Genomic DNA, 72,089 nt, shown 5'->3' with positions numbered 1-72,089 from the left:
TGGTGCAGCTATTCCCCTGCGTGCTTCTAATGTTATCCATGTTACATAATGAGAGGGCTTCCAAGGCACCTGAGCCATTCTTTTGGGAGGAATGACACAGAGATCAATAAAGCTGTTTGTAAGGAAGGAATGCAGATCCAGGCATGATGATAGAGGCTGAATTACCTTTCCTTTATTCCTAGGAAGACTGCAAAAAAGAAAGTATGGTGTTCACCTTTTAGCCTGTCTTGGTACTTTTTAAAGACTTACTACTCTAAAAAATGATGAATTTTGGAAACAATACTTTCTGACAATGGAAGAAAGCCAAAACCCTGTTAAAACCTAAAAGGATCAATAGAACTGAAAGTACCCTTTGAGTAAAATTTTACCACTTTGAATGAACTACGTGTGCAATCAAAGTATTGAAATGCTACTTAAAATGAAGCCTTATGAAAGACAGTACTTTTCTTCTTTCACTTGTAAATCTTCATAAAAGCAGGACAAAAAGTTCTTTGTGATATGCTGCTTGACTTCTCAGCTGCTGAACTGAAACCTTATGCTAATTCAATGTATGCAACTGAATAATGAACTGAGACTGAGGTTACCTACTCTAGGTTGTATATTTATACTGCTAGAGAAGCAGCAACCTTACTGTGTATTTAAACAATGTATGAAAGAGGGTGCATGCAAATAAAGAATGTCAGGTAGATATAAACCAGAACTGGCTGGAGTAAGGGGGCTGTGAAGCTGCATCTTCTCTTACGGAACATTTTGCAGCCTGCTAAAAACTGTGTGTATTTTATTATCGTCAAGGATGATGACTACTGTTGAAACCTGAAGTATTGACATAGAAGGCTTGGATGTAACTTCTGCAAAGCAAGTATTACCAGAATGCATCACTGCAAAGAATGTTTTTTGCAAGATTTCTCCCCTTAAGGGCAGTTAGACAGAATGCAATAAAATGGATTTATTTTGAACAGAAATGCAACAACTGGCAAGATCTGTCTTGCAGCCAATGCAAAAGATTAAACCTGGCTTTAGGTTGAATGTGTTACGACACCAAGAGGTTGAAACGAAAATCTTTAGCTCACAGGTATTAAATAAGGATTGCTGGCAACAAACTCATTCATGTTTTGGTCGTTGTCTGTTTCAAATGTGGTTAACCTCATTCTGTTAAACTGGAGGACTGTCTATACTCTTACTAGAAAGAGCACAGCAGAAAAACCCCCAAACTAACAGCTTAACATTTATTGCAGAAAACAGAGATGGTGTGGGAAGATGATGGTAAGGCACAGCAAAAGGGAAATAGACAGACAAAGTAAATACATAAATATATCCAGTATATAAGAATGCAAATAACCGTGGGTTCTGAAAAGATGAGAGTTTTTCTTGTATTGCCCATAGTATCCGGGGACTGAGCAGTTCCAAAGAGTGACTAAATTTTATATTTTCTAAAGTGAGGCAAAAGTTGGTATTAGATTTCTGTACATAATTGCTGTCGTCCTCAGCAAAACTATTGCCATGAATGAATGACTGTATTATCTTAAAATAATTTCTAACCATAGGAAACAATTTTTTACATTAAATGGAACATATTCTTTGGTGTGTAGCAACTTCTAAATGAGAAGAGGCCGTTTCCTAGGGACAGTCTTCAAGAATCGTTTTCTCTGAAGCCATGGCTGGTTGTGGTTGACACAGCTGGCAGGTGCAGTCTGGCTAATCTCTCCCCCACAGCCAACTGCCTGGTGCAGAGCCCACAGGAATGTTCTACATCCCTCCTAAACCTGAATGCTCATCAGCCTAGGACAGCTAGGGTGATCTATAGGTAAAAGGACAAAGGGCAGCATTGCATTTACTTACCTTTGCTGGTTGTGGCTGGTTTGGCCAGCTTGTAAAATGATGCCTTTCACTTCTGCTCCTTGTAGAAAAACTGTCTTTGCCTCTCCAACTTCCAGCTCTACATGGAGAATAAATTAAAAGGTGTTCAAAAGAGATTCAGTTAAATTTAGAATGGATGTATAACTGAAATGCATGCTCATGCTGTCAATGAAAAACCTGCTAGAAAGCAGAAAACTTGTTGTAACTGCTGGACTCTGTCTAGCAGGCTGCTGTGGCCTGAAAGCTCAGCGAGGGTTCCCTAGGGCCATGCGATTAATCGCATCCCGGAGTCCATTTCGGACAGCCCCGCGATCGGGCTCCAGCAGCCAGCAGTGTTACAACGCAGTGGATGGTGAAGAAGGTAGAGAAGGGTCTCTCATGAGGGACTGAGATGACTTTAATCACATCCTGTCCCCACGACGTTCAGAGGTAGAGCGACAGCGTGGTCTGGATGTGGGATGGTTTTGTCAGGGGCCCAGGGGCGGTCCCTGGGCGGGGTTGGGGTACAAGAACAAATAGGGAGAAACTGAGGGAGTGGCCAAGACTAGGCGGGGAACAGGGGGAACATGTGAAACAAGAAAAGCGATGGATTAAGAGATCCTCACCAAAAATCAAGTTAGAAATATTCATACAACTGCATCTCTGTTGTAACCCCTAAATGAAGTTCATTCCCTGGAGATAAATCAATTTCTTTTTGTGTGCATATTCTTCCAGTAAAGTGCTAATATTTTCTGCCTCTGCTTGCATGATCTGGTCCCCTATAAGAACTTATGTGGCATAAGAATATTCAACATTTTGAATGAAATCTCCTTGGGGAATTTTTTGTTTTATTTTGCATAATGTAAATTGAGCTGTTGACACGTGATGAATAATAACAAATACTAATTTAAATAATGTGATTACTTCATTTAAAAAATATAAATGGAGGTCTGTTCTGACAAGTTCTGAATTCAGGGCTTTAATTAAATTATATTAGTTAATATATAATTTTTCTGTACAAGGTTTCAAATTAATAATGTGTGGTTTGCAATTTCCAGACAATTGTTGATTTGTTATAGGACCTCTGCAATGTAAGAGGTTGTTTAAAGTTGTCAATCTGCAGTCTATATAAATCACCTCTTATTTCTGTGAATTTTACTGAACATACACTTACAAATAAAAATTAGGCCATGGCTATCAAATGTTGATAATTCATATCTGCTGAAATAACTGATTTTATAAAAATATCCAGTAGAATGTATACTTGGTACTTGGGCACAATCTGCACTCGGTATAGAAGCAGATTTATAAGTATTAATGTGATAAAATTTATGATGCCCATAACCTTTCATTCTGTGAATGTAAAACCTTCAGTTTTAAAATTGTTTGCTGTTAGAAACAAAATGAACTGGATGGAATTCTGTCTGCTTCAGACTCAGAAAAGCATCTTACGGGACAGTTAGGGGGATTTTTAAATTTTCCTCTGAGGACAGCATTATGACCCTAAGCATCAAGATCTTAAGTAGATCTGGTTTACCTTCATTTGGTCCAAGTTTGCTCTAAGTGACTACAGATATATTAATGAGATTGTATAGCTGTACCAGCCAGCTCTCATAGTTCCTGGCTGTGGCCCAAACCAGCTGGTACACTCACAGAGGAGTCCCAGCTGTGAGACCTTCCAGGAACCATTCCCAGGAGCTGGTTTGGATGTTTCTACCCTCTTTTCCTAGGGGGATTGGGAAGGGGATACATGTGGTGTGCTCTGTGCATGGCTGTTGGCCTCAGGACCAGCAAACAGTACCGGTCCTGCTGTGAATATAGCCAAAACATCCAGCAAGGCTGAACAGAGCACTCTCCCTCTTGCTTATAGAAACCTTTTGTGGGTAGGAGCAATTTATCAGTACCTTCTGGAAAAACACCAAAGAGGAAGTTTTTGTTATGCCACCCCCCAAAATCTGTGCATAGTGCTTTAGCAGGGAAGTGTATTTTTGCAGGGGTCTGCTCCTTAGAAGCTTATTTTCTTCCTGCTCTGCCCAAAGCCTTCTCTCTGAGAAACCATGATGTATCTTTCCTTTGCCATTCTGGGCCTTATTTCAGTCCTGACGTGAGCTGGGACTGTTTCTTTGCAGACCATGCAGAGCTAACACACCCCAGGATATTAACCTGCAGAGTCTCCCATAAATGCAAGTGGACAGACAGACCCATTTATCTCTCCAGCAGAGGTACTGTCTCTTCCTAGTAGCTCATCATACTGAAAAACAGTTTCTTACCCACTTTTCATTTCTTTCAGAAGAAAGAGTGAAAAAAAAATTCCTCAAATCTTACGGCAGTAGTACTATAGAGAGAAAAATAATGTATAACCATGAATTTTGTACATAAAATATTTACGGTGAAATCTAAGATTCTTTCCCCTGGGCTTGATTTCACATTAATGTGTGCCAAAATCAGGACCTGCAACACAGTCTACTGATGATTTTAGTCTTCCAGAGAGAGGTGGGTCCCCAGGGCACCAATTATTTGAGTTATAATATATTTGGCATTCCAATACTTCCATCTGAAATTCATAATCTCCAGGACTAAGAGGTCAAAAAAACATTTGGAAACAACTGACAAAGGCATTTTCTTGTTGTTTCTCTTTCTGGGATTAATGTGGAGACATTTGTCTTCTGCAAACTTTAGTTCAAAGTGTTCTGCCACTGCATCTCTAGTCCAAATCATCTTGTGAAGAAACTAGTATCTATTGACTAGACCTTAAAATTGAGACTATTCATGGCTACATCACCTTCTTTTGGGATCTTCCCAAATCTGACAAGCTAAGTAGGGTAGTGCACGTTGGGAAGCTTCTGGGGAGAGGCTGCAGTTGAAACTAAGGGCAATCAGCAAGTCACTTTTGTCATAGCTTTCCTGGGCTTGCACTTAGTTTTTCATGCAACTTCTTGTTTCTCAGTGTGACAGAGGCAGTGTCTGGTCACATGCCTAAGTTCAGCTGCCTGGTTTTTGGGTCACTCAGTGGTGTGTCAAAATGCTTTGCATCCACACTATCCTTGTCCTTACCACATCATCATCATATGGTAGACACTGTGCAAGCTGATTGAGAGGCTTTTATTGAGTGGATCCCCAAAGTGTGGGGGCTGGGATTATCCTAAGATGTTGCATAATGGTGTGGTTGTACATCTCTGAGATACGTATGCTCTGCTTTTAGGGGCCTGCATGGGCAACTCAGACAGGCAAGTGTGTTCATCACCCTTCTGCTTGCACCCCATGGGCTGTGAAAACAGCCTTGAGGGACGGCAGGGAGCCCATTTGGTGCAGAAAGTAAGAGTGATCGCATGTTTCTACTGGTTCTACAAAGTTGGGCATCTTTCCAAATCTGTTGTTTTGTGCCTTGGTTTCCCACTGATTTAAAATATCATGCCCTTGTCTTAGAGAGGAGCTCTGAGAACAAAGGTACCAATGAGTCCAGTGGTATTCTACGATACCATTGCAATAGAGGCCGTTAGTGTATTTCCTTTCTTTTAAGTGTTTTGCTTTGGAAATGATGTGATAAGTAAGTACACTGTACTTACAACAGTAACATTCATGTTAGAAAAACACCAGCTTGGACCTGGTAAGAAGCTATGGAAGCTTAGCTATTTCTTATAAGTGTTGTAAGTTACGCACCAAATGACATTTGTCCGTAAGACAAATAGTTTTTCACTTTTTGAAATTTTTTTTTCAACACCATCAATACGGTAAAAATTCTGTTAAATAAAAGTTTTGAGTCTGTCTGTGTTTGTATTTTCCCAGGCTCTTTCAATGCCTGAGGGAATAATTTATAGGGCTATAATTTTGTGGGTTACTGTGTTATGACCATTTATAAATGTCTCCTTAGGGCACTAAAAGGGCCAAGAATATGTAAATACAAACACAAAACAGAAACAAATACCTGCAACATGAAGAAACCTACAAGGAGAGAGAACATATGGCCTAAAAATTTAACTCCACTTAATGGCTCCATTCACCTCCAATTGATATAAAAGCATATTTTACTACTGACCATGGTTAAAGAAGAATTGAATGCTAAAACCTCATCTGTAATGTGACAAACACCTAACTTTGTGTTTAGAAGTATTCATACTAATGTATGTATTTATTTTTTTATTATTGGGCATCAGTGCTTTACTACCAAATATAACTGCTTGTTCCCCTTTCACTCCAAGTTTAATAATGAATATTTTGCAAGCTTTGGGCTTGGCTACTTAATAAGCTCTGTATGATTTTTTTATATTGGAGTAGTTGAAGGGAACTGTTGGCTGGGACACCTGATGGGAGTCAGGCACTGTGGTTCCTATTCAGTGTTTATGGAGACAGATATGTGCTCCCATGTGGAGAAATGGGAGCTTTGCTGGGTTGTGAAAGCACACACCTTATTGTCCAGAGCATCCAAGAATCGGTCATGGGCAAAACATTTCTTCTCAGGTCATTTTTACTTAATCTATGTCCAGTTCTCATCAATTTCTGAACAATGATATGGCTAGAGAGAAAAAAAAAGAGAAAATAAGCATTAAAAAAATCATGAGGCAGAAACTTTTCCCTCCCTCTTTCCCAGGCTTGACTTCCTGTATATTTGTTGGGGTTAAACTCAGTCTGTCCCATTTACTCTGGTCAGATGATAGGTGACACAGGAGGTCTGGAGTTGTGTGCATAACCGTTTTTTCTGCTGCTCTCTTCACTTATTTATTTTGTTCTTTGCACTTTGCTTCTTACAGCATTTCCTCTGCTGCTGTTTGTTTCTTAGTATTTTTCTTGGCTGCTATTTGCTTCTTCATTGTTGGGGTTTTTTGGGTTGTGGTTTTTTTTTTTTTTTTTTGCTTCACTGCTTCTTAGTGTCTTTCATGTTGGTTCCTGTTGGCCATAATCTCTCAGGGGTGTCCCTGTCTTGCTGTGGAATACCTGGGGCCTGTGGTCCCACAGAGATGTCCCTGCTGCTGTGTGGGTCCCCTGTGGGCTGCAGTCCCATAGGGGTGTCCCTGCTGCAGCCAGGGTCAGCTGTGTGCCACTGTCCCTCAGGGGACTGAAAGGTGTCTACCATATCCTTGAGCTGGCAGAGCCTTCCTTGAGGAATGATTTTTGAGCCATCTTGGGAATCTGGAGAGGTTCCAGTTGACTGGAAGATGGTGACTGTTGTCCTCATCTTCATGAAGGGCAAGAAGGGGGACCCTGGAAACTACACACCTGTCAGTCTCATTTCAGTGCCTGGAAAAATCACAGAAACTATTATTCTGGGAGGTATTGAAAAACACCTAGAGGACAATGCAGTCATTGGTCACAGCCAGCACAGCTTCAGGAGAGGAAGGTCCTGCTTATCAAACCTGATTTGCTTTTACGACAAGGTAACCCACTCAGCTGATCTAGTAAAGCCAGTTGATACAATCTTTTTGGACTTCATAAAAGCTTTTGATATTGTCTCTCACTGTATCCTTCTGGGCAAAGTGTCCAGCTCACAACTGGACAAACACCTCCTGTGGTCGGTGAGCAACTGGCTCATGGGTCAGGCACAAAGGGTTACAGTGAATGGGCTGACATCAGACTGGGGACATCACACTGGTGGGATTCCATAGGGCTCCATCCTCAGCCTGTGCTCTTCAACATCTTCGTAAATAACTTGGATGCAGGACTCAAAGGAATACAAAGTAAGTTTGCTGACAACACTAAACTGTGAGGAACTGTTGACTTTTTTTAGGGCAGGGAGGCCCTGCAGAGAGATCTCAACAAATTAGAAGATTTAGCAATCACCAACCATAAGAAGTTCAGCAAGGGAAAGTGCCAGATTCTGCACCTGGGATGGGGCAACCCTGATTTTGTGTGTAGACTGATAATAGGATGTCAGAGAGCAGTGTTGTGTTGTAGAAAGGAAGCTGGGGGTCCTGTTAGTGGCAAGTTGAACATGAGCCAGCAGTGCCCTGGCAGCCAGGAGGGCCAAGCGTGTCCTGGGGGGCATCAGGCACAGCATCGCCAGCCGGGCAAGGGAAAGGATTGTCCCCTCTGCTCTGCACTGGGGAGGCCTCACCTCGAGTGCTGGGGGCAGTTTGGGGTGCCACAGTGTTAAAAAAGACATTAAGCTGTTAGAGAGTGTCCAAAGGAGGGTCACGAGGAAGGTGAAGGGTCTGGAGGTGACAAAGTGGTGTGAAGACTGGCTGAAGTCACTTGGTCTGTTCAGTCTGGAGGAGACTGAGGGGAGACCTCATTGTGGTCTTCAGCATCCTCATGAGGGACAGTGGAGGGGCAGATACTGATCTCTTTACTCTTGTGAGCAGTGACAGGACCTGAGAGAATGGCCTGGAGCTGAGTCAGAGGAGGTTTAGTTTGGATGTCAGGAAAGGTTTTTCACCCAGAACATTGGAACAGGCTCTCCAGGGAAGTGATCACAGCACCAAGCCTGTCTGAGTTCAAGAAGCGGTTGGACAACACTCTCAGGCACATATTGTGACACTTGGGGTGTCCTGTGCAGGCCAGGAATTGGACTGGATGATCTTGATGGGTCCCTTCCATCTCAGTGTATTGTATGATTAATAGATCTATGTGAGCATCATCATCATAACTTGTGAAGTTTCTCTCCACTGTGAAGCGAAAATTTCAGGTGTGCTTCTAATTCCTTTGGAATTAGATTCCTGAAAATATATGGAAAGGTATTCCTTTGATCTTTAATTCTCTACTGTTAAAAATGAGTAGACCACAAAAATGTATAGAATGCATACACAACCTATAAACCGTGAGGTACTCCTGAGGTTGAGGCCATTTGGACAAATGTATCTTTTTGAAGAGAAAATGTCTTTTCCTTTATTCTGTGAAAAGATTTTGTTAGTAACTACCTGCAAAGGCCCTGTGAGCCAAATCATGGGCAGTAATCCTGCACGGGTCTAACTTCCTGGCTTTATAGAGAAAAATATGGATGAGTTAAGCTCTGTGATGTAATGATCTAGGACAGTGTTTTTCTATGAGGAGTCTGTGAAAGACAGTTAATGAAATCAAGGTTTTGCTTAGCTTATGTTTGCCATACATGTCTCCCATCTTCTCTGCAGAAACTTTGAAGATCCAGAAATGGGAAGGACCAAAAATCATTGGTTTGGGCCATTCTTCCTCTTATTACGTCTGAGTTTTTCCAATAAATCCATTCGAAATGGGACAGAAAGGTGTGTGAGAAAGTTTAAACGGGCTGAGGCAAAGAATCCTACCTTTTTCCCATCAGAGGAATCTTTTACAAAATGGCAAGAAAATGAAAAAAGTGAGTCAGGAAGCTTTTTTAGCCACACTGATGGTTTGCAGAAGGGTAGGTGCCATATGAACAATGCTGCATGAGCCTTGAAACCTCCTGGCAAGGAAATCAGTTCTAAATGAAAAATCCTTGCCAAATGCACCCTGTCATGTTTTCCATCAGTAGAACTGGATATTTGTGTATAATTCCTGTGGGATTGGAGGATGGTAATGTATACACACAGAAAAAGTTCAATTTCAAGTAGCTGCTAACATCCCGTAAACAGTATGTTCCAAATTCCTTTCAAGGAATATACCAGATGGCCTTGTGACAGTCCATTTTTAACATCATAAAATGGGGAGAATCTAGGCCCTTGTTCTATGGGGCCTTGTGACCAAGGCGGGCAAAACACACAAAGCTGCTGTTGGTACTGGAGTGGAACATAGTAGCAGGGGCACTCTCAGAAGTGCTTCAGAAGCACCTGTAAAATCACTGACTTTTTAAAAAGAAAATAAAATCCCTGCTCAGGGTTTTTGCAAAGCTTTACATCCTTGCGTTTGTGTTTACGCATGCTCATAGCGAGCAGAACTTTTGGTCAGCCACATGACAGCATTGAAACCCCTGTCATCAACACTGAAATTACAGAAGAAAATTCCTCTTTGTTTAACTCACATTTTGTTTCTTGAGACAGCACAAGCCATAAACATCAGCCACCAAACCCACTGCAGCTCATCCAAACACACTGAATTCCCTTTCAGCTTTGAGAGTGCATGGAAGCATGTGGTCAGCCCTTGTTACTCTCAGACAGCCTTTTGCTCTCTTGCCATTAATGTCATCAAGCAAAGGAACTGCTCAGTCTTCATTTAAAGAGAAAGACATGTGATGGGCCATACTTGAGAGACAAAATATTTATCCAAGAGCTTATGCAGTACTTCTGGATGTTAAATAAACAGACTTCAAAAATAATGAGAGTAACTTAAAAATCGTGACTTGACACATCATAAAATGCTCCATGGTTTCCCTTTGGACTTTGAACTTTTAGACACAAGGGACATTTAGGCATTTTTTAAACCACAGCATGAGAAATTTCATTTTGTGTCCAGGTGACCTAACCTGTGGCTTCATTTAGACCACATCAGGACATCTTCCAGGATATCTTTCCCATCAAGAAGTCCCTTTGGAGGCCTGTATAGGGAGGGTCTGTCTGCTTAAATTCTGTAGGAAGGATTAATTTCTTGGGCATATCAGTATTTCCATACAAGCTCAGGGTAAGGACTGAATGCCCTCTTGTAAGCCATAAACTAAGATTCTTCATGAACTGTGATTTTGAGAAAATGACAATATACTTGAATATTCTTGATAAAAACCTGTGAGATGCTAACACTATGAAAGAGGAGAACAATCATACAATTTTGTTTGGAATACTTAGGGCCCTTAAATTCCTACAGCTGTAAGTAGCGTTTCCTTACCTTCTCCTTACATTCTCCTTACCCTCTTAGTTTTTCCTTTTCTCCTCCTTACCTTCTTCCCCAATAAAAAAATTACAATTAGAAGTTTTTTTATATTTTGATTAAATACTACTAATTGTCAAGCCACAAACAGTACTCAGAAGTAGTTGCATATATGGCTACCCAGTGTTTGTAAGTTGATTTTCCAGTACTTTCTCAAAGTGCAAATAGTGAACTTGTTTGCATTATTGTACTGTGTCTATAGAGCAGCAAGGTGGTTACTGGCTGCACCTATCACACTGGATGGACACACTGGATTATGTGTATTCATGTTTATTTGGATAATCTTACTATTGTGAATCTTATGGAGCGCCTGCTAGGAATTGGCAATGCAGTTTTTTCCAGTTCTCACAAGCTTATTTGGCCCTTATATAGATAAAACAGGCATTCAGTCTTCTGACTCCCATCAGTTAACTTCAATATGTGATTCTCCCCCCTGCATGGAGACTAAAATGATCTTTATAATGATCTTCTTTGTGATTATGAGGTGAATGTATGTGATAGATGTTGAGTTTAGCTAACAGCAAAGAGTAAAGGCAAGAAAGTATCCAGTCTGTCCAGATCCCTCTGCAGAGCCTTTCTGCCCTCCAGCAGATCAGCGCTCCCACACAACTTGGTGTCATAGGCAAAGTGGCTGAGGGTGCACTTGACCCCCTCCTCCAGATCATTGAAAAAGAAATTAAGCAGGACTTGCCCCAACACTGAGCCCTGGGGAACACCACTTGTGACCAAGTGGATTTATATCCATCTATCATCTCTCTCTGGGCCTTGCCATCCCACAAGATTTTAACCCAGTGAACAGTGCACCTGTCCAAGCCATGGGCTGCTGGCTTTTCTGGGAGAGTGCCATGGGAAACAGTGTCAAAGCTTTACTGAAGTTCAGGTAGACAACATCCATGGCCTTTCCCTCAAGCACCAAGAGGGTCACCTGGTCATAAAAGGAGATCAGGTTGGTCAAGCAGGACCTGCCCTTCCTAAACCCATACTGAGGCCTGATCCCCTGGTTCTGTATGTGCTGCATGATGTCACTCTGAATGATCTGTCCCATAACCTTCCCTGGCAATAAGGCCAGGATGAAAAGCTGTAGCTCCCTGGATTCTTCTTCTGTCCCTTCTTTTGGGTGGGCATCACTATAGCCAACCTCCAGTCAACTGGGATCTGCTTGGGTAGCCAGGACTCATGATAAAGGATGGAGAGTGGCTTGGAAAACTCTTCTGCCAGCTCCCTCAGTACCCTTGGGTGAATTCTGTCCAGCCCATTAGAGCTGTGGGTCTTTAAGTGATGCAGCAGGTCACTGACTACTCCCTCATGGTTTATGGGTAATTCATTCTGCTCCCCATCCCTGTCAACCAGCTCAGGAGGCTGATTGCCCTGAGGATCAACCAGTCTTTCTCTTACAGATGGAGGCAAAGAAGGCATTAAGTATCTCAGCCTTTTCCTCATCCTTGACAATGTTGCTCTGCATGTCCAATAAAGGATGGAGATTTTTCCTTGGCCATCTTTTTGTGAATGTATTTATAAAAAAAACCTTTCTATTTCCTTTCACAGTAGTGGCCAGATGGAGTTTTAGCTCAGCTTTTTCCTTTCTAATTTTCTCTCTGCATGGCCTAATGACATTCTTGAACACTTAGGGAGTCGCTTGCCCCATCTTCCAAAGATTATAAACCCCCTTTTTCTCTCTGAGTTCTAGCAAAAGCTCCCTGTTCAGCCAGGCCAGTCTTTTACCTCACCAGTTTGTCTTTCAGCACATAGGTATGGCCTGCTTCTGTGTTCTTTTAAGATTTTATTCTTAAAGTATTTCCAGTCTTTCTTGGTTGCTATGGACTGTTTCCCAAGGGACTCTCCAAGGCCATGTCCTGAACAGGCCAAGGCCACCTTCTGGAAGGTAAAGACTTTGTTGATCATCTTTCTTACTTTGGTGAGAAGCAAAAACTCTATCATTTCGTGGTCACTATGCCTAAGACAGCATCTGACCACCATGAACTGCTAAAGCCCATAACATTTTTTCCTACATGTCATACCTCATCCTTTGACTTTGTGCAGGACTTCAAACACAGAAGTAAGAAAGCAGGATCTGACAAGGGTGACATTACACTAAGCTGGAGAAGAATATCTTCTGAACTTTACGAATAAAAGTTGAGTTTCTATTCGAACCGGTGAAAAGCATTGCCTTGCCCTAAATAATCTGTGAACTGAAAAAAAAGAAAAATTTCCACATCTTAAAATATGGCATCAATCTTTACGACATATGAGCAGAAAGGTTAATCACACTGGTAGTTTTATTAGTTGTGCAAGCAGTCTAGCTTTCCTTGACAAGATAACAAAGGTGCCCTAACATGATTCCAACACTACTTGTTAGATACAGCTATAAATTTGTGAAGCACTTTTAATACGTGTGATAATACTTTGCATTTCAACAGGGACTGTTATCTAAGCCAGAAGGCTTACAAATATTAATTAAGTTTTACAAAATTCTTGTGAAGTAAGTGTAATAAATATAGTGATGTTAAGTTTAGATGAAAGATTATCCGGAATGTTAAGCAATGTGCCAGTACAATAACCCAGTGCTTGATTTAGGAATACCGCTCTCCAGTAAATGCTCTCAGCCATTAGGCTGCACTGGATTACAGTTCACTGGAACTGTAAATGAATTTAGAGCAGTCCTAATACCTATGGAAAAGATGTCTTAATGTTCTCTGTCGGCAAATTGCAAGGCAGCAAGTCAGTTACACTGGAACTTACCAGAGAATTTGATGCTGGAGCAGTTGGATTCAATAATGCAAACTAATGATACTTGATGTGGCATTATATGAGAGGGTTCTCCAGCACAGACAGAAATGACATGGTTGTTTTGAGAGTAGGAGAATCCCATCTTGGGAAAGTCAGATGAGTATTCAGGCTTGACTTTGAAGCCTTTGATGAGAGAATAATGTCTAGTCTAATCTTTGAGTGACGGATGCATAAACACACACACTACTGTTGAAACGCTAATGGTCACATTATGCTCTGCTGATTTGCTTTGCCCTGCTCATTTAATTTCTTTATAAATTTCAATCCACAGATGAAAGAGAAAAATGCACAGTATGTTTTAAGGACCAAAAAGAGATTTTGTTTTCAATCTCTCTTGTTATCAAGCAAGGCACCAGAAAACTACAGCAGCCGGTATAACTTAAAGAGGCCACATAGCATGACAGAATACCACTCTTATAGATGAAAATCTGTTAATGTCCATGGGAGGTAAATTAAGATTAGCAAAGATACAATGTCACTGAGAACTGCAGGCCCCTGTCTTCACTCCCTTTGCTGGTCATATCTCTGAAAATCTTTTGCCACCAAATATGACTCCCTCTCCTGCTTTATGTGATGGTGTGACTAGTAAGCAGAAGAGCAACTGGCTTCACTTCTTACCAGGGAATTTTTCGAGAAAGACGAAGCAAGTCTTCAGGATTTGCAAACTGATGGTGAAAACAAGGGTTGCTATGATGCTGTATCTCTGATAGCTGCCACAGCAGCACTGGAACTCCGGGCAGCTGGGACAAAAATCAGAGTAGCCTATGAGTCTCTGTTAGTGCAAAGCAATGCTTTTGACTGACCTCTTTGACTGAAGGCTACTGATGTTCTGTGCATCCAGCAGGCTAAAAAACTCTCTCTGTAGCCATTAACAACAGATGGTAATGAACATTACTAAGACCATCATAATAAATGTTTGGAATCTTTGTTTATGACACTTCCAAATCTAATAAATTTGTAGTGATAGTTTCATTTCAGGTCTCAATGGAAAATCATCTCTTTAAAATCTCTGAGCTTAATTCTTGGTACATGTTTTTCTTTTACAAAAGAGAATGTAAAAATTTTAATCCTGCATTCATAGGCAGGATGGTCTTGCCAATTTCACAGAAATAAAAACTACCTTCCCATTGATGAGCAAACCAAAATTGTATAGCTCTTCCAGCTATACAATTGAATTTTCTCATTTTCAAATGTCCTCTCTTAAAAACTTAACTACATTAATTCAGGGCTATGTCATGGCATGGAAAAGGGCTCTGAGGTGTGATGCTGATTTATCCCCAGAAATGCCACTCTCTTGTTTGGTGGCCTATGGTGTGCAACCTTCCAGCTTAGTATGTCTGAATGTCTCCTGCTCTTTGTTCACTCAGACCCCACACAGTCTTTCCCCCAAATTAACCAAAAAGGGTATTCTGTTGATTAGGCATAAAGGGGCACTCCAAGAATGAAAGTTTATTTGTTGCATGTTGAGAGTGAAAAGTAAGACAATAGGTAGGAATCCACTTTATGTTCTATGCTCTTTTGTCTCTCTCCTGCACTGCTATAGTGTGAAAAGGACTAAAAGTCTCCAAATAGAGGCTCTGCTGTCCCCTATGACTTTGGTGGGAACTGAAAATACAGCTCACAGCTGATAATGGGTTAGGAAGCTGTTTTCTGTTACAGGAAAATGCACTGTTCCACTGTAGCCCTTCCTCCAGTTTAGGTGTATCTGTTAACTGAGCAATGGAGTTGCATTCTTTAACTTGGATGTCTGGAAAACCGTCACCTTGGTCTACTACTGCAAGACTCTGAGGTTGCAGCCTGTGCGATTTTACATGCTGTTGTGGCCATAAAATCTTACCAAATATTTGATCTTGGCTGTCTATTGTAACTGTCCCCAAAAGCAGTCTAGAAAGTATACTCAGTTATAAATCTAAATTATGATTACGACATGATAAAATTGCCTTCAGCTGACTAGATCAGATCAATAGATAAGTTGTGACAGTTTTTATATGTATTTTATGTTGGACAACTGTATGCTTTGGATTCTTGTTGCAATGAGTCCAGACACAGCCAGAGAAGAAATGCATATGGATTAGTCAGTATTTGTGTGAACCCTTTGTGCTGTTTCATCCACCTCTTTAGGTGATTACATGCATGGTGTGGTCCTAATGATGTGTAAGGTACTCTGTTCTTCAAGTCAGACTGTCCTTATATGAACTCTGTACATCTTGATGATTTGCCTTCGGATCCTTCTTGCTAACAAAATATTTGGTCCCATTCTTTGTGCTCTTGGGAAGCCAGATGGATAACAAACAGTTTGCTTTGCTTGATGCTCTTGCACGCTCATTGAACTTGATGCTTCAGCCAAGTGACATTTAATTTCCAATTAGTGTGGAACTATGAGAGCTGAACACAAGACACCAGACACTTTTGTTCCATCCTTAGGCTATCTTTGGTCTCTAGGTCTGTAGATGCTGGGAGTGTAGTGAGACTCAGACATATTCTGTGCAGGGCTTCTGAAACCTTCCTGGGAACCTAAGGAATGGGTCACCCTAATGGACTTTGAAGATCCCTTTAACCATTGATAGACACCATATGACTGTGTTAAAAACTGTTTTGTGCATAGTGTATAAGAAAAAAAAATAACTTTCTCAGAGCTCTTATTATGCCAAGTAATTAATCATAGCACTGTTATAACTGAAAGTGTATTGTAATTTGGAATAATTTGCTTAATAGTAATAAATTGATATAGTAAGTTATGAAAAAAGCAAGACACTTTCTGCCCCAAACTCCTTTGTTCAGGAAGGTACTTTATTGGAGTTGGTAAACCAAAATAATACAAGTTCCTCCCATGTGGTAATTACCAAAATTACATCAATAGCAAAGAAAGAAACAAAAATGGCAAATAGGCACAGATGGATGCAGGTCTTGGCAGATGAAAAGTAAAAGAGATAGAAAGAACCTTGAAATAAAGACAGCAAGAAATAGTTTTCACAAGGAAAATACATTTTAGTAGTGTGTGCTAGCTTTATAGGAGACTGGGATAGGAAACAGAAAGACAGAAATATGAAATCCTGCTGTGTATCTGTCGAAGTTTGCAGACTTCAAAAAACCTAATTACAAAGCCTATAGTGGTTTTAAGCATTATGATATCAGAGAATGTGTAGAAACAAGAAAACCTAGAAAACAAGGGAATAGAGAGGTTTCAGATGGTTATTTCTCTCATACAAGGCAAAGTAATGGATTTGAGCATAAAACAAATTATGTGAAATTTGTTTCAACTGATCATTGTTTCACTTTTGTGCTTTGGTTTTCTAACTGGAGTAAGAACCATGTCTAACATGCCTAGCATGTCTAACACTGCCACATCTTGATTCTGGCCAGGGCAGAGTTAATGTTGCAGTAACCAAGAAGGGGCATGGCCAGGATCCAGAGGTTATTCTGTAGCACCTCACCTCATTTTCTGGGAATGCTGGAGGGGGTCCCTTCCAAGTCAGGGTATCCAGAGCCAGCTATTGTTGTGTTCCTCATGGTATAGTGGTGAGCATTTTCATGAGAATCAATTGCTTCTCTTGTACTCTTTTATTATTGTTACTGCATCTCACTGCTGTTTTCAGTATATTGTTCCTATCTCAACCTGTGATCTTTACCTTTGGTGCCTCCAATTCTTCTGTCAAGCCTGCCTCAAGGGAGGGAGAGGGGGAGGGAGGAGTGAGCAGTGCTGCATGGTTTGGAGTGGTTTCAGTGGGAACACTAAATTGGAGAGTACCGTTCCTAAACTACTACAAAATATTATTAAAAATGGGTACAAGAGTGCTGGTTTTTACAACTTAACCTATTATTAAGCCAACAGTGAGACTATAAAAATTAGAGAAATAAAACTACTATGTTGTTGTTCCAGAGGAAAGTTTAGTAGCATGACAGAGCAGTTGACAAGATGGAATAAAATATTTAAAGGACTAAACAAAAGATATGGAATAAAAGAATAATTAGTATCAATATTCATACTCTGAACAGAATGCCAAATCTTATCATTGACACTAATGGAAACAGAGGCTGAGTCCTTCAAGGAAGCTGACTTTGCAAAAACTAACAGACTAAGCCTTAAGCCTTATGAAACAGAGAACTAGGAAAAGTAATGCAATAGCAAGGAGGAGATACAGCCATGGAATCAAACATTAAATGTGGAGGAGAAATGTTAACGATTACATAGTGAAGTCAGGAGTGTAAAAGATAAGAAAAGCAATACTGGCAAATGAAGTGAATACCCTGAGATTAAGATAATACAATTTCCAGGGAGCGGATAGTACATGAGAGATGAAAAGTCAGTAAAGGAAGGAAAAGGGCCTCTAAGAGCAGCTTGGATTAATTTACTGCCAGGAGAGTTAAAAATTACTAAAATCTCTTCTAAAGCTCTCCCTCTTCAAAAGCAATTTAGCACAAATAAAGAATCTAGCAAATTACAGAGCACTTGAAGTATTATATAAAAATGCTTCTGACTCCTAGAGTGATGTAATTGTTAGCCTGTCAGTTCCTTGGGAAGGAGGAGTTGACTTTCTTTAAATGAAGACCTAGCTTGGGAGCAGGATGTTACAGTGAAATCCTTTCCTTTCTGTGAGAGTGGATGTCTTATGACCAAATCAGTTTGAACTTCTGGGTTTTGGGTATTGGTCAGTCTAGTTCTATCCCTCAGGGCTCTGAGGCAATGCTACGACTCTAGGGCAGTCAGTTCTGGCACTGTGCTGCTTGGATGCATTTCCAGAGGGCCTACCTGGTGGTGGAGCTCTTGTTTCTAGTCTTTAGGGATAAAGCAGTTGGGTAGGCAAGAAACTCGGGTTTAGCCAAGCCACAATCACTTTTACTCTGGAAAACACTAGACAGTTACAAAACAACATCCTGTTCATACCCTCCTCCCCCGCTTAGTGTGATCTCATCTCTCCTGGGAGTCCTGTTTTAGACAACATCTTTCCTGACTTTTCATCATGCATGTGGTAGTGGTTTGCCCTTTTTACTCACACCATCAACTTTTATCATGGTCTCTGTTGTTCTTTTGCTCACATTCTTCAACTGGGAGTGGTATAGTTTGCATACTCTCCACCCTCCACTGGTTCCTCTACACAGTTTGTCAAAACAATGACAAATCTTACTGGTAGAAACCCCACTTTACCAGTAAAAAAAGATTATCAGAGACCAATGGATCTTGACTGCTTTCTCAAGCAAGCAAGGATATGAGTAAACTATACGTCAGAATGACATTTCCCAAAGGAGGAGTCATTCCTGGGATAATGTGGATGGACTCCAGTGCAGGAGTACACTTCCAGCCTGTATATTAAAAAAGGAGGAACATGGTCATTTCAGTGCAAGTATGAAACACTGCTGCAGCATAAAGTTTTTCCTCCACAAGCCACATATTTTAGTGGTACTTACACATTGGTGACTTCCTGATATATTTACAAATGGTGCTTGTCAATTGCTCACCCACTTCATGCTGTTCAGGTTCTTTCTAAGTCATTGGAGAAGCTGATGAGCTCTCATGTACTCCAGAGACCAGGCTTTTTCTTGAATGATCTATATTGTAATTCTTTCTTTTACTGACCTTTTTCATCTCAGATTGACTTCTTTACTTTTAAAATGTTCGATTTGTAGCTGACTGAAAGGCTCTTAGATTGTCTTGGTCCAGATCATCATGAAGATGGATTTGCATCACAGAGAAAAACTACTGTGTTTGGCTTTAGCTCAGATCCTTGCTGACTCTTTGAGAAGAGAGGCCAAGAATTTAATTTTATCACGGGACTGAATTCTTTTGTTACCTCTCCCATGATCTGGTCTCTGCTCAATGGAAGACTCCACCCAATGCTAAGTCTGGCAGTGTTTCCAAGCAGCATAACACTTGCATCAAAGAAAAAAGGGGGGTTATTTCAGTTTTCACTTGTAAACGCCACCATGGGAATAATTTACTGTGATGATACAAACATGCTGTTTTGCAGTGGTATTTTAGAACTCTACTGTAGAATTGGTAAATAGATGATTAAACTGTCCTACATTGAGATTAATGGACTAAGGCTGGAAATCTAGAATAGATTGGTGCAGATGAAGGCAATGGAGAAGATGACAGGTGTACATCTTTCCCCCAAGGCATTGTTTAACTTGTTAAATACTGCTATGGTTTCACAGAAGAATGTTTGGTAAAATATGGGATTTCAGTGGGAGAAAAAACCCCAAATATTGTTTTGCTATCTTGTATCTTTTGGTTTTACAGGGTTTGCTGTCTGCTAGAAGGGACATGAATTGTTTGAGCACACAGGAAAGACTGCCTTTTTTTCTGCTCAGTTGGGAAAAGGCTCCAGTAATGTTGATCATGTGTGGTAGAAAAAGAAAATACATAAGTACTTATTTCATATTTGGACACTTATTAAATTTTTTTTTTCTAATACCTGAGCACTTCTTTTTTCTCCTGTCTTTTCAAGCACGCCATGGAGGCCTCTTTCAGCTGCATGCCAGCTTACAGATATTTGAGCTTAAAGTAACTGTAGTGGAAAGAAGAGCTGAAAATGGGGAAAGAGCATTATAAATAATTTCTATCTCTAAATCAGTTTTGTCTCAGACATATTTTTGCCTCTATTATATTGACTCTAGTGCCATTCATGACTAGCCCTGAGTTTGGTGATTTTCCATGGTGAAAACTAAGATGGATAACTTTTTAACAGCTGTAAGAAAACAAAAGTGATTCTGTTGCATGTGTCTGGACAAACTGAAATCCAGCTTTCCAGTCAATCCATTCTCCTGCTATTTTGCGAAATAATCATGCTGTCTTATTTAGGATTATTTTAAATACTCTAGGCTTATTTGCAAGAAATATTATTTCCTGATTTATAACTCTTGCAGGCCTATTGACTTATATGGAGAGTTAGACTCATTGCCATTCTCAAAGGTATGTAAGTAGCAGCTGTCAGTACAAACAAGACTGCAAAGAACCTTCCTTTGGAGGCCATGCATGAAGGCTGGCTGTTTACTTACTGCTAGAAGGAAAGTGGCTAATGTGTTCCCTGCAGGCACTGATAAAAGCCAGTCTGTCATGACAAGGCAGCTCTCTGTCAGAGAACTGGAAGGGATGTTTCATCCAGGAGTGCATTTTACCATTTTCATAGGTTATGAACTCATGGTGGGTGTTACCCTGCTGAAGGCAGCAGAGAAGCTGAATGCTTTTTGCCATATGTACAATCTTTGCTGGGTGGGGTATGGAGATAGTAGAGGATCACAGGCTGCTTGTGAGGTACACAATAAAAGATGTAGTTCTGTGATATACAGTGTTGGACCAAATTTCTGACTAGACAGCATAACTGAATTGCTTCTTTGGAAAATACAACCAGCTGGCTCAGCATTTGGCCTTATAGAATCTCTTGTAAGATTATTGGTTCAGTCTGAGATGAACTGTGTACTTGTAATCAACCAGATAGGAGATCAGAGCATTGCATAAGTGATATGCCAGCACCGTGTCAAGGACAGGAGATGAAAGGTATGATGTCTTACCTGGGAAGGTATGTGTGAAACTTACTTGGTGGAGTCAGAAAGCATGGAAGATGCTTGAGAAGGCAGTGAAAACTGGATTTTATTCACAGCTCCTTTGAGCAGTGTTATGAGGGAAAGTGGAGAATTAAATGTATTCTTTTTTTTTCTTTAAACAAGCTCCTCACTTCCAAAAGAAATCCCGCATGTTAGAAATTGGCTGGATATTCAGAGAAGAAACAAGTAAAAGAAAATAAGCTGATTTATTTAAGTAGCAAATTATTTTAACTGCCCATTTGATATACACAGTTGTCGCCATAAATATAGTGATAGTTCCTAGTGTTGACAATAGTTTGCTCATTTGTGATGTAAAGCACTGTGCGTGGGACCGTGAAGGGTAGCTGCATTTCCCTGAAACGTCCCTAGCAATGGGATTGTTCCGGTGGGTGCAGTACAGCACTTCAGCAATCTTACTCCTTTCACCCATGCGGCTGGAGGTGCGGACTCACACACACACACTCAAGCCGGATAGCTCACGCGTTACCAGAGGCAAAGAGTCAGGAGGGCTCTCCCACATGGCATGTTTCCATGGATGAGGTTTATTGCATCCTGCCGCAAAGGGAGACGAGAGACAAAACAGAGTGGGACCAAGGAGTCCCAGGGTTTTTGTACCGGAGCGCGGCAAGCATCACAGACAATGATCTGGGGGCACGGGGGTGGTACACAGGAGGGACGAGGGAAAGGGATCCAATGGGGAAGGTCTGAGGGCGTGTAGGGTAACAAGCCAATCAGACAGACTAAGTCTGCACAGCACCACAAAGGCTGAGGGGTGAGGCTTTTCCTTTCTCAGCACGAGGTCAGTGGAAGTTCTTAAACCTCAGAATTGGTCCACCAGCAGGCCTCTGCGATTTCAGGGCTCCTTGGCCCCTCAGCCATCACAATTGCTGGCTCAGTCACCTCAACAGTGATGTACTGTACAGTCCATAGTATTGGTAGAAGTCATGTTTGTCTTGGTCCAAGCTATACTGTAGAGATGGATGCAGTCACATGCTGCTGCTAGAGGGAAAGAGGTGGCGTGTGAAATGGCGTTGCAGAAGCTGATAGTACAACTCCTGCATAGGCAAGAATAGCTGTTAAGAGGAAAAGCAGTTGTTCTTGCAAAGTAGTCAACAGGCCTTTGTGTAAGCAAGACTTCAAAATTGCAGTGCTTTGCCTCATGCTGTTTTTCCTATGTTGACAGGGTTTGCTTACCTGTTCCAATGCAATCTGCTTGGCAAGCCTTCCGTTTCGATTTCAGCAGGGCATTTCCTCCTCAGGGCTTCTACCACTGTTAGTGCATACCGTGTTGGCTGCTACTCCTACCCCATCCAGAGAAGCTTCAGCTCTGTTAAAGTTGAAGTGTAAAGGTCGAGGAAACTCCCATGTACATTTTATACCAGAAAGGCAGTCGTACCACAACCTGGTATAAGCCAGGTACTTGGGAGCAGACATCTGTGACAATATGTGTCTGATAGGGCAAAGGTTTGTGACAATAATCCCTTCTCTACATCTCTATTATTGACAGCCCTGAAAACGCTCTGCAACATTACAGAATAAACAAGGTGTGAAGAAAATGTGACAGGGAAACTACAGATTTTGTTGAATTCTTCAAGTTTTGAATCTCTCTCTCAACAGAAATGGCCTCCCAATTTTGTATGCTTATTTTCTGCCATTTTCAAGTCCCTGTCACTGTTGTCAATTTATCTGTATATGGATGTGAGCCCAATGAGTTTCCCCATTCTTTATAGGTCTGCGATTGAAGGTACTTCTCCTAGGTGTTGGGAGTTCTTCCTTACCATGTGCATGTTTCATTCTTCAACATTCTTTCATCACACTGCACTACTGTCCTGGGTTGCAGTGTATTCTATTACCATCCTCATGAGCTGTTGAAACCAGGAGGGGCAGTGTTTCCTTGCCTCCTCCCTCCAGACTATCTCTCTGCTAATGGCCCATCAATGCCTGGCTGCATGGCTCAGAGATAAGTCCCTCCGGACCATCTTCTGTTAATGAGCCTAATAAACGCCTGGCCTCATGACTCATTACGCCATTGTGAGATGCTCCACCCAGAGGGAGGAACCAAGCATTCCATCCTGCATATAATCTGAGATTCCGAACACCACAGAAACCCTTTTCACTGGATTCCCAGAGGACAGGAGCGACACAGCCACCACCGGACCTTCCGAGGAAGAGCAGGCCCTTTCCATGGGATCACTGCTTCGACAGAACCACATCCATCACTTCGGGACTGCAGCCACCATTTTATCGGACTTCTACTGCCACCCTGACAGTGTTGGCGTTGTTGTGGGTGTCAGGTTGTATCCTGACTGTCAGTTTAACCCAGTGTTCTCTGCCTTTATTTTTTAAATTTCCCTGTTAAATTGTTATTCTGACTTGGTGCCTTCTACTGGTTTGTTTTCAAACTAGTACAACTACTCTGTGCAGTAGGCAAAGGTACTTATTTTAGAGTTTTTCTTTTAGAATTTGGGAATCTAAATAGTCTTAATACCTGTTCTTTCCACACCTATAAATTTCCATAACTTTTCTGCTTCTTTTGATTTAATTGATTTCCTTTATCTGTCATAAAATTATTATGCTGTACATTCTACATAAAAACGATTAACAAAACTCTTCATGGACCTTTCACTTCCACATGCCTAAAAAATTACTTCTCAAACAGTTTTAGAATGCTTTATGGGTCTGCAATCTTAAGTAAAAAACAAAATGTAATGATTAAAAGTTCAAAAGATGTGCGCATCAGTGTGGAACAGGAGGGGTAAAAAATTGGTAACTAAATAAATTAGTTTGGAAATTAGAGAAGAAAAATTTAAATTATTTAAATTAAAGTAGAAATTAATTTGGAAGGAAAAGAAGGAAATCAAAATATTTTTTAAAAGTATACTGGAACCTGAATACAGAGCTTTGTAAGGAGATAAGATTTGTTAAGAAAAAGACTGGCAAAACCTTACAAAATTCAGCCTGAGTTGTTGAAATATGAAATTGTTGCTATGAATGTGAATGAGAATTAAGAGGGGTCACACAGTATTCCCACCTGGCATGCTCCGTCTGGGGGCCAAGTTAGGGAATAGGCCTTGTGTTTTCAGTTTAGTGTATTTGTGATGGTGTTCTGTATTTGCTCCATGCATAGAGAAGATATTCCACCCTTGGTGCTGTCAAGCCAGGCCTTTTAATAATTACTTGATATCTATGTTGCAAAGCAGCTTTAGATCATTAAGATAAGACAGACACTTTACCAAGAAAGACACGTATCTTTTAATTTTTCTCCGAAATTGTGTCATCTCAGACAGACCACAGCTGCATTATAAATATCTCAATGGTGCTTGGAAATACAACACAAAGAGGTCAATTAACTACTGTAGGGTAACTGGAAGGAATGAGTTCACCCGTTCTGAAATGTAATTAGAACACAGCAATAACACTGTGTTATTACTGAGTCACAATGGTGACTCTGACATTTTAAAATTTAGTGTATTGATGTAGATTATGACCTTGGTTTTAGTATCTCTAGTGATAATGCCAGAAGAGCACAGTCGCAGCAAATTAAAGCTTGCCCTTAAATGAGTACTCCAGAACAAAGCACCTTTAGTATTCATCAATAAAGATGGGGCCATTTTGACACCTCTCTCAGGTCTTTATAGTCTGGGATCAGATCAGAACATGCAATCAGATTTTTTTGCATCACCCGTTGTTTAATTAAACTTAATATAGACTATATGTGAGTGCTTTCACCGTGACCTGACAGATCAGGTTTACATTATGAAAACTGAACAAATCAAATGCAAGGTAGCCAAGCCGTAAGTGTAATCCTTAAGTGGTAATCACCTTTCATTTTCCATTCTATTTATTAACAGTTCCCGCCTAAAAGCAAGAAAACAAGCCGCGATTAAGAATCATTACTTCAATGCTTATAAAAGTCTTGATGTACTGCATGTGCAACCAGTAAATATTGGTCAGCTAAATGTTCACCATCTGTTCTATTATCCTCACAGTAAATAATCACTGTTGCAGCATTTAAATCAAAAACATGCTTAGAAAACTGTGCTTATTTTCAGACAGTTCAGCTCATCACAGTTCAGTTCAGCTCCTCACACTGTTTCACAATTTACCAGCATGTTTTTCCATCTGGGAATATTATGAACAAGTGCACACCCTTGGGGTACCAAAAAACATTTTTAAACCTCAGGAGTATGTCTGCTCATGTTAGTTAGACTTTCCATAGTATTTTATACAACCAGTAATGATGAACTGTTTGGTGATTGTGCCAGTGCCAGAAAGAAAAGCAGCAGGTTTTCTAGGGACTGCCCAGGCACTCAGTTCGGGCTTAATCAGCTAACCCTGAGACCCATGCAGTTTACACTGGGTGCATTTCATAGTTTAAGATAAGTATTTGTGTAGTCACTGCCATCCTAATATGATTTCATTATTTTACTTGTACAGTCCTGCCAGCAACTGGATATCTAACTTTACACTGGAGAAGACAGAATTTATTTTTAAACCCACTTCCAATTTTCCAGTAATTTTGATTTTTGGCCATTTTGAAATGTTAGGAATATGTTATTGAGAATGAATGGTTAAGATTATAAAATGATTGTGCTTTCAGTCTATAGTGTTTTTAGTGAATTAGCCTCAGTGATTGTTTACAAGAGACTTGCAAAATTAAACCTACGAAGCTTTAAAGTGAATTGCACCGTTTGTGTAATTCTCTGAGGAGGAAAATGTTTTTGCAAGGCTCTTGGCACAACTTTCTTTGAAATTGTTCGAGCCTTTTATTTACCAAACAGTGTATATTGTTGAAAGTAAAACTTCCCCTGTGCTCTAAATTTTGGCCCAGTTATCTTTCAGCAGTGCTGAAAACAGACCTTTAATTAACTTCAGTTAACCCAGTCACTCATCCCAGTGTTTATCTGATACTGTGTCCATACAGGCGTTTGGGGACATCAGAAAAAGGCCGACTTGTCAGTGGGACAGCTGAGAAGACCTTGGTGGCAGGGGGAAAAAGAGACCACAGAAATGGAAGACATTAAATGGAATTTGATACAAATCCAAAAGGAATTTTCTGACCACAGTAGTTTAGGACAGGCATGGATTTCTCTTGTATTTCTCCCTGATCTTCTCTGGTATGTCACCCACAGGAACAGAGGGGAAGACAGTGGTCCCTTGCTGTTTGAATGTAGCATCTGGTGTGATTGAAGTCCTTTGCTGGGGAGGTGCTGACTGAGCTGAGAATAAAGCCGTGCTGATGCTGTCGTCGCAGGAGCAGCCAGCTCAAGCCAGCATGGGGCTCTCGGCCAAGGCACTCATTAAGCTCTTTTGCTGTCTTCAGCAACAAAGATTTAGGGAGAAATCTGCTCTCCCCAGTTGCCTCTAATTTTTCTGCTTTCTGTTGCAGGGGAAGAGGGTGTATGTGTATATGAGTGCAGCTGAAGGGGTGACGTTAATGTTTGACTGGACTGAAAATCGTACGTGCTTGCCTCTAAAGGGAACTGGGAAGAGTAATGGGTGAGGACTTTCTGGTGGATGGCCAGAACAGAGGAAACCCATGCTGATTTGTCTTAGGGATGAAAAGGGATGACATCCTTGTTTCCTTGTAAGCCTGTCATCACAGACCTCTTGTAAGCAGAAGGAGTCTTGTGCTCCACTTCATAATGCACTCAATCACTAGCAGTATTTGTCATGTGAGTACTTCAGTCTGTGCCTGGTGGACTCTGTGACCAGCCCCAGGGAGGGCTTGACCTGTGGTTTTAGAGGCCATGCCTGGTCCTTTGAAACAAATAAATAACAATACCCAAGCACGTAGGTAGAAATTAAAAAACTAAGATGAATTAAAGGAATTGGTCTGTTTCAGATACTCCTGCTCAGTAGTAAACATAGAAAATAAGGAGTAAAATAAGAAAATAAGCATGGAAATGTAAACCAAATTGCAAAAAAATAAAGGCTATTTAGAGAAAAAACCACAAAGCACATTTGGGGGTGAGCTGCACTTTCATTTTGTTCTTCACTTTACTTCATTTGCATTTGTGAAGTGGTCTGTAATGATTGCACTTGGTTTAGACTCACATGGCATCATTTGTGGTTCAGAATTCTTACTCACCTCATTTTTTTCCCCTAAACAAAGATGTACCATTCATATAGTTGTAAAATTGTCTTGTCAGCAAAAAATCTGTAGTTCTTGCCAATGCAAGGAAGTCTGATATTAAAAACATGCATGGCTTCACTATCTTAAGATGAACCCATTAGCATGTGGCTGAAGTGTAAGTTCGAAAGAGAGAAATCGTGTTAAGAGGACAGAGTGACTACCTGGTGCCAAGAAGATATTTTATGCTTGCTCAAGTGGTTTTGATGAGTTGATAGCTGAAATGTTTATGCTTTTATTCACATAGATAGCATACTAAAGAGTTCTATTTTAAACAGCAGATAATCCAAGTGGTGCATTTAGTTTGTGATGTAACTGTGGCTGGTGTTCTAAGGCTTGGAGATTTGCTCCTGCTCTTGTTGACTTCTAGCTGGGCCCTGCAAAGCGAGACCCTTGACTTCTTCCCAACACAAAAACAAAAAACAGGAAGACATGCACAGGCTGTAAATTTTCTGTTCCTGTTGATGCAGAATACAAATGCAAAGCATCATAATGATTTCCACTCCATTGCTCAAATGTGTAAAGTCACAAAGAGTTCTGTTTATAAACGGAAAATCTGTGTCTCAGGAATGTCCAAGTGTGTAACTTGGTGATTTACAGGACTCATCGAAGCCCGGTTTCAAACTGTTAAAGTCGATGCAAGAATTTAAGTGCCATCAACAACTTTAATCTTGGTAATCTAAACTTTTCTTATGTATTGTCACTTCCTTCAGACTGCTGCATTCACTACCTTTGATTTCTTGTTTTCCCCAAGAGCCCTTCTCTTGATTTTCTGTTTTCTTTCTCTTTAAAAAAAGGAATAGCTTTGCCACTACATTACGCTTTAAGAAAAGAAAACTTCCTTTATTTCCCTGCCTGCATCAGTTATATCTCTGGCATCAGATCTTGGCTGCCTTTTGAGGACCATCGTTTATGTGTTCACTCACATATTGTTAGTCTTTTTCTTCACAATCCCAGAATGTGTAGGGGAGCTTTTATCATAGACCCCACATAAAAAGAGCCTCACCTTTCTGTGGAGGCATGTTTATTTTGATACAGCTTCTGACACATTCAAAAGGGGCAGTAAACCAGAGTAGTCAAAATAAAACAAGCAGAAAAGGAACAATAAAATATTTATTTGACATCCATTTATCCTATCCTTAGCCACTTTCTTCCTCTCTTGCAAATCTTCTCCCCCTGGTATTCATAGGCTAGTAGACCATTTCAATAATTTCTATATGTATGTAACTGTCCAGGCTATTTCAAAAACACCAGAGGCTGGTACAGCTACTTGTATTTGCTGCAATGGGGGAACCTTTTACTGATGAACTTCCCATGCAATGAATTCCAAGTGTCTTTGTAGAAAAGCTAGTTGAAAAATTTAAAATATGTAAACTTTTCAATCTTCGTCTCTGAAGGAGTGACATTTTACCAAGCCACTTGGTAGTTTCTGTGATAGGTTATCTAGCTAATGTTATGACAGCTCGTCAGTCTGTGTCATTTATGTCTATTAGTATTTGTCAAGGGCTGCCCAAGAGCAGTGACTACCATGTGCCATCTGTTTGGGATTGTTCATGGCATCCTGGGATTTTGGCTTCTTGATGCCCTGGATCTGGGTCTTTCTCTGGGTGTTTTTCAGTCTGATCTCTCCTGTGACACAGAGATACAGCCATTTTTCATTCTGTCCCATTCGGAGACCTACTGCCAAAATCCTAGGGAGTGGATATGTATTAACAGTGATTGCACACTCAGAGTAGGCAAAGGGAAGAAGCCATTCAGTCCATTGCTCATTTATGTGATTCATGAAAGATATTTGTCTAAACTGTTCTTAAATGCTCCCATGATGCTAATACCCAGCTTCCCCAGGCAACTGATTGACAGTGGTTAGTACTAGAAGGTTTATCCTAATGCCTTCTCAAATACTCCTTGCAGCATTCTTTCTCCTACTGATCTTCCTAGCAGCAGTGTAGATGCCAGATCATTGTTATTCTGTTTTCTACAAATCTTCTCTTATCTAAGTTAAACAGTCCCAGGACCTTTCAATCACTTCTTCCAAGTCACATTTTTTCAGATGTCACTTTACCACTGCAGAACTCCTCTGGATTTTTCCTTCATCTGTTCCCTGTATCTCTACAAGTGATTGAGATCACTGAGGCCTTATCGCAGTGGAAAGACTACTTTGAGTCTTCTGCAAGTTGAATTGCTCTTAAATGCCTTAAACTGGCATTGATCATTCCTTTGCATGAAATTTTTGATTGCTATGGCGCTTGTGGTCTGATTTTTGTTGTGCAATGTCCTGTGTTCCTAAAGTGGATAATCGTTCCCTAAAACCATTGTTACTCCCTTGTCTGTTGCATTGGTTTTCTATATAATTTCTCTGAATTGGCAAGATCATATTGAACTTTCTCACAACTCTCAAGCTTGATCTTAATCATAAATCTGAAATTCAGTTTCTTTCATCCTCTATGTTGACCATTGTAGTATCAGCCACAGGGCAGATTCTTTCATAAGGCCCAGTAGCCTTTCTTATTATTTGTTAGCTTTTTTGATCACTTGTCTGGGCATATTTACCTTAAAAACTATGCTCCCAGATTTTCATAATTTTTTTTGGATTACTTCTTACCACATGGGGATCTGTGACTAGATAATGTCTGTTAGGATTTATTAGATCAGGCACAGCATTTTGACAACCAGTTTGTGTTGGTCCATTGGACTACAAAGCTGAAAATGCAGGTAACAGACAACTTTGCACTGTACCACCACTCTGGAACCAGTGTCAACAAACACCGTTACTGAAGCTAAGACAGACAGCACCTCTGCTTTTTCCCCCCATCCAAACAATCTCTTACTCATCACAGAAAAAAATTAGATGGGAACTTGGCTGGTTTGTCTTGCCTATTTCTTATCTCCTCATTTCTTCAAGGTTCAGTTGCAAACTGTTACCTTCATATTTGCCAGTGGTTTGTTTGTTTTATTTTTCTCTTGAAAGTGAAGTTAAGATGACCAGTCTAACATTCTACAATTCTTTTTTCTCTGTGTAATTTAAAGGTAGACAAAATATTTCCCATTTCCGGAGCTTCACTGATTCCTGCAGACTTCCAAAGATTATTGAAAACTCTGATTACTCTGGACAGGCCTTTCAAAGTTTTCTAGAACTGGATTTAAAATCCAGATAAATTGAAATAATCTAATTTATCCAATAACTCTCTGAAATTAATTCTATTAGTGTAAGAGCGACTCAGCCTTTTAGAACAATCTGAAACAAAGTAAATATTATGCACTCTGATCTATATCATATTGAGTATCTTCTGTCTTTCTCATTAGGTAGCAAGCCAATATTTTCCCTAGTTAACCTCTGGCTCCGAAAGGATTTCTAGAACCAATGTGACAATTTGTTTTCAGTCCAGTCATTTTGCATCTTTACTATACTGTCTTGTCCATATATATTTAGAGTTTTTTTTCATTTCCTCCAAATACTCTCAGTTCTCACTTTCTAAGAGTCCCATTCACATGAAATTTCTTTTCTTTTAGTCAAAAAACACCTACTCCTTTACTAATAATTTTTTGACAATTCTTTGAAATGCTAGATTTTGCCATTTTCAATGAAACAGAATTGCGATCTGATACTGGTCAAAGGCTAGCTAACAGCCAGGGTTCCCAGACTAAAAGCAAATCTCACTATCAAGAAAGTATTAAAAATAACACATGGTCTCAAAAACCAGTTAGAACTCACTACAGTATTGCTGCAGCCCTTCAGCTAATGCAGTCTCTATACTTTATGCTTTGCCCCATAAAACACCCTCCTACATATTTTTAGTACACAGGGATGGTGTTGGAGGGTGTTGGCTTTGTTTTCTCTCCTGTGGAACTTACGATACAGTCAGTTTTTGTACAACAAACTTTGCCACTGAATTTCTGGTTTTCAGAAATTCTCGATACTTAATTTTTTTTAATGCTAAGGAAGTTGAAAACACTAATTTCTGTTTAAGTAAGGTGTATAAAATTGAGGTTGCATTATGAGTGAACCTGGAACATAGAATTTTTTACCTGATCTTATATTCCATTTGGAGTGTTGGCTAATCAAACTCTTAAATTCTTTTGACTCTGGAAAGGCCAAAGCATGGGTCTATTGAGATAAATACTTTTCATCTTTACTCCAGAAGGGCCAAGATTTTACCCAAAAAAGTGTTCTCACTATCTCTCCACACTGTAGTTCCTAGCTGAGAATGATCACAGCTGTCATGATTCTAGCAACAGAAATGGCTCAATTTTCACTTCAGTTAGAGAACTCTTTTTCCATTGTTATGTTGGTGATTAATTCATGCTTTTCACCACTGAAGGCAACTGTTTATGAAATCCACAAGGGTAAAATGGCCATTCTTACTTTACTGTCAAGTATGTCACAGCCCTTCCATTTTGTATAGCACAGATATCAAGTGAAGAAGCCTAAATATGTAGTAGTGACATACTCCTACATGAAGAATGAGGAGACATATACAAAAAAGCACAGAAGGACAATGAAGTAGGATAGAAAGTTTTTGACTCCAGATTATTGCCGAGAATTGCCTATTTTGTCAGATAAACACTCAAGTATAGCTCCTGGAAATAGGAAATTTCTGTCTTGAAAAGGCAGTACAGTGAGTAACCAAGTGGTCTCCAAGGAGTCCCACAAGGCAACCAGACTTAAGCGTGGCAGACTGGTGCTCTTAAACCTGTGGGTGAATGTGGAACATTGTGGCTTTATCTTTCTCTGATGTAATGATTACTTGTGTGTATCTCCCAGACGTAGACCATTATAAGTGGAATTATTCAGGGTTTCATCAGATTTTGTTAATTCCTCTGGGCTTTCCTGTCTAACCACATTATTAGCCATAATAACCACAGGTTATTATGCTTTTTTCAAAAACCATCAACATGCGATATTTTTATGGAATAAGAACAAAAGAGTGCATAGCCTCATAGTGGGGTTTTCCCCCTATTTTTCCTAGAAGTACAAGATATTTGGTGATTAATTTTTTGATAATTTTTTTCTGAGTACATTTCATTTGCATGTACTCTTCCTTAAGGTCAGGTCCTGAGGGTCTGTGACCAGATTTTTCCGTTTTCTGTGTTTCCACAGGATCAAAAGAGGCAAAGCAGCATGGCAGATCTTTCATTCTTGTGCTTGATGTAATCTGCTGTGAGATGGTACCTCTAAGAAAAAAGAAAGATAGGTCACTGGTCATGACTCAACATTTTCAAATTCTTCCCAGCAGAATGTCTTGGCACCTGCTCACTCCTTCTTACCTTTGTCCAAGCTCCATTTAAAATTAATTCTTCCAGGAGAGACCAAGGAAAACATGACTGGGCAGATAGAGATGTAAAAGTAAAAGATAATGTTCTAGTTTCTTTTAAGTAGGTTACTAGGAGTGACTTGGCAACTGGAGTCTGTGTGAAACTCATGTGTCCAAAAAATAATGTGTGGCAGGTACCTCAACACCATGACATGGATATCTGCACATCACTTATTTTGGTGCTGGACACTGCATCAGATATATTTGTGACGTGGTATGAAATCCTCCACAAAGTAAATTTGACTTGAAAACTTGAAGTCATCACCAAAGACTTGGTTCATGGTGAAGAGCACAAAGAACCCCAGCTGATCATTACTGTGAAACAAATACTTAAGAGAGTTCAGTCAATTCTATATATAATCCTGATTGTCAGGCCTTCTGGGACAGCTAAGGCAAGAAGGGAGAGAATATTGTCACAATGGCATATGAAAAATAGGTGCTCTCCATAGTGAGAACATTACAGTTACTGTCTTTTGCTAATGAGCACCGAATTTAGACTGCTTGGGTTCTACCTACCTCTCTGGGGAGTGATGATCAGGGCAGAATTCCAGTCTCAATTTCCAAAAAACTCCTGACTTGCATAAAAACATTTGTCCTGTTGAGGATGCCAGTGTTTTCAAACACTTTCTATGGTTTTCTGTCTTTTCATACAAAAGCAGATTATTTTCCCCACTGAAATGCATACAACGGGTAAAGTGCATTACTGTAACAATTGTATCTTCAGCACTTACTTGATTACTGCTTTTATGGTCAGGTAGATGAGAAAAATAAAAAGACCTATACTTTTTCAGCGTCTGGGTGATATTATAAATACATAAAAATGACTACTTCGTTTCTTACACAAGTTGTATCAGATTCTAGGAGTGAAATTCCAGTTTACTTTCCTTATCTTCTGGATCCAGTGTAAAATAAGGCTTTCTGGAGGATATTTAGGAAGTCCAAGACTACTGTGCTTTGGCAGCTTCCTTCTGTTTGATAAATGTATAAATCCATAATCTACTGTGTAATTTAGAGTTCTTCCTTCCTGTCTTGGCACATTCCTTTTCTTCTTTTGCTGAGCTACCTGAGACACTTCTATGAATCGTGTATCTTAACATTTAAAACAGCCTTTGAACTGATTGTGAATAAGAATCAGATAATGTTGTGGTTTTTTCTATGCAGCTTATCTGAGTCTGTATGCGTTAAAATTATGTGGATCATAGGATTTTAGTGAGAAAACCATTTAGAGGTGTACATGGAAAATGCGGAATAGATATTTCATATTGAGTTCCTCTCCAAGCAGAGAATAAATTAGACCAACGTGTGTTTTGAGTGGGTATGATCTGTGCTTTCAAGCACATCACATGCTTGGTCACTCATTCAGATGATCACAATTCAGTAGAATAACTCAAATCTCAGATATGCAAAAATACTTGATGAACTAAGCAAGTATCCCAGTTCAGTGAATATCAATTAAGTCCTGTGAAAATGATCTACTCACAGGTGTCTGATAAATAGAGAAGGAGCTTAAAACTTATGGAATTACTCATTCATAACAAATGAATCACTCAGTATGAAATGTGGTCCACTTCCAACGATAAAGAGTACTGTCTTTGGTAAAGACAAGATAAAGAGTTGTATGTGTTCTGTTATTGCATCTCCTGTTTTCTAAGGTATTTCCTAAAACTTGTTTTAAAACTTTAGAACACTCCCCGTATTTCTCAAGTTCCCTTTCTCCTTTTATTTGTAAATATTTATAGACAATTGCTTATCAGTGTAAAATATGGAATGAACATTTCATTGATTATTCTGCTTGAATAAAAAAAAAATCCACTCTGCACATACTAAAACCTAGAAAAAGTCCCACATTTAATTTATGGGAAAGCCAGTGCCATTTAGGATCTCTTTCGAGGTGCACTAAAGTTAAATAAAAAGACAAAGGAAGTTTGGACCAGACCCACATTCCCTAAATGGCTCCTCTCTCTTTATGGCAATCCTAAAGACTAATTATAACAGCTCTTTGTAGATAGATAGAGCAGCCCAAAGGTTGGAGACTACCTTCAATGCCTGCCATAATATTTGCCAGGAATAAGTCTAGTAAACAGAATTTGTCTCTGAATGGATTTGGAACATCTATGGAGAAGTCCTTTTAGGTGAATACAAAGGCCAAAACCCTTAAGTAAAAAGAATTCTAGGGTTAACACAAAATGATGTGCAGGTATTTGTATGATCAGTATAGACCTGCTTCAGTCTCCATTGAAAATGCTTTTTTTCCTCCTGATTTCGGTACATTTTGGAAAGCCTACTGTTTTATTCACCTCATTATAGTTTCAAGTATGACAGTGGGTTTCAAGGAAGCTGGCTGCTCTTTCCTGCTTATCCAGTTGTGTCTGATGTTGATCATGGCATGTTCTCAAATACACAGGACGACAGTCTTCTCTGCAGCAGTGCATTAGTGCACCTTCAGGGATCAAAGGGATTCTCTTTGCTGTGCACTGGTGAGGCTTTCATATGCCTTTGTGGCTTTGACTTGCACCTGCAAATGCCCCTTGGCTGTAAACATAACAAATCAAACATGCTCCTGAATCCTCCCTGAAGTGAAACATGTTGTGCTTCCCCATGCCCAGGCCACGAGTGCAGCTTCTGTGGTCTGACAAGCTCTGGGGAAACAGGTCAAAGATCAGGATTTGAAAATAAGTTTCTCAGCAACATTTCTTTACAATTCTTACATGTGACAAGCTTCCTACTTGTGTGGCAAGCAGCAATGTGGCTTTAAAAGGCATGTAAGAGTCTGCGCTTGCACATTTGACCTTCCTGCACTGAAATCGCAGTCCCAGCATGTGAATGTGCCCATGGGGTAATTAATTTTCCTGTCTTGCTTGCTTGGAGGCAGAAGGCACACAAATGTGGGGAGATCCCTGGCTCCTACCCCAGGGCTGTGAAACAGCCTATGTAGCGATTTCATGAGCAAGTCATATGGCACCTAATTCACAAATGTGAAAGAAGCATGGAAGTTCAGGGAACGGAGAAAGCTTTTAGGAAGGGAAAGCAGCAAAGATAGATCACATAACAGCCTGAATATGGGACATATCTGTAGATAAAGCTGAAACTGCAGCCAACTGCTGCTAGGAGTCTGCCAGAGAGTAGGTGCCATGACTAGCAGATGTGCTTCCTCTGTGTGGTGTCTCTGTAGTGCTGACTGTTGAGACCAGAAGTGCTTGAGAGGACAAAGAGAAATGGGTCAGTGAGGTCAAAGAATTCATATTTCATTGCTCAGAAGAGTGCCTATTGGTGCTTATTTTCCTTTAAAAAAAGCTGTTAAAATCATGTTTTCAGCTCTGACTGCACCAGACTTCCACATTAGCAAGTGCAGCAATGACCACCTCCAGTCCAGCAAAGCACTCAGGCACAGCTTAACCTCAGTTCTCAACACCGCTGTGTTTAATACCACCTAAATACGTTCAGTAAGCACTCTGTTAAAATGTGCCTTGTATGGTGTACACTATGCATCCAAAATTAAGGTTTTCATGGACTTCAGAGATATAAATGTAGATGTTTAGAATTTAGGTATTTAGACTTTAGAATAGCCACAAAATATCAGCCACTGGTGGTATTTAAGCGTTCATCTGTTTACAGAAAGTGACCTAAATGCCCTTGATTGCTGTTACAATTAGTTGTCCCTGCAAGACATAGATCTTAAGGTAAACAAACTTCTGAGGTCCAATTAGAATACACAGATTCAGCTTTTTTCAGAAACAATTTTCCTTTTCTTTATTTTTTTCCCAGGTTAAAATGTGATGGCATGAGTATTTCTACTTCTTTCTGAAATCACTGCTTAAAACTGCAGGGATCTTATTCTAGCTAGGATTCCTAGGGATCTTTTCATAGCTACTGAAAGACTTTCAGGGATGTTTACGTCATGAAGTCTTGAGATCATACAAATGCTTGATCTTGGTATTACACTTTCACAAATATATTTCAAAATTATTGTCAGTTTGATTGCAGATGAAGACTACTTTAATTGCTTAGTGTCTTCAGCAACTGGGTAAGTGTTAAAGCAATTAATCAGACTAGTAGCATATTTTTAATCACTCATCTTTTGTTATAAGAACTATAAAAAAATTACCTGATTTTGGAAAAAGACTTGAAATTACAGAATGAATGTTACTTATACCACTCATTTTATATAACTTTAAATTTTATCCAACAATAAATGCCTATGGAAACACATTGAATTTTGTTTTTTTATTGATAAGTAGTTGGAGTATAGAACTTGGACATGGAAAAATATTTTTCACCCAAGAATATCAAATACTATTAAATGAAATTACACCTCTGAATCAAGACTCTTTGAAGCAAATGGTAACATTCCTGTGTTACTGGTAGGTAAGGTGACATATATATATATCTAGATATATCTAGATATATCTAGATATATATAGATATAAGTGGTCTACCTAAAGTTGCAAAGCACACTGCTGGCAAGGATCCAGGAATTTTCAGCTTGGGCCTTCTCTATGTAAATATGCATCATATACTTCTATGCAATATCTACAGTAATAAACTTCCATTTCCTATTGTTAATTACAATTATTAGAAATACAGTGGGTTTTATTATAGATTTATTGCTTTCCTTGAAGCAGTACTGATCCATTTTCTGGTCAGTGTGTACCTGAAAAAATTACAAACCTTGTATTAAGAGGAGACATAATAAAAATATTCTGTGTCTTTCTATGCACAGTTCAAGGTCATTATTCTGATCTTTTTACTTTTTAACTCTTGAAAGCATACCATTTTCAATTGAATAATGAATAATTGGGCAAAGTGTCACAACAAGCATATGTTGTGTTTGCAAGGTGCCTTATCTGGGAAAATCCTCTTATATTTTTCCTTCAGTGCCAAGACATCATGACACACTGGCAGTGTACTACAAATATATCTTTTGCTGTGCTCCCTTAATTCTTTTTGTTTAACAGAGAGCGGTTTCCATCATTTGCAAGGTAAATGATAAAAACTCCCTTCTAGTGCTATCTGATACAGCACTGAAAAGTGAGCTGAAATATTTCAGTGGAGGGCTCTTGCTTTGTACATTTGTATCACGGTATCCCAAAGCACTAATGGGACCTTTACAAGGAGGGAAAAAAAAGGTAGTAGCTGACTACTCAAAGACATACCTTATCTGAATAGTGTTATTGTGAGAGATAGACTTGTGAACAAAAGATGGAAATTACAGAAACAGGAATCGGATATCACAGGTCCAGAATAAGAATGGCGAATAGAATATGGGGCAAAAGACTCAAAGCCTGAGTGGCAGCTCAAAGAAAAGGTGGTATTTCATACATTTTCTAAGCATTGCTTCTGTGCTTCCCTCAAAGAAATGTTCAAATCCCAGCTGGCTTTCCTAATTAAAGAACAGTGAATGTTCTATAGATAGAAAGTGTGTGTGAGTATGTAAGTAGGAAGGGGCTGAATTGTATTTACCCTTTTCTCACTATGCTGTTTTCTATAGAAAACTATGTGACTGTTTGGGGATTTAGATGTATATTAGCTTAAAACTGAATAGTTTAACGTCAAGCATTGCCGATTTATAAGGGGTCAGGAGGGGGGCAAGAGGAAGAGAAAAAACCATATGTGTGTGGAAATAGGTGAAGGTCTTGCAAACTGATGTACTAACATATGACACTATGGTCTGCAATAAACACTTTGAAACATGTTTTCCAGTGTCAATTCCTCTCAGCAATTAGTCCCTTGAAGTAGTACTCTGTTGGAGCAGGGGCAGAAGTGTTTTGGGGAGTCTGACACCAAGCTGCTATTCATTTGACAAAGCCTTCTAGGTCACTCATCTCTGAAAGAGATATATATTTTGCAGAAAACTTTTTTTTTTTTTAAATCTGTCAGCTGCTCTTTTAATTATTATTATTTTGGACTATTTTTTTCATGTTTACCATATAAGAGTCAAATGATGACTGATAGGTTATGAAAGTTGAGGAAACATGGAGACAAGAACTACATAAACAAAACATACAGGATTTGTACCCAGTGAAGTTGTATGTAAACATAGTGAAAAAAGTAGTGGGATGGAAGAAATTCCTTTTATGTCACAGTATTTTGCTGCACTCTGTCACTTTTTTCCTCTTATGACAATCAGAATATGTAAAAAATTACATCTCAAAACGTTTTCAGACTTAAATGCAAGAGCAAAAAATGAGGCAGGTAAAAACAAACTTTTCAAGATGACAGGTTCTGGTATGAGTAGTAGCAAGACGACAGATAATAAACTAGCTGTAGAAAGTGGTGGGGCAAACAGTATGGAGGAATAATGACATTTAGGTCTATGAAAGTGAGTTAAAGCTATCGTAAGTACTGTAAAAGAAAAGTGGAATTGTCTCATCCAGGAAAGACATACTTACAAGTTTTTTTGTTGAAAATATCATGTCAAAGTAGGCACTGAGATTCCTCATGTGCTACTTTCTGGTGAATTATGACTGGAGGAAATATGGGGAAGACTTTGGTGGTTGAGACAGTGGGAAGATATAGGCATAGGGGTGAGCAAATGCTGAGGGATAGTTAAAAACCAGAAACTCAAACAGAGAAAAGATCAAAGGTTAAGGGTGATAAAATTACACATGGTTGAAATAAATGCTTGGCTTTCACAGCCATTGCTCGTTAGAAGAATTAATTAATAGAATATATGGCAATGACTGAAAAAGGGAGAGTAATAAAGGCAAAGTGTCTAGGAAGGCTATCTTGTTTCGTTATTATATTATTTCTCTAATTTCAGAGATGCAATTAAACTGCTTTCCCCAAGTTATGGTTTGTTTCTTTTTGTTCTTAGCTGTTTGTAAAATTTACAGTATTTTATTTTTTCTTTTAATGCATTTGGAATGATATTGTATGTGGAATATATTATTTTTAAAAAAGGTATTTTTTATTTATATTATTATATGTGTATTTATAATTTCTTTGATGACACAGGGTCAAATTATGTCAGTATATAAACAGGTGCAACTCAGTTTAAGGTCTATATTATTCATGCTCATTTATGTCAAGGCTGAAATTGGTCCAGAACACATATGTAAAAATCTAAGCCTCTTTCTTGTGGACTCAGTACTCATGCATCATTAAGCTAATACATTTCTGTTTTTACAAAGGTTATACAAATTTCTGCTTCATTTTAGCAAGAGCTTGGAGGTAGCGAATAAACTGTAAAGCCTAATAAAATCTTACTTTCAGGCAAACCCTCTTGTATATAAAATTGAAGAGTACAAAGTGCCAAGGGCTTGTATTAGTACCATCCATTTTGTTAACATTTTTCCAATTTATCTTGCGTTACGAACCCTCAGAGTACTATGTCTATTGTAAATATTTAAGCATTACTGTTGACATAAAGATAATGCTGACAAATTGAGTTAACATTTCTGCTGAGGATTACTGACCATGTGTAGTGCAGAACAACTTTAACACCCACACCAAGCGCTGCGCTCATGCCAAACTCTGTTTAGTCTACAATACAGCAGTGTCCCTCAAATGAATTTTTAGCTTTGATTTACACAAAACATGAAACAACCTTTCTTGGATCAATTAATTGTTTGACTTTCCTAATACATTTCCATTTTAACTAGATTATGTCTGTATCACAGGACGAGTAATGGTTGCAAGATGTTAGTGCTCTCATGTGGGTGTGTGTCTGTGTGCACACGTGCATTGTGCCATTGCTCTTTCTCCAAGTTACTACCTTCTGTGTTTTCAGTATCAGCCTACAGGTTACTCCTGTCTGCTTGCATTTTCAGTAATACCTGGGTGTGCACAGCTAAAAGCGTGAGAGGGTTTTTGATGTGTGTTTTCTCTTCCAAGAAGAAAGCTTTTGCAGCATCTTCTCTCTTTTGACAAAGCATGTGCAGTACAGAAATAAAGAATCCAGGCAGAAGTTTGAAACCATTTATTCCAGCAGTGTGGTATTTCTATGCTGTAGTTTGCAATTTGGTGGCATTTGCAGGCAAGAGTCTTCCAAAATTGCAAGAAATTTGCATGTTGCATTTGCCATCACATAATTGGCATCCTGGACAGCACCAACATATTTTGATTTGAAGAAGATTGTAAGGCATTCATATATAACCTCAATTTACAAAAAAATTGAATTTCAAGCCATTTGCAGCTTTACAATAATCAAGGTTGGTACATGTTAAAATTTTTCTACTTGAGGAATTGTCTGTGAACATTATGAGATACATTAATTCTTACGTGTTGATAGAATTGAAGAATGAGTTAATATAAAGCCCTGATTTCTTAAATTTGGACTGTGTAAACACTAGCAGAACTGATGTGGATCAGGATGCCACGTTGCAATTTGCTTACACACATCCTTCCCTCTTGCTTCAGTATCAAATTCCCCACGTTGCTTCATTATGTTGATGAGAGATTTCCAAAATGTGTTTTACTATGAGGCAACTAAACCAATCCTTTTCACATGTTTTCCTTTTTTCAAATGACAGACAGTATTTTCCACACTTGCAATGTCTCCAATTATTATGTCAATAACAGTACTCCTAGTAGCTCAAAGATGGTTTACAGAGGGAGTTTAAAAGTCCTTTCCTAGCTTTCTAGTGAGCAGACCCAGGCAGACTGCCTATCTGCCTAGTGGCCTAACAAGGACATGGGTTTCCTCCAGCTTCTAGTTATACTCCTAAACCCAGAGAGATGTAAATCCTAGGACATGAAACAAGGATAAACCTCAGACTGAAACTATTGTGCTTTCTTGAGAAATGAACGCAAACTGAAATTCTGAAGAAAATGGTAAACATCATATGTGAGATGCTTGTCCTAGGTAAAAAATGCCTTGGTTTTTTGTTAAAACAAAATTGAAAGAACCAACCAAACCTTTGTTACTTTCCTCTGGATTCATACGTGGGTTTCTCTTCATGCAAACTTGGAGGCAGCCTTAGAGCTTGAATCAGAAATTGTTGGCCTCTGATCTAGTGAGATGCATGCTTTGGGGGCCCATAATACTAGTACTTAAAGGGCAAGGTGAAGCTCGTGTGTCAGTCCTGAAGAGAGAAGCAGTTCAGAAGTATGTAAAAACATTGCTATGGCAGTTACAGCTAGCTTATGTGATTTTAAAAAGTTCATATATATTGCACGAGTTGGTATCAGCAATGGAGCTTTCACAACTTTGGCCGTTCTTGGCTTGGCCACCTGATTCTCCTGGTACCTTATAAAAATCACAGCCCTCATTCCAAAGAATAACTATGGTCCTGCAAAGTCCTTAGCACAGGACTATGAGAAGTAATGAAATTTGCTTTGAGGCCTGAAGCAGGAGGAATATCCCTGCAGTACAGAAAGAACCAGTCCCGATCAGGATAATTTTACTCTAACAGCAAAAATACAGTGCTAGTAAGATACCAGGTGGTTTGTCAGAGCTAGTTATAACTTGCTGTTTCCAAGACCAGTGTTTATATTTAGCCAAGCAACAGAGGAACTTAGCTTAAGAATAAAAAACACCCTGTCAGAAGTAACTACCTAGAACTTAAGCATTTTACATTCTACCTTAATGACTTCCCAGGGAACTGGTGTAGCCTGACCTCTTTACAACCTTAATACGTGTCTGTTCTCAGTACAGCCCTGTAAAGCTGGCAAAAAAGTAACTAAATAAAGACATAGTAGAAGAAATGATACATCCTTAGTCATAAAAAAGATCAATGATATAATAACATCTAGTTGCAAGGTTTTAATAGGAAATGTTAGAAACTAATTGTACTCTAAGAGATGAATTTTACCGTTTCTTTACCTCAACCATCTTTTGTTTTGCTTGTCTTCTCTCCCACATCAGGTATTCCTGTCCATTTTCCTTTTACTTTTCTGTCTTTCCTTGCAAGTCCACTGCCTCCCTTCCTTAAAAATGGCAATTTACCCTTCCTTTTTCTTCCTTGCCTGAGTGGAAGAAGCTTCTAACCACTCACACATGCCTCAGTTTGCAGACAAACCATGGTAAGGTGGTCAGGAGTTCTGCATAAATCAGTGTGTAATTTCTTTATTAGATAACCTTCTGCTGTGGCCTTTGTCCTTGTGGTGCTCAAGAAATGCATTTATATGAACACTCAGCAAGTTGTCTGGTATGATCTAAAGTGGCATCAAGAAGAATGCCTCTCTCATTGGCTACCTGCCTGCTAACTAGGAAAACTCAATCAATAGAAATCCATGTTTGGATAGCTTTTTATAAGGACAGGTGTAACACAGACACAATATCTTTGGGTTTGTACTAAATTCTTTCTTTGTATTTGGTCATTAATTAGTGTATAATGAGCTCATTCTCTTTCTATTTGAGTCTTTGCTTAGCTCTTTATTTGCAGGTCTTCCCTTGTAGAAGTTACAGCCTCCTACTTGGCATGAATAATTTCTACCTCTTTCTGAAATCACTGCTTAAAACTGCAGGGATCTTATTCTAGCTAGGATTCCTAGGGATCTTTTTGTAGCTACTGAAAGACTTTCAGGGATATTTGCGTCATAAAGTCTTGAGATCATACAAAACAAACCCCATTCTTTCACACATATCATGCTGCTTATTTTGAAAAAAGAGCAGGCTGGGAAATCTTGCGTCTTGGACAACATCCTTCCTGTAGAGAGGCAAAAGCAAAGGTTATGGCTTCTGGGGAAATACTGTGTTAGTAATTAAACACATTAACACTGTCTTTAATGATCTTTACTAGGAACAAGGATTATTGTGAGTCTAAATTGGTACTTTAATTGGTGACTGAAAAAAGGGAGTAATGAGCTTGGTATATCAACATTTACAAGCAACGTTTATATGCCTGGGAGGAACTGAGGACACAGTGAAACTACAGAACTACTGCAGCAGAGAGTGGAGAGAAAATTAATTCTTTAGTTAGAATAAAAAGTAAACCACGTAAAATGAGGAAAGATAACATGAAAGATTAGAGGGAGGGAACTAGAGTTGGTGTTGGTCCAGAGTTAGCTGGACCTTTACTGTATAATGTAAATCAGACTTTTCCACTAAAGGTTTGTCATGTCTTTTGCTGCTTAAGTGGCAAAATGCATATGATGGAGCCTCTGTGCTGAATCTCAAAGGATTGTTTGGAAGAGCCTGCTATCTACAGTTCTCTGTTGAAGGTTACAAAAGCATCTCACAAACAGAAAACTTCTTTTCAGCATTCACTGACTGTCTTACTGCTCAGTTTGTGGTAAACATGCATAGACCCATGCACCAAAACACAGGGGGAGTGGGGCTGTGTACAGACTTGTGTCAAAAAAGTGGCTTGATAATAATCTCCCTGTACATAAGGTGCTATGATTACACATCAAATATTTTCTGGGCAATGCTCCACGACAAATGGTACTGATAGGAGCCGAAATTCAGCATTTAGGAGGGCCGCTCTGGAAATGAAGCACAGACAGGTTGGGGTTTTTCTTGAGCTGTTTAAAATATAACTAAACTCTCGAAGGAGGATAAACTGCAAAAACCTTATGCACAAGCATATGGAGAGATAGATGCATCAACAATAACAAGGAATTATGTATGTCTTAACAATAAGAGAGGTAGCTAAGAATGGTGGAAGAGATTTTAGAGGAGGAAACCTCCTGGCTATGGCAGCTACTAGCTGTGGAAAAATCCCGTGGGGAGGAGCAGATACTCTGTTCCACAGAACATGAAAAGCCAGACTGGATAAAATGCTGCTAGGAATACGATAGGGGCTGTACTCCTGCATTGAAAGGCGGTTAGAACAGAGGAACCCGTAGGTTATTGTTTGCAGATCCCTTGATCACTGGAAGGATTGATAACTCTTCTCTCCTCTGCCCCCCAGAAATGGCACCCTGCTGCTCCTTTTGGACAAAGAGATAAAACTGAGCTTTCCTGCCCAGGAGGGAGCCTCAGATACATGTATGCAGTAGCTCCACCTGGATTAATGCCCAATCATATTTCTGTTGTTGGTCGAGTCTTTTTTGTTTTGAAGCCTGGAGGCAGACTTCTCCTTCCCCTATGCCATCTACCCCAGCTTAACTAGATGGCTTGTACATTTCAGAGGTTTACAGCCTGGCACTGCTATTCAGACTCTTGAAGCTTTTGATAAGCCCTCTCATTTTCAGAGAAATGCTGGCTCTCCTCAAATAATTTTACAAATTCTAATTGATTTAACTCTGCCATTCTGAGAACTGAGTGCTTCTAAATCATGACAGAACTTGTCAAAATGCTTTGAGACTCTGCAGAAGGACAAAAGATGTTACAATTAATGGAGTATCTCTTTTTATTTGAAACAGACAATTAACATTCTTCATTTTTGTATCAAATGTATGTGCAATGTTAAAATTCACTGACCCAGAGGAGAAATTCTGTGAACAATTCACCATATCTTTCTTCTTTGTAGAGATGCAAATCTATGAAAATGGAATTGATGCTTTCTCATAGTTGATTGATAAACGTACAACCCATTAGGTGTGTACATTTTTTTAATTAACAGAGTTTTAGGTAGTATAACTCTACCTATACATAGGGTGGGAATAAAGCAACACTTGCATCCTGGTAAATCTGCCCTTTCTGGGACAGAAAATTTCTCTTCTACTCACACATCTCAACATGTTTCACCAGTGGGAGACTAAGTTCTCTTCAGCAATTTTTGTGTGATTCTTGATTGAGTGGGCTCCCTTAGGAGTTTGATTGAGGGAGCTCTTGATTGAGAGAGCTCCTTTAAGCTCATTTCCACTGAAAATGAGACTTTCATGCATGTATGATATTTTCACAGTGTACAACAAATGTTCGACATGCACTTGCATGTTGCAAAAAATTAGTATCTCCAGATCCCCACCTTATTTTTATATGCAACCTAGAATTAATTACTTTGGAGTGGCTTAAATAGTCACTTTTATTTCTCTATTGCACACAACGGGAACGCCTCTGCTAGCAGTTTTTGCAAAATTGTGCTAGTAGGCAGACTATGATCTTTCCAGGTCGGGAATAACTGAAGAAAGACGAATGAAGGGAAATACTTCCTCTGTCATTTGATATAATAGGAATAATTGCTCATTATCTTAAAAAAATACATTAAAACCAAAAAGAAGATGAAACCATCCTTTCATCCTAGTGTAATTGGGAGTTACCCACTCTTTGTCTAGATGGATAGAATTTTAAACCACAACAGCAAACAAAGGCAAAACTGCAAGTCTTCCGTTACAATCTTTGGATGTACAAAAAGTCAGTTTAATGTACTTTTCATAGCTGATATGGGAGAATTTCATTATTCAAATTTTCTTCCTTCTATTGTCTTATGAAAATAAGCACTGGGGGGGAAAAACGTTTTGGAGACTTACAGGCAAACACAGTCCGTGGGACGCCAAGAGAATAAAATTAGGAAGAATGCTGGAGGCCAGAAGTCACAGAATGCAAATCCAGAATGTGCCTGTCAACACTGTGTGCTTTCACCCATTTGTTGTCAGGGGTGTGGGAGTCGCTACGGATGAAAGGAGGAACATTTTGATGAGACAGGAAATAGATCAAGTGAGAGATGCTTGGTGTTGCAGCCTGCCGAACTAGTGGCTTCTTTCCCTCCGTTTTTGAAGTGAATTTGGTGAGATGGAGTCTCCTTCCAGCTCTGGGCACAGAGACACAGTTCCAGGTTTCAGGACTTGGAGACTGTCAGAACTCTCTGCCCTGGCTGGGAGAGGGGTGGAGCTTAGCAGTGTGTGGGCATGGCCAGGCTGCTGTTCTGTACCACACGCATCATCACTTGGGACTTTGGTTCAGGGGGAAAAGGTGGGCATCATTTCTGTTCCCTCTGTGGCTGGGTACAGTGCCAGCTGTGCTCATCCTTTCCTGTTTCTCCAAGATGCAGCTTGGAGATGTAGTGCTGAAAAAGCAGTGCCAGTGTGGGAAGCATCTGCAGGGAACAGAGTGGTGGAGGTGAGCTGGGCCCAAGCCCAGACAAGTCTGACCCGAGCAGAAAGGATCCAAGCTGAAGGGAGCTGAGGAAAGCATTACAGAGTGGTTAAAAGTGGCAATGCCAATGCCATGAGGAATCAGCATCTGAAGCAGTGGCGTGGCACAACACAGACCATCTGGCTTTTGGGGGTTTGTCCATCATAGTTTTCCACTGTGTGTTGCAGCACTCACCATCTTGTCTTTGACTGAGGAAAGCCACATGGACAAAACCTGTGGGGAGCACCTGAGATCTTGTCTTTGTCCCAGTGGCCACACAAAACTAAGTCAAGGTGGTGAACACCTTTTGTGAATAAAGCATTTTCTCGTTTTGTAGACTTATTTTGTTAATATTGCTGCTGTTCCTGTGCATTTCTTATTCCATAGCTTTTTTCTTTCAGTAGATTGTTATCTCAATATACAGTCTCTGCCTTTTCCCCTCTCTTATCAGAAGGGTTGGAGGGAAAGTGAGAGGCTTATTTGGAGTTTAATTTCCAGCTGTTGTTAAACTACCACATGATACGCCACCAATTAGCAATGAGAAGATATGTGGCTGTACAGGTTACTTCCAGAAATTGCTGAATCCCCCAGTGTCCTGAACTAAAGGCTGGTAAGCATTTCAGATCAAAAGAAGCTGCTTTGACCAGACAATTGCCTGAAATGTGACCTTTGAGAGTATAGATATCCTAGCTATAATTTATTTGATTTAATATAATCAGTGTGTTTAGTGAATAAAAACAAATGCGGACAGAACAGTAAAAGGAGTGCAAGCCCCAGCAACTTCAAAAAAGACCCTCACAAAATTAACCTGCATAGAGATGAGTGTCCTAGAGTGGGAGGAATACTAAGTATTCAGGAGATTTTTGACCATCACATAGCGTTTGCAGAGAAAACCAGAAAGCATCTTGTAGGAAGTCTGGGAACCTGAGCCTTGTGAATGTAAGGGCAGCTGAGGGCCGCATTAGACGGGGAAGAGGAGCACCTTTCCACGCAGCATGTGCAGACAGGAACCACATTGTGATAGGTGTGAGTGGTCAGGCTCAGTCCCTGATTGTTCTCACTCCATGTCTGGGTGCTGTAATTCAGAGATCTTGGAAGCAGTAATGTTTTGAAGCTCTGCAGGCTGGGATGGATGTCGAATGGGGGTGATATAAATGCTTCATGGTTTGGCAAGTCCATTGTGAAGTTCATCAGCCAGCCTAAGAGGCAGGCATGGGTCATATCAAAGTATAAAGCCAATCAGAAAGATTCACAGTACCGTACCACCTGGGAAAAAGTAAAGGAAATCCAACATTTGGCATGCATAGATAGCCAGAAAGAGAAGCGAGGTATGAGGGAAAACAGATAGGAAGATGGAAAACCAGTAATTTTAGGAAAAAAAAAGGGAAAAGATGAAATATTGAAAAAATATTTGCAAAAGCAGAAAACATCCAGAAATCTCCCCCTTTCTTAAAATGTAAAAATCCTCATATGGGTATATCCTTACAATTATTTTCTGTTCTTTTGCTTTTCTGTTCCCATAACAACCAGAAATGATGAATTCAGAACCTACAAATATGGACCAGGAGCTTTGCAGATCTTCTGAAGCAAAGAGCTTTCTTTTTGTCCTTAAGAGATTTTGTAGATCCTGACTCTTTCTGAACAGATGTTTGCAGGGATGATTTCAGGGAAGATCCTAGAAAAATGCCAGTAAGACATGGAAGTAAAACAAAGGCAGTATGAAAAATACTTATAAGCCAACAGAGAGTTTCTCAGTGCTGTACAGGTTTTGTTTGTATAATCATTACAGCAAAGTCATGTATCTTGTGCAAAGTTGAATTTCCTTTGTCCCTTCAATTCTTTCTTTGTTCATTTGGTCTTTCTTTAACTATAAAATAAAGTTGAAATGTGACCCCTATAATTAATATTTAGAACAAGGACTTCCTCCTGGGCTGTAACGTTGTCTGGGCTTGACTGGAATCTTATTTCTGCCTCAGAGTCAAAGAATCTCTAAAGCAAATAAAAAGGAAAAATAATAGACAAACTTGGCATTGTGGTTATGTATTTACTAGCAAGTGCAGCCACTGCTTTTTGAAAATGGGCAGGAATAAGGTACAGGTTTCAGAAGCAAGAAATGTCTCTGCTCATACACTTTCTACATGAGTTCACTTAAATGACACTTTGCTAATGACTGGGTTGTGTTCTCATCTCTCTCCAGTGACAGATAATACTGTTAAATTGTTGTCAGAATTGATGGTTATATTTATACCAGAATATTGGTTATATTTTTCAGTGTGGGGGCCGCATTTGAGGACCAGGTGAAGACTTGTATGAAAGTCAGTCTGGCCTCCTGCATTGCACTACTTTTACATTACTTTTGAACTGAGCCACTTTAGAAATCAGGAAGTCATAACAGTGTCTTTGATGTGATGGTCCAGCTGCCCATACTGTTGCTCTTCCTGTGGTGATCCTAAGTGGCTACAGGTTATGTCTGTCCTCAAAGGAAAATATTTTCCTTAGGATAATGAAATATTGTCCCACTCATCTGTGGTAGTCAGCAGAGAAAGACGCAGTTCAAAAGACCTGATTTATGTTATTCCCCTCTGTTAGTTGTCTCTGTTAATAGCAAAGGATTTCCCCCTTGCAAGCAAAGTAGTTCACAAAGATAATATCAGCAGAGTCAAAAAAAACCCAGCAACGAAGCCCGTGCAGACACAGATTTTTGTTGGGGCCCTCCCCCCTGCTGTGGGGTCCTGGGAGAGGGGCCCTGGAGAGGGGCCCTGGGGGGGAGACATGGGGCTTCCCTAGCTCCTGGTCAGCCTCGTTCCCCATTGGTTGTTTTGTGTTCCCCTGCGTGGGCAAGGACCCTCAGGTCCCGTGACTGCAGCAGTTCCTCAGCAGAGCCCTGGCCATGTGGCTGGAGAAATAAACATCTCTGAAACATCTATCAAGAATCGGTCCGCGTATATTTCTTTCCATGGGTGTAGTGGTTTGGTCCAAAATACTCATTACGGTTTACCTTCTGTGAGATAAGAATTAGGAGAAATGCAAAGCAGGCACCAAACTTGAAAGAATAAAAAGAAGTTTATTAACAGACCTAAAAGAGGGAAAAAAGAAAAAATAAAATCATACCACACCTTCAGAACTCTCCTCCTCCCCCCCATCTTCCTCCCTTCTCCCACTGACAGTGTAAAAAGACAAACCTTGAGATGTTCAGTCTGTTTACCACTTCCGTAATAACCTTGTTCAGTCCATTTAGGAAGAGGAGTCTCTCTTGCCCATGCTATGAAAACATTATCACAACAAGACAGCCGCCTAGGTTGGTTCTCTGCTTGCATGTGAGTCCCTTCCCCCAACTTGCAGCTTTTCCCACAACTGCTTTCGAGGGTCCACTCTTGAATTACTGGGGTACAATTTTAAGGTTGAGCCGTTCAGGAACAAAAGTTCTCTTCACCCATCTCTGGGAGCATTTCATCTCTAAGAACAGAGGCCCTTCTCCTTCCCTGGGAGCAAAGGGTCCTCCTCATCTTCATCTCTAGGACTGTCTCTGGGAGCATCTCTACGAACTGAGGTCTTCTCCTTTTCCATTTGGAGCAAAAGTCCTCATCGCTTCCATCTCTCCGTGTTCAAACTTCTCATGAAATTACAGCTGGTTCAGCATCTGCCTATCTCAGCGCAGGTGCTTTTGCTCACAAGTACAAGTTGAACGCTCCACCCCCCATGCCTTCATGAAATTACAACAGGTATTCTGATACATCATAGCTTTAACCAGAATTTCAGCTTTAAGCATCGCCTCTTTCTTCTCCCTCAGGTTTTCAGCTCTTCACAGCACTAAAAGGGTTAATCTCACCTCGGCCTTGCAGCTGAAATTTCACTTATTGCTGTTGGTCACATGATCTTTTGTCGGACAGCGGTGCAGCTTCAGCTAAATCTTGGCCGCACCGGAGAGGGGGAGCCGGGCTGCTCCGTCTGCACAGAGCAGGGCTGTGGGGAGGCCGCGGCTGGAACAGGGCCTATCGGCTCCAGGATGTCTGTGGCCTGGCCTGGCCTGGCCCGAGCAGGGCCTGGGCTGGGCCCGCCGGCCCCTGCATGGGGCCCGCAGCCACCTGTCCCAGCACCGGAAAAAAGAGAGAGCTCTGCCCGGGGTTTGTCCATTCTTAAGTGTGGATCACAGAGGTGGTTGCAATTTTAAGTGGCTTAAAGAATTGTCCATATTCAAACTGTCTAGCTGATAGGTTCTGTAAGGTCACAGAGGAAGATGTAAGCACCCCTTTGCAAGAACATTGCTTCAGAGACTATGCTTTGCTACCCGTGAAAACGGGCCTCGTTGTCTGATACATCGTGTTGCAGAATCTGCAGTGTAACAAATGGTAGAGAATTGCGGGCAAGACACCAATCCCTAAGGACAGAAAATTTGTCAGTAAAAACCACTCTAGATCTCTCTCTTCTTGCCTTGGTTTGGATATTCTGTCTAGACTATGGAAGAATCGTGGGAAATGTGGCTCTCTGAATCACAGAAAGAAATGTATCTAGAAGTTAAAGGAATCCTTGAACAACAAAACAAGAAAGTATTTGTTCTGGGAGATCTAGAACATTTTTTTTAACTGGCTTTTCAAAAATTTCTTTTATATTTCTTGAGACTTACTTTTTGATATTAATCCTCCTGGAATTACTGGAATTAATCACGGGTGTTTTTGGCACAGGATCTGGGATGAGATAAGGGATCAAACAAAACATGCACTAGTGATAGAACCTCTCTGTGCATCCCTTGTAATCAGCGAAGCTCTTGAGGAGCATTTGTATGGTCCCATTACCCCTAGAGCAGAGGATGGCTGTAATCCCGTGGCTGAGACCACGCGGCAGCCATCCCAGGAGCGTGTGACTGCAGCCGTGCCAACGGAGGTGCCTGTGCTGGATGCGCCCGGCTCCCTCAGGAGTGCGCATCTTATCGCGGACCCCATCCCTGTCTCGGGGTCCCCGGCTGCTCAACCGCAAGTGAGGGGGCGATTCCGCAGGCGCTGCGGGTGCCGTGGGCCACGTGCAGCAGAGAGGCGGCCCCCACGAGCAGCCAGGAACTGGGGGTCGGCATGGAAGCCCACTCTGAGCACAGTGCTTGGAGAGCCCTGTAGAGTGAGAAGCGGTGGTTTCCACAGTGACACGAGAAGCCGCACAGCGCAGCACCGAGCCAAAACGGGGCTGCTCTCAAAGCAGCGTGGAGTTGGCGGAGCGGAACCGCCCAGAGGGTGCAGGGCCGGCGGCGATGGCGACGCGGGGCCGTGCAGAGCCCAGACACGCGCTGGAGCAGCGCCGCTCGGAGGGTGCGCAGCAGCCGCAATGCGGGGCCCTGGCCAAGACATTGGAGTCGGCAAGGCAGCCGCCACGTGGGACAAGCAGCCACGACAAACACGCAAGCACGTGATAGGAGAAGTTGTAGCAATGAAAATCACAGGAACTGTGAAATGGTACAATGTAAAAAACAACTATGTATTTATAACACGAGATGATACAAGGGAAGACTTATTCATCCATAGAACTGCCATTAAAAGGAATAACCCTAAAAATTACCTGTGAAATATAGGAGATGGGGAAGTTGTACAATTTGATATAGTGCAAGGAAAGAAGGGTTTACAAGCAGCAAATGTTACTGGGCCTGGGGGTATTCCAGTCAAAGGCAGCCGTTATGCACAAAATTATAAACAATATCCATCCCAGCAACTTCCCTACCCACAACCTACTTTCCCCTTTTACCCTATACCCAATATGAACCCTTTCCTAAGTTTACCCCATCCCTAGTTTATTCCTAATCCATTTTTCACCCCATGGATTCCCTATACAATTCCCTTTCCCTACAACTCCTCTCCGATGCTGAGGGGGGGATGAAAAGAGGGAGGGAAGAAATTAAATGCCTCAGTTTCCCCACAAAGTATGCCCGGAGAGTCCTGTCTCCCTTCTGTCTTAAGAAGCCTTAAGATGTTCCAGAGAATCTGTTTGGACATTTAAAGACTCAGGAGGGTGGCTTGTTTTCTTTTAAAACTGTCCTTGTTATCTTATGTTTATCCAGTTGTTTTCAATGTTAAGTTTAAATCTCTTTTTGTTAAAAATAAATGGGTGAAATGTTGGAGCCCTCCCCCCTGCCGTGGGATCCTGGGAGAGTGGCCCTAGGGGGGAGACATGGGGTTTCCCTGCCCCTGGTCAGCCTCGTTCCCATTGGTTGGTTTGTGGTCCCCTGTGCGGGCAAGGACCCTTGGGTCCTGCGATTGCAGCAGTTCCTCAGCAGAGCCCTGGCCAGGCGGCTGGAGAAATAAACATCTCTGAAACATTTATCAAGAATCGGTCCATATATATTTCTTTCCACGGGCCTTGTTGTCTGATACATCGTGTTGCAGAATCTGCACTGTAACAGATTTTTGAGTCCATATGTCTATCTCACACCTAAAAAATATTAAACAAAGACACTGAATAGAAGTGAAAAAGAAACATAAATATAATTTCTGAACTTGAAGTGTAACAGCAATTTCATAACTATTCATTTATACATTCCTTTTCAGTGAACATTATAACCCATTTCACCTTCCACTCTCGTTTCTTTTACCGCCTTGTTACAACAGTCATCTCCCAATATCTTTGTCTCTTTGTTGTTTGGGTTTTTTTGTTATTGTTGTATTTTTTTTGGCTGAGTGCTAATAATCTTTGCATTTATGAACATAGCTGCATAAGTGCACGCTGTCAATTGCAGTCAGGAGTTAAGTTGTCAGAGTTACAGAACCAACTGATTAATCCAAGCTTAAAAAAATTCTGTCTTATTTACTGCCGATAGCTTGATATATATTATTACTAGAAAAATAGATATAGGTGTGGCTTCTTTCTAAACTACTCTCTGATCACACTTGCTTAGAATCAATAGATATTTTTTCCTACTGGCAATTCTTCCTGTACAAAATGGAATCTAATAGCGAGTCTGCCCCTTCTATCCTTGCCCATCATAATTGTTCTGTGCTTGCAAATTAGGTGACAGTGCTGTTGCTGATGAACAAGGATGGCCTGAGGCCAGCTCCCTTTTCTACACTGTATTTGGCTTTGCAGTGCTAACAGAAGTGAAACATTCCTTTTGTCAGAAAAGGCAGGAGCTACTTCTCAAAAACACACATGAAGCAGAGAGATTTTGAAGGAATGTGACATTTCTACAGAGTTTTTTTTTTTTTTAGGTTCTAACTCCCACGTTAAGAGAAACTGAGGGAAAAATTTTGGAACAACTCTGCCAAGAAGGACACATAATACAGGGACTTAGCCCCTTTACCATTTCTTTAAATAAAACAAACCAGAACAAACCAATTAAAAAAAAATGCAAACACACTAGATTCCTTCGCTTGAGAGAGATTTGTTGAAGTGTATTCCTCTCCCTGAAGTGTAAGCTGCCTCTTTAGGAAACACAAAGGGTTTGCTCTAACATGGTTTACAGAACTATTTTTTCATATATATAATTCAGCTTCTAGTATAGTGTGTGTGGAGGGAATGGGGATGGTGGGCTTGGGCTTGCAGTTCCACACCTGCAGAAAACCTTAGGAGGCACCAACTGGGAGAGGTGGTTTTTTGCCTTCTGGTTGTTCATCAGAGTGGGCAATAGAAGTCTCAATGGCTCTCTCACCTTGGTGGCTGTCCCTCCTTGTGCACTGGCAAGAGAAACTTATTCCCCCTGCTGGAGGATGAACTCATGAAGATCATGATGTTCTCCCAGTCTTCAGCTGGTAGTCACTGAGTAGTATGCTGTTCTTGCAGCCAGTATTTTTTGTGCAAGCAAAACCTTGTTTACAGACATGAAAGCTGTCTGAACCATCAACCACTGTTCTTAACATGATTAGTAATCCTAGATGTGTTAGCGCTATTTCTAGACTAAATGTCAGCCTGAAGGTTGGAAATCACAACTCCTTTCTTGGTATTTTCCTTTTATCCTAATATCTTCCCAGTCAGAGTTATGGCTTTAGTACTCATGGTTCTCACCTAATGATGACATTTAGACATCACAGTAAACATCCTACTCCTTTTCAGTATGTCTCCTGATGCAAGGCAACTAACTGCTCCTTTCCTCTCCTAGTAGATATTTCTGTTGCTCAGATGTAACAACTTTCACTCATCCTTCTGAAAACATCACAGCCAAATTTCTTTTAATTCTTTACCTGTTTACCAGCTCATTCTTGTTTCTCTTTTCAGACTTTATAAGAAGTGTCTTTAGTACTATGGAGTCTTCTTCTGCTTTCTTTTCCTTAAAAACCAGACAGGCTCTCATTTGTGGCTGACAGAGAAGCTTGTTCCCATTCTCTAGTGCTGGACATGGTCAGTTATGGCAGCTGTTGTGGGGGTCAGTGGCTCTGACTGAGGAAGCTGTGACCGGTCCGGAGAAATGGTCCCAAGAGAGATCGTCTTCCCAAGGCCCGGTGTCTTCCCTCAGCTGCTGGCTAGGAGGGCCCGTGCAGAAGCTGTCAGCTCTTCAGTGATTGTCTGCTCGTGATTTCAGCTCAGCTCTGCAGGGCAGCCTCCAGGCCAGACCAGAGAGACATGAGAGGGCCGTATAGCTGTTCCACACGAGGTAGCTTTATTAGTCCACAATTGACGAAGGGAGGGCAGGGACGGGCATCTCTCTGTCCTCGCAGGGGCTGGGGCCTAGCTCTTATAGGGATACAGGGGGTGGGTATCAGAGGGTAAGGGCCAATGGGTTACAAAGGATCTGCATAGAGTCCCCCAGAGGATTCTGGGTTTGTTTGCTTCTCGCCATAACTGCAGAGTGGCTGCCTTTCCAGGGGAGCTCTGCTGGGAGGTTTAGGCACTCTCCTTATCTCAGCAGACATCCCTCCAGGGCAGGGGCTGGGCATACCCCACAGTCAGTCTGATGGCAAATTTTGTGGAAATGTGGGGGACACTCCCCAGTCTCTAGGTTCCTCAGACATCATTGGGTGCAATTGCACTGGGACTATGTGCATTCACTATTAGCTTTGAACATGGGGTACAATGAGAAATGATATCTGCCCTTCTTGGCCACCTAGGCACACCCTGGCTCATGTTCAGCGGCTGTTGCCAGTGCCCCCTGGTCCTTTTGCCTGGGCACTTTCCAGCCACTCTTCCTCCAGCCTGTGGTGCTTCCTGGGGTTGTGACCCAAGGGCAGGACCCAGCATTTGGCCTTTTTATGTTGGCCTCAGCCCATTGATCCAGCCTGTTCAGATCCCTCTTCAGAGCCTTCCTGTGCTCCAGCAAACCAACACTCCCACCCAATGCGGTGTCATCTGCAAATCGGCTAGGGGTGCACTTGATTTCCTCAACTAGATCATTGATTAAAAAAACAGGACTGGCAGCAATACTGAGCCATGATGAGCCCCACCAGCGACCCCACCAGCTGGATGTAACTCCATTCACCACCACTGTTTGGGCACAGCTGTCCAGCCAGCTTTTTACCCAGCAAAGAGCACACCTGTCCAAGCCATGAGCAGCCAGTTCTCCACGAGAATATTGTGAGGAACTGTGTCAAAAGCTTTACTGAAGTCCAGGCAGACAACATCTACAGCCTCTCTGTCATTCTCTGAGTTGGCCACCTCTCACAGAAGGAGATGAGGTTGGTCAAGCAGGACCTGCCTTTCCTAAACCAGTCTGGCTGGGTCTGATCACCTGGCTGTATGTTCTGCATTGTGACGCTCAATGCTCCATGAATTCCCTGGCAGTGAGATCAGCCTGGGAGGCCTGTAATTCTCTGAATCCTCCTTCCGAATCCTCCTTCCTATCCCAGTCAACTGGGATCTCCCTGGCTAGCCAGGACTCATGATAAATGATGGAAAGTTTCTCAGTGAGCACTTCTGCCAACTCCCATATTCCGTCTGAATCAATCCCATTTAGCCTGTGTGTGTCTGTGGTGTAGCAGGTTGCTGATCATTTCTCCTTGGATTATGGGAGCATATCCACTGTAATATTGACAGCATCTTAGTGCTCTCTTTGAGTTGGAACATCTCAGCCAGCAGTCCTTGGACACTCAGGCCCAGATTATCTAGGCCTATGGATTTTAAGATACGTGGTTTTGATAGACATTGTGTTTGACACTTCTGCTTGTTACTTGTGGAAAGTGTGTTGCCCTTGTGATGTGATATAAGCCTATAAACCCATTTCCCTGCAAATGCAGAGCAGAAACATTTATTCTCTGAATTTTAATTTCTTGAGTCTTCTTCATCCTCACTAATAGCTTTATCATTTGCATCTACTAAAGAGCTAAAATATTGTTATATTTTTGAACTGCAAGGTTGAATATCATCTCAGCAGTCCTCCTTATTATACATATTACTCTGGAAAGAAACATTTATAATATTTTTCATGAGTCTCTAAGATTTATTATATGCTGATATCTGCTTTTTATTATTTTTACTTATTTTGATTATTTTTCCCATACTGTTATACCGAGATATTTTAGACAAATATGTTATTTTCTTTGTGGAAAATGATAGTTCTTTACAATAACTTAGCCTTTTAAGCATTTTGATGTCAACTCATTTTTATGTATCTTCATATCACTCTTTTCAAAACCACATATCTGAGGATCAGGGAATAATGGTTTATTCTGTGAACCTGAGGTCTCATCCAAATCTATAGGAAGGTCCCTGCCCATGTTTTTGCTACTTCACCTCTAAAAGGGGAATAATGCTATTTCTCTACATTGAAAGCCTTTGATGAATGTATTTTAAAGAATGGGCAAGTTCTTTACATAAGGAAATATGTACAGAAAAGTGGGTATTCCAGCATAGAACTTGAAAAATACGTGAAGAGCAATTTCTCTTGTTTGTGTTATCCTGAACAAAAAGCTATATAGTTTTATGAAGTCTTTGTCTCACATGTCTTCACTACAGATGTGAAGTGTGTTCCTTGTTTGGATAGATTAGTTTAATTTGTGCTGGAGCTTACACTTTAATAAATCAAGTACAAGAGATACTTGGAGATCAACAGGATAAGCAGTAAGTGATAGCCTGATTCTCCTCTCCTGTGAAGTTAAATTGGAAAGAACTTCTCTGAAGCACATGCAGTTGAATTCATGTAAAAACCATGCTTTGTATGAAAATTAAGATCTTCAGCGTTTGTATTACTAGTTGCAAGAGATTCACTTCTGCTTTCTCTTTACACATGTAATTTCCTCCCACATGCTAGTTTGTTTCTTTTTGTGTAGGATTAGAAAGGAAAATGCAGGAAATTATCTGATCACAGGATCAACTGGAGTACATGAAGTGTGATGGCATTAATAAGATTTGAATACAAAAACTTGTGGAATTGCCAGTGAAATGGATGAACATTTAAGAGACGTTATTAGTCAGCCATTGGAAGGTGTTGCAGAGACATTACAGGCCTCCTAGCAGAGGTAACTCCCATCCCATATCAGTGCAGAACAGTCTGGTGTTTTCTCTCACACACTCTCTCTTGCTCTATTATTTTTTTCTATACTTTCAAGACATCTGTAATTGCAGTTAATCTATTGCACAAAACATGCTAGTTGGGGATGGGATTGTTTCCATTTTGGGTACTGTGCTGTTAATCCAAAAAATTCTCTCACCCCTCCCATATTTTGATGAAAATAGTGGCTGCTCAGCTGTCCTCAGTGGGCAAAATGAGTCTGTGATGAGTAAATTCAGAGCAATGACTTTTGCCTGTGTTTACAGAAGTGTCGGAAAGGACCATGAGAAGAACAGACTGAAGTGCTATTGTTGAAATGGAGGGAGTGAGAGCAAGGGGGATTGTTATCACTTCTGCTGGATTCAAAGCTCTATCCTTCCTTACTGTTCTGCTGCTGGGCTGTACTGCGGTTGAGGCCTTACCCTGTAAGTGGGTAAGACCTCATTCCTTGGCACTCTCATGTGATGTTCAGAGCTTTTGTGTGTGAAGGAAGTGTGTTTTTGAGAAGTGTTTAACACTGCTTGATTATTCAGTGGTATTTAAAAGAACCCAAAATAAACAGGGAGCTTGTGACTGGAAAAGACAAGTTCTCTATGTAATTTGAGACAAATATCTTGTCATTTGAAGGTCTTTCTGCTTTTTAGTTTACCACAGAATGCTACAAGAAATTTCCTTCAGTGACTAGGAGCACATCCAAGACAAGGCAGGCCTTAGCAGGTGTTTGCCACATGCTGTTGTGATGGCTGGGATTAGTTGGGTAACAGTGAGCAAACATCTGTCTTGTATTATTCATACAGACTTCATTTCAATTTATATCAATGTTCCTATCAGTATGTGACAGTTGATTTGGTTCTTCAAAGTTCAGTATGAGGGCTGATGGTAAAGTATCCAGTAAATATGTCTTTCTGTGCAGGGATGCAATTTCTTCCCACCAGTGATGACAGGATTTACCAGGTCATCTCAACACAAAGAAAGGGAAACTTTACCAATCAGCATGTGTCAGGGTTTTTTCTTAAGGATTTTTTATTTGGCTATACAAAGAAAATAAATCTAAAAAACATATCTTACCCCCCAAAAAAAGTTTACAATTGTATACTCCAATGGGAAATTAAAATATCAGGAAACAATTTTATTTTCTAATGTTTTGCCAGCTGTAGAACAGGGTCCAATAAGTAGAACAGACCTGGCTTGTTTGGTTGTTTCCTCTCTTTTGGCCAGATTTGTCTTACTAGACCTCTCATAGTCCTCTTTTAGGCTATTTATTTTCCCCTTTATAATGACTGGCAAACAGCAATCCAGGCAAAGAAAGTATGTAGGAGACATTTCCTAACATTTCATTGGCATTTAGAAAAGAAAAAAACCAGTTGAGGTTAAAAAAAGTGTCATTTTGTTATTTATGCAGTGAAGAGCAGTGTGTTGTAGAAAAGGTAATTTACCCTGAGGGAATGTTTCCTCAAGACATAGCTCCATTTTTCTTCTCTGGCTCTTTCCATGGCTTATTTCACTTCTCTTCAGGGAACTGCTCTGGAGCCTGCTTTTCAGAATGTGTTGAGAAAACAAAGTAGACTGTCTGTTGTGCTTATATTTATTTAGTTAAGGGGATTTCTTTGTTTTGTTTTATTTTGTTCTAGGATGTAAGTCAAGATTTTAAAATAAACTTGTTGCTCCGATTTAAGATAAAAGAGTGAAATCTAGAAAGCATACAAAGTCAGTCAGAAAAAAATTTCCGTTATCAATCAAAATATTTCTGTAATTTTAGAATATTTTGTTGCATTTTGTCTTTCCATACAACCAGGATCGAAGTCAACAAAATCTTCTTTAAACAACTGGAGGAAGTCTCTGTATCAAAAACCTAACTTACTGGGGAGAATTTAACTTCTTTAACATCTGCTGAAAGAGCAACATGGCAAGTTGCAATCAGTTGAGAAGGCTTCTGGAGGGTATAAATGGTAACATCTTGATAAAGATAATGGATTGGCCAACCAAAGGTGAGGCACCATTGGATCTCCCATTTAATAACAGAGATGTGGTTGGGAACATGATAATCATCAGTGTTGGCAGTAGCAACCATGAACTATTGGAGGTCAAGTAATGAAAGTGAGTAACAGACAAACTCATTGGGAAGATTAGGGAGTAGGACCCCATGAGACAGCTCTGAAGGGCAAAGGAGATAGAGAAGTCTTGAAGGACTTTAAGGACAGAACCATCCAAGCCTTTTGTCTTATACTTTTGAAAAAGTATAGCCATACTGGGAGCATAATGCAAAGTCGTGCATTGCCAGTCATACCTGGGAAGGCAGAGTCCTTACCCTTTGCAGCAACAGTCCAGGCTGGGCACTGGGTGCCTGGGCAGTAGCGCATTGGATAAATCCCTAGGGCTTTGAGAGACACAGAGAGCTGCACAGGAGTGGGCAGCCTGTGGGGCTGGCAGCTGTGAAGGCCAGCACCACCCTGTTCTGTATGAGCAAGGACACAGATAGAAGATGGAGGGACACAGGAGGGTCATGGGGATGAAGGCAACATGGGAGGATGTGAGGAGGTGTGGGGGGATATGGGGATGAAGGGGACATGGGGACACATATGGCAGGAATGTGAGGGGACATGAGGGGACACAGGGAATGTGGGGGTACACGTGGCAGGGACATGAGTGAACAAGGAGAGTGGTGGCATTGGGAACATGTGGGGAGGTAAGGGGAATATGGGAGGACACATAGCAGGCATGTAAGGGGAGGTAAGGGGGTGGCACTGGGGACACAGGAGAGAAATGGCAGGGTGAAGGAGTGGGGATGTGAGGAGACACGGGGGTGGTGGGACTGAGGATGTGGGGAGTGATGGGGACATGGGGGACATATGGTGGGGATCTGAGGGGATACAGAGGACATGGGGGGACACATTGCAGGAATATGGGAGGTTAGAGAGGACATATAGCAAGGATCTATCTCCCCCATGTCTCCTTCATCCCTCCATAGCCTCTCAAATCCCTGACATGTCTCCTTCTATCGGTATGAAGGACATACTTTGAGTAAGGTGAAAGATCTTTGTGCCAGGTGCTGTGTTGGCAGCTTCCTTCTGCCCTCGCTTGGCTGAAGCCTACACTTGTTATCTTGCCAGTCATGCTGAGTTTACAACTTCGATTTGCCATAGAATAGAAGAGATTGAAAACTAATGGGAGTTCCATTTATTGGCAGACCCTTGGTTCTACTCTGATTTTTTAATATAAGATCATTATTTAAATTGTCTTTGCATTTAAACAGATGAGCTAGTTACAAATGCTCTCCTACCTATTGAACCCTGGGGATTGAGAAGAAACTTTTGTTACTTTGAATAATTTTTATGGAAATTCACTGTGTTTTTTTAATACTTTGGTATTTAACACTTATTATCTTATCTGAATATTAATAAAATTAATTCACAATATCAATTTTGTGAATATTCTTACCTGAAGGCACATTAGGCCCAGCCAGATATTTTTTATTTTTTATCCAGAACCAGTCTGAGCAAGTTGTAAATGTTTTACATGAAGCAAGTTGTTGTGGTGACAGATTATGGTTGCAGCCATCTGCTTTCCTTCTGCAAAAAAAAGGAACTCGGCAAGAAAAATATGTAACAAAGGACTCAAACTACAGTAGATGACATAACACTAATTGCAAATAAATTTTTTTAAAAATCAGAGTGTTTGGAAATGGCCTATCCTTATGAGCTGTTGCAGTTCCAACTCATGGATTGAAATCCCATTCCCTATGTCAGCTACTGGGTTATAAGGGATAAATCTTTGATAACTGAAGAGTCAGGAATAAACATGCATCGTAGACTTTCATACCAGATCTGTGTGGACTTACTCAGTTGCTTTGATCTGTTGGATTTTATTTTATTTTTTTGCATCTGAAGGTTAGTAAGGATTTTACTATTTATTTGGGACCTGACAATGACAATAATGAATGATTTGGGGAGAATGAGCAGTGGCTTTCATGCATAAATATTTTCAAGTACTTGTCAAAATTGTAAACCCTCCTCAAGAAAATATTTAGCCGAAGAAGTTGCATAGAGCCTGCAGTACACAGACAATCTGGTGATGGGTATCTGTAACCGAGAACAGACTGCTAAGACAAGTCTGCATTCAGCTCTGGAGATGTTAGATCTGCTTAGGATTTAAACAGGTCAACAAATCAATATTTCTGGATTGATATTTTGATTCCATTCACTGCTGAATCCTGGTGATTGGAAAATAATGCACATTAAAATTAATATTAAAACCTCCCATGTTATCAGCATTAGTCATACCATCTGCATAGAACATATAATATTCATAGAAAAACTAAAATACTTTATAGCTTAAGCAAATCAGTCAGAAATTATTTTAAATGAACCATTTGTTTCTAGAAATTTTTAAAATCTTAAAATTGTCTGAAGTTCCCTTTAAAAAATGAGGCAGTATTTTTTCTCTATTATCTTTTCATTTTGTCACATTAATCTTATAATTTCACATGGATTCCTTAAAAATACAATCTTTGTATTGAAATTTTCATGTGTTAAAGGTATAAAAATTTAGTTAAGTATTTTTTTGTTCATAATACTAAATTACTGGATTCAAACCACACTTTATCATTGACCATACATATTGCGTTTCTTGAAATGGTATTATTTACCACTGGTACTTTTTTGATATAATATTTTTGAAGTGATAATATGCAAACATAGATAATTCTGTAATGGCAACTAGCTGTTGCCTTAACTTCCGTATTTTTTTTCTGTTTATATAGTGTATACATGTACCTTAAAATTCTGCTTTGTTGTGATACAATGGAAAGGGAAAGCAGCCAAGCAAGAACTGGAACATAGCCCTCTGGATGGCTGGACTGCTGACATATTGAAATGACTGTAAACCTTGGCATTTGAATGTTTTTAGCATTCTTCTTTCCTTTTCCTCTCTTGCTGCACACTGCAGGTACAAGGATTATTTTCTTTTTAGAGGACTATACTGTTCCCAACAAAACAGGCCTTTGGACCACAACTGGGGTTCCTAAGTGTTATGGTAGTAGAAATTAACATAGATGTTTGTAATTAGAGAAATTATGTGGAGCTTTTGAGACAAATATATTTGGATCACATGCAGGAGTTTGTGTCTTTGTTCCAAACAAGTGGTACATGTAAATAAATATTAATTTTGCTTAAGCCTACTGTGTATATAGAGTCATTCCATTCAAATCCATTAATTTATACCAATATAAAATATTTTATTTACATATTCCTTCTTTGGTATACCCCTAAAATGCTGAGCATATTCTACAACATCTTTCTATAAAAAACATTAGGAAAAAATCCCCCAAATTTTAAGTTGGATCAACTGCTGTAAATCAGTCTGCTTTGGAAAAATTAGCAAACTGTTCCACTAGAATGTATTGTTTAGTGCAATCAGCCTCTGTAATCTCCATTGCCTGTCATAGAAATATGCCAGCTATTGGTTTGGATTACAGTCTCATGCTAAAATAGTTGTGATGAGCCATCTTACTTTAGAAAACATGTGGACAATGATTTTGTGTTGATTAGTGATGATTGGTTTTTATGGTTGACTTCACAGGTTATTGATTCTTGGCTTTAAACTCAAAATAGACAGCAGTTTTGGAGAAAATATTTTAATTTCTTACCTTTATCATAACCATCTGATTCTCTCAGACATCCAGATTCTGGAGGCTTGCAATTTTTGGTGAAGAAAGAAAAGGACACTTAATCCTAGATATACATACCCAAGAAAATGTCTCGAATTAAGTTGATGCAACTGTTTCAAGATCAATTGAAATCTCTGCATTTCAATCAGGAAAAAAAGCCGGTATATGAGTTTTTAATGAATCACTCACATCACATAGGAAAGGCAGTAAACAAAATCAAATGGTTGAGTTTTTTTCTTGGTTGGTATCTCTCACTGTCATGTCTGTGCTTTGTAGTAGATGTGGTAAAAGGCCTTCTACTGCATTTGGGCATTCCAGCTTCCTTGGGCTTCTTGTCTGAGAAAGTATTTAGATATCTCAAGATCTTTTGCTTTTGGAAACCTCTGTATTAACAACAGTAACTAGTTCATGTTTTGGAAATCCATAAAACAGGAGATGCTCTGGACTCTGCATGAGGAGGTGACAGAAAGGACCGTCACTTATTTCCCATTTCAGCAAACACACACAAGCACCAGTTGGACAACTGGCAATGCAGGATCAATTAAGTTAACAAACTTCCCATAGTCTCAGTATCTTTCCTGTTTTAAGCAGTTGCTCTATAACTAGAACGACCTAGGAGTTCAGCTGCAGTTATGCTGCGTCAGTTATCTTGGACTGTATGAAGCACTGCAATGTTCTTTTCTGACTTCAGCCCCTAAAAGCACTTTGTAGCTTCTGCCAGTTTATGTAAATTACTACTTAACTCTTTATGCTAATAAATCTTCGTTAACCCTGAGTCTACCTGGAGGTTTAGACAGAGGCATAACAAGAGTATTGGGCAGAACAGACTGTAAAAGGAATGTCTTAAATATGCTACTCAAGCACAGTGGCTTTCTGTTAGCTGTTCACACTACAGTTACTGAAATCTATGTCAACGTACGGCAACTAATTTAGCTCTTGTTTTTTTGGTTTTTCTATTTAGTGTCTCTCAAAACAGTGAATTAACAAAATACCTGTGGAAACTGTGTTTATGTATCAATATCTGGATATTGGTGTAAAATAGCAGGCTATCTAAAGTACTTTGGAGGGCAGTTTGACTCCCACTGGTTTGGAGATCAGATAATAATTGATGGCTCTCTCTCCTTGTTTATACTAACAAGGTTGTATAGGCCTGAATTTTAGGACTCAGACCACAGATTACAAACAGATATTCTTCTGGGAGTTATAAAATTCATACTTGCTACTTTCTTAAGGAAAACCAGGCAGAATTTTATTCACTAGCAATAATTCCTAGCTTGAGTCAATGACTTTTATGTAACTTCCAAAGGAAGAAACAGGAAAGTTTACTCATATCCAGTAGTCTAAAAAGATGGGCTTTCTTTCTGTCTTTTGTATGAGTTGTTTTATTCCCATCTTTCCAAACACTAGCAGCTGTTACTGGTAGATGATTTTTTCAAGTACATGCAGTGTCATATATGGTGCTAATAGGGTGCAGATCTTTGCTGTCACACCTTTCACTGAGGAATGAGGCTGAAATACCTGCTTGGCATGGGCCTTGTCTAAAATATCATACAAGAATCTTTTCACTCTCATATAGACTGGACCTGAAATATTAGAATTTATCTATCTCTCTCCTAATGTCTGTGTATGGAAATAAAGAGAAATCAACTTTCATTCATTAGTTCAGTTTATTATCTGAAATGCTGAAACACACTCTTATTTTCTCTCTTTGACCAAAAACCTAAATATAGTTGAAGGGCATGTCTAGACTGCTGTCAGACTGGAGAAAATGCTGTGGTTCTTTCCTTTTAAATGCACTCAGGCTTTCATTGTTGGAAATCATAGAATGGAGGGAGGTGGCAAAGCAGAAAGGCACTGAGAATGTCCCTGGCCCCAGGAGCTGTTAGTACTCTGGCTCTGACCCATGTGTCATCAGTCACATGGGCACTTGTGTGTGAACACCTCGCATTTGTTTGTACAGACCAGGTTTACAGACATTTTCTACGCTCTGATTTCTGAAATATTTTCCACTGATTATTGCTTCAGATTTTTTTCACCAAGTTCAACTTTTAAATCAATTTTACCCACAGATGCTGCTGCCAGAATCCTTTTGGAAAGCCAAAGGTTAGAGGGGCAGCAGTGCAGAGAGTCCAGCAGACTTCAATGGACTGGAAGAGAAGCAGATAATGAAATGAATTAAAAAATAATCTTATCCTGTAAGAGCAACAGTGCTTGCAGTGCTAGCGGAGACTGCCACTCAGCAAGGCTCACAATTCAACACAACTTCAGTTTCATAGTTGACCAACTTTAAAAGTTGTTTATAGCTGTTCACATCATTGTTATGCCACATGAATTCCCTTTTATCTCTAGGTTCAGGTTTTGGATATGCTTTCTTCTGGCTGTATTTCAAAGTCAGTAAGCCGAGGGCTTATACTGCTGAAGAGGTTAGTCATAGCTTGGTCCAACTTCTGAACAATGATTAAGCTTACGATTTCTGAAATGTTTATGTGAGCTGTGTCTTGTATTGTTTATTGCTGTTGTTGACACTAACACGTATGGTCCAGATGGCAGAAGAAGATCTGCATTTGAGATTATGTGGTGTATTGTAAACTCAATGTTGCAGATGTACTTCTAGCTAATCAAAGACAGAGGAATTGCTTTGAGTCACATGTTGGAAAGTTAATAGGGCTATTTAACGCAACTCTTCCATTTCCAACTTGGAGAACTTGACAGACGCAAATAACTGGAGGCTTAGTGAGACATTTCTGAAGCTACTAACAGGCTCCTTTCTTTGGAAAACGTTAAGTGCAGCTGAAAGAGAACTCTACAAATTATTTACAAAATAAAATAGTAATTAATACCTGCTGGTGGGAGCAGACTTAATAAATACTGAGTGTTCTGAAAAGTGAGCTAAACTAATTCCCTCACAAGAAATGAAATACAATAAATATGTGACTACTCCCATGTTGCAGCTGAGGATAAAGATGTAGACTTTCATAACAGGGGACGTGACTAAGCCTGGAGCCTTGTTACCACAACTTTCCTCTCAGTCTGCAGGGACAGCTAGATTCTTCCAGAAAGTTTGTCCCTTCTTTAGGGTCGAGACCCCACACTTCTCCAAAGAGTAGCACTCTTCACAGTCACTGGCTTTTGAGAAAACTGTGGTCTGAACCAAGCATTCTGGATTTGTTTTAGAAACATCCACAGAGAGGTGGGATTTTAGCACTTATTCAGGTGCCTAGACTTGTGCTTAGAATTTGGTTTCAGACAAGGAAGTAATTTTTAGTAAAAACCTGTCAGAAGTTACTGCAATGCCTCAGATGTAGTGTTCCCATTCTGCCAAGAAGGGCTGAAGGCAAGAAAGAAAATTTGAATCTGTCCTTAAGCTGATGTTACTACTCTAATGTCCAGTTCAATAATATTTTCTGTGACTGCCTTCCTTGGAATTAACATTTATTTGAAACTTAATTTTTATTTCATTTTGAGCTTTGCTTACATGATCATTATAGCTGCTGATGGCATCAGATCAGAACACAGGCTTGTGAATGGCAATGAAGTATCACTTCTTCCAGGTCCATAACATTATAAACAACAGCAACAGCAACAACAACAGCGTCAGTATTGTCAGTATTGTACCTCAGCTTGTAGCACAGGCTTGGAAGCTTTCAAGTAAATCCGAATATATTATATTTACCTTCACATTTTTCTTGATTTGAAATTGGTCATCCAAGACAACTTCATAATTCTAGGAAATAAATAATTTTTAGGATGAATAAGGTAAGTCAGGCATCATTTTTCTTCAAGAAGTACAAAGAAAGAAGTAAGTAGACTTGATTTCTGGGAAAGGTTAGGACCTACAGTCTAGATTGGTTGTTGTACCAGACTTGAGAGGTTTCATCTCCATTTTTCTGTACACCTTGTCTTCTGTTCTTTGTTCAGCAGCTGTTGGTTCTTCTCTGCAGGGAGGCATCCTGTGCCCATTCCCCTGGTTTTGCTATTTCTATGGGTAGGGAACTGTTTGCAATTCCTGTTACACTAAGCTGGATGTTCTACAAAGTACAATTTCATTAGTCTTCTCTGTACTTTTATTGAGCTCCTGATTGATCTGTGATAATATCTGATGTGATTTAGCACAAGGAACATTGCATTTTTTCAATGTAAAATATTTATTCTCTTTAGCTGTTCTAAAGAAGAAGAAGGAGAAGGAGAAGAAGAAGAAGAAGAAGAAGAAGAAGAAGAAGGAGGAGGAGGAAATTTTCACACAAGAAACTTCTCCTGTTTTCCACTTATCTCTGGAAATTGTGTATGTTCAATATCTATGTGTTTTTAATGAGAAAATTTATGTGCATGCCTTTGTTCTAGAGTTACAATAGTCTTTTTATGATGTAATACAATGTGAGTAATTTTTGTTTATAAACCACATTGCTTTTTAATAAATTGGAAATGAAGTTTACACAGAAATAAACCACAGACTAATTACCTACGAATGCAGTGCAGCCTTGTTTCTTACGTTTTTCGTTATTACTATAGTATTGATAAACCATTAAGAAACAAAAAGAAGTACTGGGTTATTTTAAGTAGTTAACACAAGTTTTACATGTGTTTGTGTGAAAAGAAGCAGGTGTTATGAATGATCAAGCAAAATAAATCTCTGTAGCAAGACCAAAAAAAAAGCCAAATGTATGCTTTTTGTTCACACTAGAACATTTTGATTTATGAACGTTTTAACATGGTTCTTCAGAAATCACCAAATATCTCCAGGTGCTAATATATTTATGAAATTTAGTTTTCCCACAGTACACATAGCAACAAGAACTTAATTTGGAATTTAAATATATATTTGAAATATGATCTCATAAAACAGGGTACATTTCACCATTTGTATTTACATATCTCTCCTGTAATATAAAATTGAATTATACAATCAGGCTATGTGAAACACATTGTTTTAGTACCAAAGCATTTCTCTAATCTCCTTTGCTGTTTAGTATGATTAATTTTGTAAATATTTACAAGTTTGTTTCTAAAAGCAGGAATTTTAAATGAAGTAGAGAAGATAAATACAACAAAAGTAACAAATCAGGAAAGCATTTTTTCTTGGCTACAGATTGATTGGGTTCAGAGTCTGATGAATGTTGCAACATAGCAATTGTGCAGAGGTAGGGGTTCCTTTTATCTTTGCCCCACAACAGCTGCCACTGTATGTACCAGGCTTTTCTGTCTTTGTCAGGACTTTACATTTAAGAACATTCTACAGCATCTCTTTGTAGCCAGATTGGCACAGCAGAGCTCAGATGTTACCCTAAACTTCTCCATCATTTACATTAAAATATCTTTTAAAGGACAGTTTGTCCTCCTGTTTTGTGAGAAGATTTGTATTTTGAATTTGAATCAAATGATCTGGAAAAGTGTCATTTAATCCTGTGTTTATATGCGAATTCTACCTGTTTTCATTAAAGTTGCATTGTTACTTTCTATTGAGACCAGTTTTCAAGCAGGGGTTACTTATTTCATGGGGAAGAGGTGCACCAGCTCTGGATGACAGCCCCAGCCCAAGGATGGTACAACACGCAGTGGAGCTGTGGAAAGGTTAAAAGAAGTTTTGGGGTTATCTATTTACTCCAAAGAGCAGAAGTTGAGGGAACAAACTTTCTGTGTCACTTTACTTCTCTCTGGCAGAGCAGTTGGGGATGTTTACAGAGACTAGCTGGGGAGGTTTCCAGAGATGTTTCTAAAACCTTGGACACAGGGCAATGGCTTCACCTGAGCTATTTGCCCAGACTCCAGAGTTACAGGACCTGTCATCAAGTTCACGGCCATTTGGCTCCAGCAAATTTTGGACAGCACAGGACTTAACACTGGGTTATTTTTACGGCTGGACTCAGCAATCTGAAAGGGTTCAATCTAAAGGTTTTCCATCCTAAATGGTTCTGTGATTCTTTAAAAATCTAGTCAGAAATGTCAAATGTTTGCAGAGGTTCTTCTGAAGGAGAACAGTAGAATCTTCCATCAAAGTCATACACCATCGAGGATGTAAACAAGATCTAGGGAATGGTACTGTCCAAGAGAATAAAACTTAGAATGCTATATTTGGTCTGAGACAGAAGCTCTGTGTGAAATAAACAGGAAAAGCACTTTGAGAACTGCAAAAAGGTCTTGTTGGCACTGGGGGAGCATGGAAGCCTTTTGATGAAATGGAGATGTGACTGGACAGAGCTGGGTGAACATTGCTTATAAATATTTATCTGACTTACAGATGCAAAATTCACTCTGACTCATTCCTTTTTTTCTCTTTATTGCAAGAATTTTATGAGTAAAACTTTTTTTGTAGAAGCATCCTTGGAAAAGGAAAATCAACCAATGTGTGATGGGTTTACCCATGCAGACACATAGGAAGTATATGCAAACCCATTTTGAAAACTTTATTTGTTTGAAGATCATTCATTGAAATTAATGATAATGGTAAAATTATATAAATTACACAATCAAGCCCACTGAATTCGGCACAGTGTTACTTCAAGACTCTGACTGCACTGCAGCCTCTTATTTTCAGTGCCTCCCTATGTGCTAAACTATTGGTTTTTTTAAACAGCAATTTCACTGCAGCCATCTCAGCCTTTTATCTGCTGTGGTCTGTGTTGCTATCAGTTCTTGTTTCTCAGGCATATGAGGCAAAGTCTTTTTTGTTTACAAGTGAGGTGAGTTGCTGTAGCACCAGTCTTAAGTTTTAGCTAAAACTTACAGTAGCACTTAATCAATTTTGACACTGCTACCTAGTCTCTTCAACCTAGTTTTCTGAAGTTCTCTCTTTGCTACTTCACCCCACCACAAGGGCAGTGTAAGTTTTTCAGGACCAAAGCTTCGAATCTGTCTACATGACTTTCTTAGCCAAGTGGCTCTGCTTGTATATGTTTTTCTTCTTGACAGTCTGCTGGGGTGCAGTGCTAGACTGTTTGTTTAGCTCAAGGTTGGTTATTTTCTTTATTTGTTTTACTTAGTCATTTTGTCTGACAAAATGACAAGATGGTAGCAAGTGTTTCTTGAGGCAAGAACAGCTGCCTGATGTAATCTTTTTGGGTGGTTTATTTTCTAAACAACATCCCAGCTGCTCTGCTGCTGGGTGCTATGAAAATTAAATTTCTAAACTGCTAGATGCATAATTGCAAACACAGAACTATGCAGGTTGTCATTGGCTCCCTTGTACCAAAACCCAAAAAAACCAAATCTCCTTCCATCTCCTCAACACCAGCTTCCTCATTATCCTCCTTCCACTCAAAATGAAGATTAAATACTTACAGTCTTTAGACCTTTTGTCAGGGTGAATCGATAAGTAAACTACAGATATAGGTGATCAGGGTAGTCAAACAGTGTAAGACCAAGCAAATCCTGGGCTCTTAAAGCTCAGATATACACACTTTGGGCTCATCAGCTGGTGAGATCCTGGGTGAAAGCCTCAGATAGAAGTATATCAGATCTAATGGTTTCCATGTGTTTACAGAACCATCCACATCCTTCTTGGTTTAAATACAACTTCGGTATGGCTGATGCTCCTATAGAAACCTCTTTTTTCAGTCATGTTATCTAGGATTCCAATTTGCTTTTTAAGAAATTATCCATGAAAAGCTGGTGGGAGACTATTCTTAAAGTACTCTCTCGGTATCTGCTTTCTCAAGTATCTGGTATGTTCTTGAGTCCACACAAAACTGTTAAAATTCCAGCACTCTAAGGTTACAGTATTTTCTCAGCTCGGGCTGGAGTAAGGGTGTTGTTCTGTTTTTCTTCCTTATCCTCTTACACAATTACATTGAGGAATATAAAGATATAAATAGGTTGAGAGTAATCTGCTGACCTGGGATGTCTTCCTGGTGTTACTGTTCTCAGATAAGTGGCAAATGTGACATTATGGTCAGAAAGAAGTAAATATATACATTCCTTGCAGAGAGAAACCTATGGGGGTTATACTTGAACTTAATTTTATATAAATAGAGGTAGTTAAGAAGGTAAAAAAGGTGCAAAGAATATTGCATACTCCCCAAGATATCATGCGCTTCCAAGAATAGTCTTGGGAGCAGCAGACAGGCTATATTTATGGTTGCCTTGACAGGATGTATGAGGGGAACGTGGCAGATCATCCACAAAGGTGTAACTGCTGTGGGGACAAGAGTGGAGGTACATTAGGAAGGGGGAAAAAGGACAAGCTCCAACACCTCATGGTGAAACAGAAAGAGTCTGTTTCAATATTAAATATGAAAATATAGAGATCATTAAATCTAGAGTTATATGAGTTCAGTGAGAGGAAATATGTTGTGCTTGTATGTGTGGGCAGGTAACATTGCTCAGTTTTGGAGAAATGATCAGGAGTCAATTTCTGGCTACAGTATTTTCATTAAATGAGACCAACTACCTCATAGCTTTAAACTTCTTCAAAAATAGATGGTGGCTGATGAAGGGAACACATCAGAAGGCTGTGGCAGAGCAAACTACCCTCCTGCTGTTGACCTGGAAGACGTCATGCCTGGAGTTTAGGCATGGTGTGGCTGGGTGATCCTCCCTAATACCCACAGTAGGTTCTGCCTACTCTGTGCAGAAAACAGTGGCAGAGTCATGTCAATGTTTATACAAGTTATGGACTTTTAGGAACACAGAGAAGGCTTCGCTTATTTTTCACATGCTCTTCCTCATATTGACCAAAAAGAGGAAAGTTGGATCTGATGATCATTTAGGTAACAGAAAGAAAGGCAAATTCTTGTCTTGTTCACATCTTTTTAATTTTCCTAAGGACAAAACTCTGCTCTTTG

The sequence above is a fragment of the Corvus cornix genome, chromosome Z (assembly GCF_000738735.6).
Source record: "Corvus cornix cornix isolate S_Up_H32 chromosome Z, ASM73873v5, whole genome shotgun sequence".
NCBI lineage: Eukaryota > Metazoa > Chordata > Aves > Passeriformes > Corvidae > Corvus > Corvus cornix.
Note: the sequence above shows the minus strand (reverse complement) of the source record.